The 63,191-nt window shown below is 50.8% G+C and overlaps 2 protein-coding genes across 2 annotated transcripts; one reads left to right on the plus strand and one right to left on the minus strand.

The window, feature by feature from the left end:
- Positions 1–5,196: 5,196 nt before the first annotated feature.
- ACOT11 (acyl-CoA thioesterase 11) lies at positions 5,197–46,509 on the plus strand (the record flags this gene model as incomplete). The annotated part of the gene is made up of 16 exons (XM_084242624.1): positions 5,197–5,235; positions 26,138–26,348; positions 27,289–27,358; positions 32,120–32,180; positions 33,136–33,234; positions 33,715–33,850; positions 35,887–36,043; positions 37,184–37,303; positions 38,549–38,693; positions 40,014–40,069; positions 41,215–41,281; positions 41,637–41,720; positions 42,821–42,954; positions 44,885–45,016; positions 45,614–45,740; positions 46,354–46,509. The coding sequence occupies exons 1-16, from the start codon at positions 5,203–5,205 to the stop codon at positions 46,507–46,509; spliced, it is 1,788 nt and encodes a 595-aa protein (XP_084098750.1). The 5' UTR covers positions 5,197–5,202.
- A 146-nt stretch (positions 46,510–46,655) lies between these two features.
- On the minus strand, positions 46,656–57,332 carry FAM151A (family with sequence similarity 151 member A; the record flags this gene model as incomplete). The annotated part of the gene is made up of 7 exons (XM_084242764.1): positions 46,656–47,329; positions 47,784–47,927; positions 48,687–48,826; positions 49,362–49,580; positions 50,926–51,085; positions 52,181–52,333; positions 57,224–57,332. 7 exons carry the CDS (start codon positions 57,330–57,332, stop codon positions 46,656–46,658), a joined length of 1,599 nt encoding a protein of 532 aa, XP_084098890.1.
- Positions 57,333–63,191: the final 5,859 nt, after the last annotated feature.

Below are 63,191 nucleotides of genomic sequence, written 5' to 3' on the forward strand. Positions count from 1 at the left end.
CGCTCCTCCATCCTGGTCACACTGTCTTTGCTCTCCTGGACTGCTTAACTTGTTTCTCATTGCTCTTGTCCCTGGATCCCCCTCCACAGAGAGCTGTGGTTCTGAAGGGGGGCAGGCCTTGAAGTCACTGGAGGTCACCTGCACTTCCTCTCTTGCTAGTATCAGTACCCTCTCCTTTGTTCCTCCCTCCTCTCCACTTCCCCACTTCTCCCGCAACTTCCTTTGTTCTGTCAGGCCTTGCCCAAAGTACCCCAGAAGCAACTAAGAGTTTTTAACTTAGAGGAAGGATGAAAACATTCTTGCATTCATTTGTTAATTTGACCATTCATTTACATGTGTATTTACTTTTATTCACTCCTTCACACATTCCCTTGTTCTATTGAATTCAATTATTCATTCATTCTCTGAATTTTTTTTTTGCATCTACTATGCTCAAGACCTTATTTTTTTTAAAGATTTATTTATTTATGCATACAAGAGCAGGGGTACAGGCCAGAGGTGTGGGGTGTGAGTGGATTCACCAGAGACAATGGGGAACAGAACAGGCAGATTGACCAAAATGCACTGCTGAGGGGAGCAGCCGGCAAGTCAGACGTCTACTGCGCCATGTGGGTTGCTCCCTGGCCAACTGGGGATCAAACTCGCTGCAGAGACTGCAAACGGCTTCATAGGTTGTATCTTAACCCCTTGAGCCACCAGGGAGGCCCTGTTCAAGACCTTATTAAGCATTTGATGGGAGGTAAGCATAGAGACAGAAAGCCTATCGCTAGTTGCCGGGGTTTAAGGAAGGGGAAAGTGGGGAACAAAAATGTAATGGGACATTTTGAAGTGAGGCAAAAAAACAAAAAAGCATCTCTAATGAATTAATACCATCCCTGTTGCTAGTATAAGGCCAAGAAGGAAAAATAGCATAAATTAGCCCAATTTTAGAGAAAAATCAGTGTGAGAAGGAGAGGACAATAAAGTGCATGGGAAGTAGGGGTACAGAGAAGGAGAATATACTTCCCATTTAGGAAGAGCCTGGAAGACTTCCTGGAGGTGGTGCCCTTGAACTTAGCTTTGATTGGGGACAGGGTTTGGATGCAGTTATAAAGGCCATTAGGGAGAGGGAATAGCAGGAACAGGAAACCCCATGTATGTGAGGGAATAATGGGAAGCTCTGGTCATGGCTTGAGAGGATTAGAAGAAATAAGTCTGGACCTAGAGGCCAGGGCTGGGCAGAGGACAGAATATGTGCTCTCATATTTCTGGAAGTAATCACAGGCCAGGGAAGCAGCCTTGTTCTGGGAGACAGAGAGCCATGGTTTTGGGGTGATAGCAAGGCCATTCTGTTTATTTGAGTTCTTAAATTATTAAATCTTACATGGACTAGAGCTCTTCAATCTTGGAGGTATGTTAGAGGAGGCTGGGGCAGTAGATGTATTATGGAGCATATGCAAAGATTCAGCTAAGACAGTGCTGAAAGTAGAAGCTGGAGTGGGGGATATCAGAGGTCCTCTTGCTCCCAGAAAGTCTGTGGCCCAATATGGGAAAGCTAGAAGGCCCAGCAGAAGGAATTCTGAGCTTGATTATTTATTCACTCATTCATTCCTCCATTTACCTCTATGCCCATCCATTACTTCATTCGTTCCTTGATCTGGACAGCCCCTGTGCTGAGGACTTAGATGTTTCAGATGAGCTCCTGTTGGTGAGAACCCCAGTCTGATGGGGGACACAGACCCATGCCTGGCTGACACAATGTTGCTGTGGAATATGAATGGGGTTATTTCATTGTGATTTGTCACTGAGTGGGGAGGTAGAGCTGGGACATGGACCCGAAGAACTAATACAAACATTTGTCCTCCGGCCAAGAAGACCCTATCAGTGGCTCCAGATGAAGGATGCAATGTGAGAAAAGTAATATTTTCTCCCCAAAGCGTTTTAGGTTCACGGGGCTTAAGAAGAGGCCTTTCTTGAGACACAGGGCTCCCCAGAGGCCCAGGACTGAGGCACTTTTGGAAGGAGGGCACTGCAAGCTCATACCACACCAGAAATGAACCTACTGGATTTGGGAACCTCTGGAGAATTCCTTATAGCATAAGTAGGCAGTGTAGATGGGGGTCTGGACTTAGATCAGGGTTCAAATCCTAGTGCTAACTCTTATCAGCTCTGTGACTTTGGACATATGACTCTACCTTTGCTTTCACCTCTCTAGAACAATAATCATAGTATCTTCTTCTTTGGGTGAGGCCAGAAGGTGCATCATGGCAGAACATGGAGTGCAGGCACAGTGCTGGGCGTGTGAGAAGGCTATAATGACAATGACAGTGATGATGATGATGATGATAGTGATTTACTGCCTAGTGCTGCTTTTCAAATCTCTGAGCCTCCTTCCCCAGCTGGGAAATGGCAGGGCTGACTGAGCTCACTGGCTCTCAATGTGTGGTCCTGGACCAGCTGCACCAGTATCACTGGGGTCTTGTTAGAAATTCAAACTCTTGCGCTCCACTGCAGCTCTACTGCGATGGGACCCAGCCAGCTGTATTTTAACAAGCCCTCAATGATACTGATGCAGGCTGAATCTGAGAACTGTGGACTTAGCTGCTACATAGGAGCTCTTCTCCATCAACCTTTGCAGGTGCCTCTAGGGCCTTGGTTCTGGGGCCAGTGAGGAGGGGTCACCAAGATGAGTAAGATGTGGTCTCAGCCCTCAGGAGGCTCCCAGGTGAGGTGGAAAGGGAAGACAGACATCCATGGAAATATTCAGTGGACTCAGAGCTGAAGAGCTGACGCAAGAGTCAGTACTGTGGTAAGCGGAGAAGTCTTAGTTGTAGAGGAGGGAAGAGTTCTCTGTGGCCTGAAGGGGCCTCTGTAGCAAGATCTGACCCCCCACTGCTTGTTCCTAAAAGTGCTATTTATTCAGCCCCACTGGAAGTCCTCTCATAGGTCTAAGGGGAGCCTCTCTTTAGCAATGAGTTGTGGGTGGGGCCCTGGATTTGAGGTCAGAGACTTCCTGACTGTGACTTTGGGTGGCTCAGGTTTCAGCCTGGGCCTCAGTGTATTCGTCTGTAACATGGGGGTCTGCTCTGTGTCCCGTGAGCCTAAGACATTACAGACCTCTGGAGAGAGGGTGGGGTTGGGGACCTTCTTTTATTTGCTTAGTGAGGAATTGTCCTGGCTGCCTGTCTGTCACGTTATCTTGGGGATCTAGTGAGATAAGCTGTGCCCTCTCTGGACTGGTTTCCTTAGCAGTCTAGGAAGGTCTCTTGTTCACCTCACATATCTTTGGTCATGTCCAACATGTTCTTCATTCTCAGAAACTCCTTGACGTGTAAACCCTGTTTCCTGGCATTTGGGCATTCGAAGTCTTCCCCATCAGGTTCCCAACTTTTTCCTACAAGGTGAGGCTCCTTAGAGCCTCATGTATTTTTTTTCTGTTCCTGTTAGACCTTCCACCTTACCCTTCTTCTTAGCTTATCCACACCTATTCAGTCTCCAGCCAGTTCTAGTACCACCTCTTCCAAGAAGCCTCCTGATTGCTCCAACCTTCAGTTCTATCTTGAATCATCTTTCTAATTGTAAGGTGTGACCTTAATTTCTCATTTGTAGATAGTGAATTACTGACAGACTAAACTTTTTGGTGGACTAGACTGAACCATGAGAGTAGTAGAGATTGGAGTCCTTGACAACTAGAGCAGAAAGGTCCAGAATGAGGAGGGAATTTGCCCAAACAAAGTCACACAGAACATTAGTGAAAGAGGCTCTCCCATAATACAGGGCCTCAGGTTAAGGGGGAGATAGTATTAAATATGAATGAACTAGGATCAGTGAGGGCCAGAGCAAGGGACAGAGACCTCAGAATCAGGCTGACCTCTGTTCCAGCACCATGGTGCCACTGAGGGACCTGCTGGTGGGGCTGGGATATGGGCCAGCGGGAGGCCTGGCACACAGTAGATGCTCAGTTATTGTGAGGTTCTCATTATTACTCTAACCCCCTCGCCCATTTCTGCCCCCCCTTTCCCTGTATAACCACCATGTACTTTTTTTTTTTTTAAAGATTTATTTATTTATTTATACAAGCACTCGGTACAGTCAGAAACGTGGGAGGGTGAGAGAATTCACCAGAGCCAGAGTGGGGAGCAGAACAGGCAGACTAATGAAACACACTGCTGAGGGCAGCAGCAGGTGCGGCAGGAGAGGTCTTTGCGCCATGTGGGACCCTTGCCCGGCAGCCGGGGATCGAACCAGTGCTGCAGAGGCTGCGGGCAGCTTCGCAACCCAGCACTCAACCGCTGCGCCACCGGGGAGGCCCCATCATGTGCTTCTTTTTATTGTTCTGTCATGTAAAGTTTAGCATGCGTGTCCAGGCCTCTCCTTCAGTGTCTTGCAGAAGTGAGAGGAAGAAGGGAAATCCCGGCGGTCTCTCAGTCAGTGGTGACCACAGTGGGGCTGGATCGGTGCCTGGAGGACTGAACTCTGTGGCGCCAATGGGGTGGGATTTGGCAGGTGCCACTTATAAGTCATGCCGCCTATTTTAAGGAGGTGAGGAGGTGTGCCCTGTCCCTGGCCAGCAGCTGCTGGATGCCAACAGCCAGGAGTGGTGGGACAAGCGGACAGCACCCCCAAGGGTGAAGAGTCCTAGCAGGTGGTCTGTCATCTCTCTGGGAGGCTGCTGGCAGCTCTCTGGCCTCCTGCCACCTTCTGGCCTGACCTCTTGTGGATGAATGGAAACCTGGTTCCCACTTTTTTCAGTCTGACTGATTAGGGTGGGAGAACTGGGGACTCCCCAGTTGGTATGGGCCCCCCTAGAGCCAAGAGACTTGTGGCAAGCTAGCCAGTGGCCAGAAATTGGGGTAGCTAAGTTTGGCTGTGGCTGGAGGCAAAGTGAGTGCCTGGCAAGGTGCCCAGTGGTCGGGCACAGGGCCCCTTGCTGTGGCTGTGGTCCAGCTGGCAGCCTCTCTCTTTCTTCTTCATTGGGCAGGCACAAGAGCCTTCTGGGTGGGGAGGGGGGGTCCAAGAGAAGGGGGGCAGAGGGCAGTCTGAGGAGAGGTCAGGACAAGGTGATAACAGCTAGGCTCAGGAGGGGCGGGAGCTCAGAAGGAGGAGGAGCAGGAGGAGAGACCAGTCGGCTTCATTTGGAGCCAGAGTCTGGCCGTTGCTCAGGTGACCCGTCTCTGGAGGCTGCTGCCATCCGTGCAACCCAGCTACCCGGTGTCGGCTGCAATGATCCAGAATGTCGGAAATCAGCTTCGAAGGGTATGGAGGGTGGGTGGGGGAGGAGGGTGATTGGAGACAAAAGGGAGGGGACTAGAGGCTGGGGATCCTAAAAGAGGACGGAAGTTTCCATTTAAAGTCAGAAGTTCTGCATTTTCTCTCTCATTTTCCATGGACCATTTTCTCGATGTCTTTGGAAGAAGAAATTGCAGAACTCCTGAGCTGGTTTATTATAAACAACAATCCCCTAACAAGCCCCAGGGGCAGTTAGTTAGCTCCCTCGAGGGCTGGCCATGTTGAGTGGAATCTTCAGCAAGTTCTTTTCGTCTGGAATTCTACACCGGGGGTGTGTGTTTCTCCCCTTGGAGTTCTGAGCATGTTTCTGCTGGACGCCTGAGCTCCGTGGCTTTGTTGTTTAACGTCAGAGTTCAAGGCTCGAAGGCCATGGAGCTGCTGCAAGTTCCAGGGCTAGGGGTGTGTGTGTGTGAGTGAGGGCGTGGACAGGATGAAGCTAGGGGCGCTTGTGGGATCCTCTTGGGAAAACAAGTGCAGGACCATGTGAGGGCTGTTGAAAAATGTCCTGCAGGGTGACTTTGCAGAGAACGCCTCCCTGGAGCCTCAGAACAGGGACTTTGGAGTTGAGATTAAATGCTAGGCATGAGACAGACCCAGGTGCTTAGCAGTGCCTGGCGGGGGCCTTTGATCTGGTGAAAAGAGAAGGGTTCAGGATAGATGCGGAGAGGCTGTACTGGGTATACAGAAGGTTTGGGGGAGGAGCTTTTTTTTTTAAGATTTATTTTATTTATTTATGCATATAAGACCTGGGGTGCAGGCCAGAGGTGCAGGGGAGGGGGAAGTGAGAGGATTCACCAGAGACACAGGGGGGAGCAGAACAGACATACTGACTGAAATACATCACTGAGGGGAACAGTGGGCGAGATAGGAGAGGTCTGTGTTCCATGTGGGTCAGCTCCCTGGCAGGCCGGGGGATCGAACTGGTGCTGTAATAACTGGCTGTACCTTGATAGTGCTGTGTCTTTAACCCCTGCGCCACCAGGGAGGCCAGGAGGAACGTTTTTAAAAGGGGCAGGGACAAATAAAGAAATCTCTTGTTTAACCCTCCCTGGGTTTATACTGCCACCCAGCCCAGACCTCAGTACCCTCCTCTGCCCAATGCACAGTCTCCTCTCATATCTACCCCTGCCGGTCACCCTCCGTTAGAGTGCTTCTAGATGCTGCTGTTCAGATGCTGCTGTAGTCCAGCACTCACATTCCTTATTTGATACTATGGGATCTTGGTAACCTGGCCCCTGTGCACCTCTCTCTCCTCATTCCACCTTCCTGCCCCTGTGCAGTTTAGTATGCAGGCATATTGAACTACTGGCCTCAGTTCCCACCTTGGTTCTGTTCTCCATGCTCTTGTACATACTGTACTTTTGGCTAGAGTGTCCTCCAGCCTTCCCCTGCCTCCTGCAAACACATCTCCCTGGAAAATTCTGAGCCCCCAGATCTCAGGTCAGATGCTGCCTCCTCTAGAAAGACTTCCCAGATTTCTCTCAGCACAGTGAGCCCCTTCTCACCCCAGATTATTGGTGGACTTGCATGTCCATTTCTCCCACCAGCCAGTGAGTTGCAGGAGGCTGCTCTTGGTGCACAGGGCTGAGCCTGGCTCAGGCCCCAGGAAATGCCTAATGAATGACTGGGCACAGGCAACTTCCCAGGGAGGCCAAGGATCTGAGCAGCAGGGTCTTTTACTCCTGTCCCCTGAGAGCAGGCAGAGAGCTTTCTGTTCCTAACCTTGTGCCCTGTCATCTTTTACCCTTCATATCTTTTTTCCTATGAATCTTCATCAGCAGTTGGAGAAAAGGCAGCAGGAAAGGGACATAGCATTAGCACTTTTTTTTTTTTTTAAGATTTATTTATTTATTTATTTATTTATTTACACAAGCACTGGGTACAGTCAGAAGCACAGGAGGGTGAGAGAATTCACCAGAACCAGAGCGGGGAACAGAACAGGCAGACCGATGAAGAAATACATTGCTGAGGGGAGCAGTGGGCACGGCAGGAGAGGTCTGTCGCGCTGTGTGGGACCCTCACTGGCAGCCAGGGATCGAACCGGCACTACAGAGGCTGTGGGCACCTTCGCAGCCCAGCACTCAACCACTGTGCCACCAGGGAAGCCCAGCATTAGCACCTTTTTACTGAGATAACAGCAGTAACAAATCCTTGAACAGCAAGTCCTCAAATAACATTCTTTTGTTTAAAATTCTTATTCCAGAATTGCTTTCATATTTGTTGTTTTGCTTAAAGTCACAGTTTCCAAGAAACTATTGGCAGCGTGAAGAGAGGACTTAGCGTATAGCGATGACTGTCCTGGGCACCATAGCAAACTCTTTGCCTATATGACCTCATTTAGTTCTCTGTGAAGCAGGCACATTTATCATATCAGTGAGGAAACTGAGGCTCAGAGAGATTGAAGACTTGCCTAGGGTCGCACTGGAATGCAGTGACAGAGCTGGGATTTGAACTTGTGCAATCTGGCCCCTGTCTTTGAACTCTTAAAGAACCTGAGGCTTAATAAGAACCCCAGAGTGGGATTCCTGCCACATACCCTCACTCCTAGCCCGGGTGGCATTCTGTTTCCCCACGCTTTAGGAGTGGAGGTGGCTGTGGGGGCCCCTGGGTGACAGAGTAGACCTGGGTGACAGCTAGGCAATGTGCCAGCTAGGACATGGGTGACCGAGGTGACCACATGCCGGCTAGAACATTCTGACCTTGATCGCCTCCGTTGGACCATCGCCCGTTTGGCAGATCTTGGGCTCCCCTTATTTTTGAATCCCCCCCCCTTATTTTTGAATTCCCTTAGTTTCTCGGAAATACTGGAGGGCTTGTGCCTGTTTTCTGGGTTGTTGGCAGAGCTGTTTTTAATGAAAAGCAAGGAAACCAAAACCCTATCAAACTCTCTTCACTGGATACATACAAAGCAGATTAAGCTGGGATGCGAAGGGGCTCTCATGTAACCCCCGTTCATGGTGTTTAGGGAACCCTGTCAGTATCCTGTGGCACTGCTGACAGTGTTTTGGAGTCAGATGTTCTGGCTCTTACCCTCCGCTGGGTACCCAGCAAGCACTTGGCACGTGTGGGTGACTGAACGAATGAGTGAGGTGATGAGGGTGATGAGTTGGCTGCCAAGCTGGCGGGCGGCAGTGAAGTGCTGAGTACGTGCCTGGCGCTGCTGAAAGGTCTCCCTGTCCTGTCTCAGTCTTGCCTTTCTCAGTAGAGACCTTTCTCCTTCCCCATTCGAAATAATCAGTCTGTGCTGGGCACTGAGTCCCACACTCCTGGCCTGTGAGGGGAGGCGGGGGTGGGGGAGGGAGGTTGTTGCTGGCACCCTCTGGGAGGCTGTGCAACGCCTGGTTTTAGTCTCACCCAGGTCAACTCCCAGGAACATTTTTTGCTGTGAAAATGGTGATAGGGCTGTTAGTCCAGTTTCCCTGAGAAGCCCTGTGCCCAGGTATTGCTCCTGATAGTGTGTGAAAAGATCAGAAAAACTGCAACATCTGTGCACGTCTGCGTGTTGTTGGCTTACTGTGACGTGTACACTGTAGGAGCCCAGGCTGTTGCTGGGGGAGACACAGTGGAAAGGTAGTCAAATAAATAAATACCCAGTGAAAATCTGTGCTAAGTGCTGTGAATAGTAGTAATAATACAGAGTTGAATGCCACATAATCGGTACCTATGTGCTGAACATGCATTAATGCATTTATTCCTTGCAGCTACTCTGTGAAGTAGATCGTGTTATGGTGCCCAGGTTAAAGATGAAATGGAGACAGAGAGGTTAAGTAACTTGCCCAAGGTCACACAGCGATTAAGTGGCACTAAGGTTTAACTCTGCTGGAGAACAGAGAACTGTGAGAGAATAATAAGAGACTCAGGTCAGCGGAGAGCTCCTAGGAGATGAGCACGGAACAGAGGCCTGGCGGCTGAGAAGTATTCAGTCATGGGAAGAGCATTCCAGGCAGAGGGAACAGCATTCATCTGTAGGCTCCAGGCTAGGGGGAGCTTGGTGCCTCTGAGCTGCTGATTGGAGGTGGCAAGGACGGCTTGGAGCAGAGTGAATCAGAGCACAACAGCTGAAGGGGCTGAGATAAGCTTGAGGGGTACTGTAGGCCAGGTGGCTGGGCCCTGTAGGCAGGATTTAGGGTTCAGAGCACTGTGGGTTGTATTGTCTTGCCCACCAGACTGTGTGATCTTTGGAGACTTTCTGCTCCCCAGACTTGGTGTTAAGATATGCAGTCCACACACACTGAGCTTAGTCACTGGGAAACACATCATCATGGTTCCTCTCTTTGAAATGGCCAGTACCAAGAAGATCCCCGCTGCCTTCCCATCCACCTCGGCCACTCACCGTAGGGAGGTGGGTGATAGGGTCAACTCCCCAGTACATATAAGGCATGGAAAAGTGGATTAGTGTGCCTGGGCTTCTGCGGCTGGAGAGAGACCTGGAACCCTTACTTGCTAGGCTGGGACCCTATTCCAGCCCCATCTTGGCTGCCCAGAAAGTGACCTCACTGTCACATTCAGACCCCAGCCTTCTCTGCTGCTTGTGTGCGCTGATGAGCTGATCCAGGCTGCCTGCCTTCCTCACACCTTGCATATGCCAGGGGCTAGGGGAGATGGCACTATAGTCTGCACCAGGCAGGGCCATGCTGGCATCCCTGCCACTTCTGGATGACTGCTCACCCACTCTGTCCAACGCGGGTGCGAGTCCAGAGGCCCACCTTACAGCCACTAACTCTATTCCTGGAGGCCTCAGTTTCCTCACTTATGAACCAGGTCTGTTTCTGTGGATCTTGCTAGATTATTGGCAGATGAAAGAGTGGAGGAATATAGAACTGGGACATGGAAAATATTGGTTCTTTCCTTTTCCTCTCATCCAGACTTCAGTTCCCTCAGTGGGTCAGTGACATTTAATTGGATGAGATGGTCACAGTTACCTTTTTGTTGACTACCTACTAAGTGTCAGGCATACTTAAAGTTCCCAACAGTTCTGCAAGGTGCCATTGCTCAATGCCTCTGGCATTGAGCCATTGGGAGCTAGTTAGAGAATTCAAAGTCTTGTGAGCCTCCAAGTCACCGTCTTCAGGAGCTCTGGTGCAGGGGCTCTTCTTATCCAGGGGCAACCTGCTGAGTGGAGGCAGTGACACTTCTGCTTTCTGCTTTTGTCCTGTGGCTCCAGGGACAGATGGTGCTGCTGCTGGGTCCTCCTCCGGCACCCTGGGCACAGGCCTGTGTGTCCCTGCCATTTCCCAGGAGCAGCCTCCTTGCGGGGAGGAGGTGGCATCAGGGCAGTGAGAGAAAGGACTAGAGTCTGGTGCTTTGGGAACACAGGGAGACTCAGGCTGGACCTGTCTTCAGGTGCCCTGAGACTGATGGGGAGACGGTGCGCAGTACAGGTCCATGATTACAGTGCAGGGTGGCCTGAGACAGAGAAAACCCGGGGGTGGCCCCTCACAACCTAGGGGGCTGGCTGGTCTCCCTAGAGGTGATGGGCTAGCTGGGCCTTGAAAGCTCTCCCAGGTAGGGAACATGGTCCAGGCAGAGGCACCTATGGGACTAGTGAGAGAACTTGGTAGTGACCTTTTGGGGCCCCACTGTCCATGTAATATGTATTTCCTGCTTGGAGATTTTTCAGTAGTAATAATTGGCCCTCGGCAAATTGGGCATTTCTTTCTTTTTCTTTCTTCTTTTTTTTTTTTTTTTAAGATTTATTTATTTATTTATACAAGCACTGTGTAAAGTCAGAAGCCCGGGAGGATGAGAGAATTCACCAGAGCCAGAGGAGAGCAGAGGAGGCAGATTGACGAAATACACTGCTGAGGGGAGCAGCAGGCAATACACTGCTGAGGGGAGCAGCAGGCGGCAGGAAAGGTCTGCGCACCATGTGGGACCCTCGCCTGGTGGCCGGGGATTGAACCAGCGCTGCAGAGGCTGCGGGCAGCTTCGCAACCCAGCGCTCAACCGCTGCGCCACCGGGGAGGCCCTGGGCATTTCTTAATATCAGTAGGTGTTAAGTGTCAGATATTTTTTGGAGAGGAAGTCTAACGAATTGAAGGGGCTTTGGAAGTGGGAAAAGCAAGATCCCAGCCCCACCATTCATGGCCAGAGTACCTTAGGGGTTCTTACTGGTAGTCGGGGGTCTCAGTTCTGTTTTTATTTTAATTAAGGTGACATTAGGATACTCCCTCCCCGCCATCAGGAGACACCATCATAGTGCACCCAGCATCGAATCACCCCACAGTCCCCCTCCATAGACCACCTGCTGCCTTCCCTCTTTGTTCTTACCCTCCCTCACCCCTGCTATCAGCTCTGTTTTGCGTGCAAGAAGGATAATTTTATTTCCGAGGGTCTTGGTGCTGGTTAAATGATATTATGGCTATAAAGCCTCTATTTTAAGGTAGATAGAGACCTGGAACATAATAGCTGCTCAAAAATTATGAGGGAGTTGAGGGGAGAAGGGAGATGCTTGCCAGAGGGCACAAACCTCTTGTGTAAGGTGACTGGGTTCTGGAGACCTAAAGTACAGCATTGTGACTGTAGTTAATAATAATTAATTGCATTCTTGATATTTGCTAAGAATGTAGTTCTCAAGGGTTGTCACCCTTACCCCCCAAAGAGGGTAATTGGGAGGTGATGGATATGTTAATTCGCTTAATTGTGGTGATCATTTCACAATATGTATGTAGATCAAAAGCATTACCTTATATATACAATTTTTATTTGTCAATTATATTGCAGAAAACTGGAAATAATTAGAGTGAGGCAAAGAGAGGGCAGGGAGACCAGGACCTGGCTTGTCCTCAGAGAGCTCCTTGTCTCCTGGTGTGTGCACCCACTGCATAGCCTCAGGGTTCTAGAACACTGTCTACCTCCTCTGGTTGTTCAGAAGCCTCATGAGTCAGCTGGCTGGCTGGCAGCACCCCTGCTGTGGCCTCCAGGGGACCCTGGACCCTCCCACTCCTTGCTTTGTCCTATTTTAACCTCTAGAACAGGCTTTGATCCTCCTTGAGGGTGTGGTCCTGCTTCTAGGCCTGAGAACTGGTCAGAGGTTGGAAAGAGGAGTGGCCCTTAGGCCTTCAGAGTAGCCTTGGGTTTACAGCTCCAGTCTGCAGCTCCTCGGCCCTGCCAGGTGGGTCTCAATTTCCTTTGGATCTCTTAAGGTCTCCTGTTCCTCTGTGGGGATGCTGCCTCTGTGAGCAGAGGCAGGACAGATGGGAGGTCTGAGGTCAGAAGACTCCCACTGTCTCCCTGCTAGTGACTACCCCTTTCTCAGCCTGTTTCTTTATCCGTAACAGGGAGGTGGAGGTAATCATGGTCTCTTGTGTTTGAGACTACTTTGTGCCAAGCAGGTTAGTGCCATGCTGACACAGAGATGAGGCTTACGAGGTAATGTGGGCTGCCTATATGGTTTAAGAGCAGCGGGGAATGTGGGGAAAGGTGGACGGCAGAGAAGGAGCCCAAAAATTCAACGACTTGAGGACAAGGGAAGGGGTCCTCCCTGGAAGAGAGCAGGGAGGAGCAGGCATAGCTTTGTTTCCCAGTACCCCTTTTTCTCCTGCCAGGACCTCCTGGGACTCTCTGAGTTTACCTGACCATCACCCACCCTTGCTTTTGAAGATTAAAATAGAATTTCTAGGCAGCAAAGCCAGAAAAGGTGTGCCTCACTGTGCAAACTAGTTCTCAGCTGGGCAAACAGGAGGCTGGGAGGGACTTCTGAGACTGGCAGGCCCTTTGGACAAGCTGCAGTGGGGTGATAATGGTGGTTGGAGTGTTGAGAGCCCCACAGTCCAGGTGGGGTGGATTGGCCAGAGCCCCCTCGGCCCCCTCCAGCTCTTTCTCCATATCTTTTTTTTTTTAAATTTCTTTTTTTTAAAAATTTATTTATACAAGCACTGGGTATAGTCAGAAGCGTGGGAGGGTGAGAGGATTCGCCAGAGCCAGAGTGGGGAACAGAGCAGGCAGACTGACGAAGTACACTGCTGAGGAGAGCAGCAGGCGGCAGGAGAGGTCTGCACGCCATGTGGGACCCTCGCCTGGGGGCTGAGGATCGAACAGGTGCTGCAGAGGCTGTGGGCAGCTTCACAACCCAGCACTCAACCGCTGCACCACCGGGAAGGCCCTCTTTCTCCATTTCTTCTGGAAGGCTGAGAGCCATGTGGAGCCATGGAGGGGCTCCAAAGTGCTAGGCCCTGTCTCAGAAGTACCCCCAGATTGGGTGATCTGCTCTCCCTCCAGGGCTGGTGACCCCCTGCAGCACCCCGGTGGGGCTTTGAGGTGGAAGGACCCAAGTCCACTCTCTCCTCTGACTTTTATTGACCAAGAGAGTACTTGGGGGATCTTTCCATGTCCCCTGAGTTTCCTTTTCCTCAACCTTAAAATGAGGATTCCTGCTTGGAGTTGGAGTTGAGAATTAAAGGACTCCCTGGGTGGGAAATGTCCTCCTACCTTGCCCAGGGTCCCTACTCAGGCTCCTTAACAGGCCCCTTCTTCCTGCCTAACCCTTAAATAGCTCTGTCTCCTTGGATGGTAGTTACTATGGCTTTATGACAAACTATCCCAAACTTAATGGCCTAAAACAAGAACTGTTTTATTATATTTTGAGATTTTGTGGGTCAGGAATTCAGTCAGGGCCCGGCTGGATGATGGTTCTACTCTCTGTGGCCCTGATGGAGGTTGCTTCATGGCATTCAGCTGCCAGATGGGCTAAACCTGGGGTATTCGAGGTGACCTCACTGGAATGCTAGCACGGTTGGGGGTTGGGCTTGCCTGGAACTGTCATCCCAGGCACCCACATGGGGCCTTTTCTGTATGATGGTAGTCTAGTGTCCCAACTGGCAACTGGCTCCACCAGAGCAAGAGGTCCCAGAGGCCTGGGTAGAAGTTGCCAGGCTTCTCAGAAGTCACTAGTTGAAATGTCACTTAGGGTGACTGGATTCAAGGGGAAGGGATTAGACTTGACCTTGTCAGAAGGAGGAGGAGCAAAGAGTTGGCAGCCATGTTTGACCTACGTCAAGGCTACAGAGTCCCATGGACCTTAAATGCCCACAAGCTCTTGTGAGCAAGAGGTGCAACCTCTTCTCCAGGGAGCTACAAACTTGAACATTCAAACACCTCCTTGACATCTCTTTAAACGTTTAATGGGATCTCAAAAATTCTTGATTTTACCTGCTGCTTATTTCTTCCGTAGTGTCCCCCAATTCAGGGAGCAATACCACCATCCACCAGCCATTACACCATCCACCAGCCATTACACAGGGAGCTGTCACTGTTGAACTTGTGAACAGATGAAATCATGATGCCATTTTTGCGTGAACCACCACTGAGCAGAGCTACCCCAGCATGCATCTAACTGCAAGCAAAGTGACAGTAACAGGAAAACTTAAATGTAGGCTGATACCATGAATCTTGTTTCTTTCCATCTACTTGGTTTTATGTTTATATGTTACCACCTTTCTGGCGACCACCTATGACCAGGTGTGTCTGCATTCAAGCCATGTGATCAAATGTGAACAGAGCAGACAAATGTGGGGTTCCGCTGGCAACATCCCAGGTTCAATTTAGCAGTGTAGGTTCTGGCTATATGCAAACATAAAATAGGCCTATCCCTGCCCCAGGGGTCTCTTCCCACATGAGAGGACAAGGCACTGAACTGTCCAGTGAATGAAGCTGGTTTTTAGTGATCTCTGCCTTCAGTTCCAAGAAGCCCTTTCCTCTGCGAGGGGTTTTGACCTTTTAGGGTCCCAGCAGTTGTCAAGTCTGGTTAGACTGTGTGTGGACATCTGTGGGAGGCCTGTGTGGGCTGCCTCAGGCTCTACTCTGTTCACTGCCTTGATTTGTGGCTGAAATGAAGCTCTAGGAGTAGACAGACTGCACGTTCAACGGGCAGTGCCAGGAGGGAAATGGAATGTGATTGTCACAAAAAGGGTTTGGAATGCATGTCTGCTACCCACCTCAGCCGAGAACTTCCTGGCAGCTCTCCTGTCCCCCTGGAGGTGGGTCCTCATCTTTGAGCTTGGCATGGGCTCTTTGAAGGCCACCTGGCCAGTAGTGCAGGTGTCTGCAGCCCCCAGGGACCTGTGTGACCCTTCCTGGCAAGGATGATGCCATGTGTCATTTACAATGCCCCCACTTTTTAACAGTCAAGACCTAAGACTTTCTAAGCACTTGCGTGTATGATCTCCTTGAATCCTCTTAATGACATTACTATTCCATTTTATAAATGTGGAATAAGTGAATGGCTTAAGGTTGTCCTTAAGGTTGTCCAGGGACACAGAGGTGGATTCCAACACAAACTCTATCCTTCTTTCTCTCTTGCCAGCCTCTGGGCTTTCCGGTTTTATTCCTTCTCTCTCTCTGCTCTACTCACCGATGGAGATGTGGAATAAATTATTATCAGGGAAAGTTTCCCAAACATCTTATGTATGGAAAAGTATACAGATTCTTCTGAGACAGTATAGGGCATATAGGGGTGATAAGACCATCTTGCAGCCAGAGAGCTGAGGCCCAGGGAAGCCCTGGAGTTGTGCTAAGTGCCCGGTAAAGAATTGTGGGAGTGTCCGCTTAGCTCAGCCTCCTCCGCCAGAGACCAGGCCAGGTCTGCTTCTGAGACCTGGCAACTCTGGGCCTTGTGAGGAGTCCCTGAATGTGCCCCCTTGCCATTCCTCCTTCTGAGGTCTGCTTCACTGCTCCTTAGTTTAAGGGAACGTGTTCGTGGATAACGTCACTGCTGTTCTCACCACTCTGCTCTGCTTGGGAATGGTTTCTTGAACACTTTGGGAAAAGGTCCGTGTGTTATGTGTGGCGAAGCTGGGTGAGGTGGGAATGAGGAGCCAGAGCAGGGCAGAGCTGGGTGGGCAGGGCCACTGGAGACTGGCTGGGACCTTGGGAGGGCGTGGGGATGAGACCTGGGAGGTGCTGCCTGAGGGTTGGAGGTGAAGGGGCCCCACTGCTGGGGAGTCTGGACACTGCTGCTCAGTAGGAGGGGCCTGCAGGGACTGGAGAAGCAGTTGGGGCCTCCAAGGGGCCTCCAAGGGGCCACCAGGCTGCCAGCTTCCTGGGTCAGGAAGTCCCAGCTGCAGCCAGAATCCCGCAGGGCTGAGAGCAGCTCACGCCTGAGGAATGTGTGCAGCAGGGAGGCTGGAAGGGGGGCCCTTTCCTGCCCCTCCTTATTTCTCTCTCTGCAGAGAGTGTGTATGTGTTTCTCTTCCCTTCTACTTGTTCTGCTCCCTCCCAGTTTCTATTCTTTGACCGCATGGTTTTTCTATTCTCTCTTGCCCTCTCTTCGCTCCTTCTTCCTCCCTCTCTGCAAGCTCTCTCCCTTCTTCTCCCTCTTCCCTCTTCTCATTCTCACCCCCTCTTCCCCTTGCCCTCCTGGAGGGGGATGCATAATGACTCTAGCTGGTGTGCCCAGCTCCCAGGTAAATGGAATTGTTTGTGGGATGGCATGCCCATCACCTGGCCACCTGTTGCCATGGTGATCCAGAGGCAGTATCAGGCTGCTCTGGGCTGTCTGGCAGGGAGGCCATGAGGGCTGTGGTGTGGAGAGGGTCTGGGCCTGTTCTTCAATCTCTGAAGTGTCCACCCGCTGCCAGGGGCTCCAGCATGGAGGTGTTGCCTGTGAATGTGGGTTCCAGGCTGGGTGCTTTCAGAGAGGCTCCCCTGGGGGGCTGCTTGGTGGGGGGCACTCACAATTGGGATCAGACTTCCCATGTTCAGATCCCCTTGCCTCTTTCTGGGGTCTGCTGGAGGTAGGGAGTGGGAGGTGGCAAACAGCCCCAGGAGGAAGCCACAGGGAGGCAGCTGTCATTGGCACTGGGGGAGGGGGCGGGTGAAAGGACTCTGACAGACCTGCTCCTTGGTGGAAGGGTTTACTGCAGGAGGGAGTGGCCCCTGAGTCTGGGATTGAGCAAACTCTTGTCCCTTGTCGGGCAGTTACCGGAAGGGTATATGTGGAAGCTGAGATTCCTGCACCTGAGAGGGCCCATCTAGTTACTATGAGGCTCCCTCCCGCTCCTGAGGGATTACAGTGTCCGACGTCCAGCTCACAGAGAGCTTGCAGTTCCCTCCCTGGTGGCGACCACCTCGCCCCCTCACAGGCTGGGCCTTGACCCTGACTGTGCTGGGGGAGGTCCTAGGACCACAGTGGTGGAGCAGTCAGGCCCTAAAGAGGAGCCGGAAGACGAGGAGGGAAGAACCCCTGCAGCCCTTTCCTCTTCCCCTCCTTTGTGGCTCAGGACAGCTCTGCCAAGTACAATTCTCATTTCACATAGGACTAAACTGGCCTGTGGGGGGCGCCCAGTTGCTGAACCAGGAATCACTGGGTGGAGAGAGGGAAGCAGGTTGGCCCAGACCCCTGCACGTCTGCTTGTTGCCTGGGATTCACAGGCCGCCTCCCTGATTGTAGAACCTGTTCTCCTGCACTGCCTCTCTTGGCTACATTGCTGTTTCTCCAAAGTGAGAAAAGAGGCTGCGGGTGTCCATGGTGGTTTAGGGCAGACAAGTCCCCGTGTAGTCCAAGACCCCATTCTCTCCAGCCTCCTTGAAACAATGCTCTCTCCTGTTTGCACAGCACTTCACAGCTAGCTGCTAGCCAGCGCTTTTAGTCTTGGGGTCTCCTTTCATCCTCACCCTACTCTTGGATGGAGATAGGTGGGAGGTATTTGTCTCAACTTCTTTTTTTTAAAGATTTATTTATTTTTATACAAGAATTGGGGTACAGGCCAGAGATCCCGGGGGTGAGAGGATTCACCAGAGACAGAGCGGGGAACAGAACAGGCAGACTGACTGAAGTACACTGCTGAAGGGAGTAGTGGGTGAGGCAGGAGAGGTCTGTCCCACCATGTGGGTTTCTCCCTGGCCAGCTGGGAATCAAACTTGTGCTGCAGTGGCTGCGGATTGCTTCATAGGTTGAGTCTTAATCCTTGCGCCACCAGGGAGGCCCTGTCTCAACTTCTTAATAACTTATCCAAGGTCTGCTTGTCTCTAGGTCCTTTCGCATAAGACCTTGAAGAGTTCAGGTTCTGTGCCTCAGTTTCCCCCTCCATACAAGCAGGCAGTTGTAATCAGTCTTTAAAGTCCTTCCCAACTCTCAAGGTGGAGGAAAACAGGTTGAGGCAGGCTGCCTGAGATTAAGTCCTGACTTCAGCGTTCAGTGCTAGGGCACCTGTGGACTTCCTTGGGCTTGGTGCTCTGTGTCTCTCGCTGATGATGACACCTCAGCTATGTGTCAGATGACTTAGGAATGGGAAATTGTTCAGGAAATGCCCTCCCCAGCTCCTCTGGTCCCTGGTGGGCTCCTCCATGGGGCCTGTGGTGTTCTCAGCCTAACTGGCTGAGGGTAGTGTTAGATTCCAGACAAGGCCATTTTTGCCCTTGGGGGTGTAACAAGGGGGGTGATGTTCAGGGTCTTGGTTCTAGAATGGGGTGAGCATGGACCCTCTAGTGGTGAGCCTGAACTGACCGCATGGCCAACATTCTCCCTGCCTGCATGGGATGAATTTGTGGGGATCAGGGACACTGAGCAAAGTCATTCATGTGGTCCACAGGCCAGGCTCTGGCTGGGCCCCTAGGACACTGGGAGCAGACCGAGGGCTCCTGCCTGGCGGATCTTCTGGCCTGGTGCCAATCAGAGATACCCACAATTGATTGAATGCTGTCCCGAAGGAGAGTACTGGAGAGGTGAAGTACACTGTGCTGGGAGCATGAGCATGGGGACGAGATCATGGGGCTGAAGGGTGAGGGACATTGCAGAGGTGAAGGAGAGAGGGAAAAGTGTCCAGGCAGAGGGGATGCTTGGACAAAGGCCAGTGGTGAGAGGTGGTCTGATGAGTACAAAGAAAGTCTGTGTGACTGGGGGCAGGTGACTGGGGATAGGTAGACTTGAAGAATGTCAGGGACACCTCGTTAAGGAGTTCTTCCCACAAACCAAACCCTTTCTTGGATGGAAAGAAAAACTAGATAGTCTTTAGACGGTCTTGGAGACCATCTAGTTAAGCGGCCCCGTTGGACAGATGATGACACAGGGGCCCAGGAAGCTAATAATAAAATCTGGCACCTTTTCCACATGCCAGGTACCATGTTAACTACCCTATTTCCTACATCTTTTTAAATGTTGTTGGCATTTTACATTCAATTTGACTTATTTTAAACGACTAGACGTACCTGATGTTCGTCTAAAATGGCATCTCTAGAGTTAAAAAAATAATTTATGAAGGCGAAATTCACACGACATAAAATGAACCGTTCTGGAGGGGACAGTTCAATGCCTGCGGCACATTCACTGTGGTGTGCAGCCACCGCCGGTCTCCTTCCAAATTGGTCCCATCACTGCAAAGTAAACTCCTTACCTGCTAAACAGTTTCCCCATTCCACCTTCGCCCAGCGCCTCGCGACCACCACTCTGCTTTCTGTCTCTGTGGATCATTTCTGTGTTCTGGCCATTTATATAAATGGAACCATGCAATATGTGATCTTTTGTGTCTGGCTTTGTTCACTTAGCTCAGTGTTTCTGGGGCTCACCCATGTTGTAGGACATGCCTATGCTGCGTTCCTTTTTATGTCTGAATATTCCATTATACGCATAGACTATGATCTGTTGATGGACATGTGGGGCGCTTCCACCTTTTGCTGTAGTGCACAGTGCTGCTGGGAACATGGGTGGATTAGCGCTTTTTGGGTCCTTTTCATTCTTTTCTATATACCTAGGAATGGAACAGCTGGGTCACATTTTATTTCTATACTCAACTTTTGGAGCTCCTGTTTTCCACAGTCGCTCAGGGAGGGATTTTGCATTCTCACTACTAGTGCACAAGGATTCTCTTTTCTCCTCATCCTCTCCAACATTTATTTTTCGTAGTTTTGGTTATAGTTACCCTCGCGGGTTTGCTGTCTTTTATAATCCTCATTATAACCCCATTTGACAGACAAGGAAATTGAGGCATAAGGAGGTAAAATTAACTTGTGCACAGTCTCCGGGGGATGATGAGCTGATAAAAGTTCATTTATGGTCAACTTTACAGGAAGGCACTGGACTGAAATGAAGTTGTGCTTAAGAAGGCGAGATGGAGCTGGGTGGAGGAAGGCTTGCTTTAGCTCAGCTTCCATTGTGTCCCTTACCTTGCCTCTCTCTTCCTCATCACATTTGGGGCTTGGGGCAGCATTAGAAGTTTGGAGGCCTGCTGTACCCCTCTGTCTACAAAGGGTTGGCCGTTAGAAGGGGAAGCCTCCTGCCTGATCAACCTGCCTCAGGCCTGTGGGTTCTAGGTAGAAACTCAGGACCCTGGTCTCTGTTTTCTCGTCTTGGTCACCAACTTACTGTGGCTTGACTAGGTTGCTTCTCTCTAAGTCTCAGATGACAAGAATTTCTTTCATCTTCCTTGTCCCTGAGGCTTAGGGGAGTGCATTAGAGAAGTAAATGGTCAGTGGGTCTGGGGTGGACTTAAACTTTATCACTTGCTAACTGCTCAAAAGCAATGTAACCACTATCAGCTCTGGTTCGCTCCTTAGTAAAGTGGGTAGAATAATTATGCCTTTTAGGGTAGATATAAAATTGCTGAGATAAAAACCTGTGAAATCCCCTAACTTAGAACTTGATACATAGTAGATGTTCAATAAATCTTAGCCAGATAAATGGCATACAGGAGTTGTTTAATTAAAAAATTGACTTAATGGGCCTCCCCGGTGGCGCAGCGGTTGAGCGCTGGGTTGCGAAGCTGCCTGCGGCCTCTGCGGCGCCGGTTCGATCCCCGGCTGCTCCCCGGCCACCGGAGGAGGATCCCACATGGTGCGCAGACCTCTCCTGCCACCCGCTGCTCCCCTCAGCAGTGTACTTCAGTCCCTCTGCCTGCTCTGCTCCCCACTCTGGCTCTGGTGAATTCTCTCACCCTCCCGCGCTTCTGACTGTACCCAGCGCATGTATAAACAAAACAAACAAACAAATATAATAAATAAATAAAAACATGCCTCTATAAAAAAAAAAAAAGTTTAAAAAAAAAAATTGACTTAATTCTCTATCTTTCCCACCCCACAATCTTGAAAGAGGCTAATGCCAACATATCCTATAGCTGAAATAAGGGTGTTTGTATAGAGAAACTGGGACATTAGTTATATTCTAGAATGAAGACATGATCTGATGTTTATCTGGAACAGCCCACCCGTGTCCTCCCAGCACTCTGGCTGGCTTTATGGACCAGGGCTCCCTCTTTGTACCTAATTGTTTAGTATCACTGCTACCCTTTTTTGCCTTACCTGCTGGGAATCTCAAGGCCAAATACAATTCTCTATAGCAGCCTCTGTGCAACTGCATTCTGAACACACACACCCTCCTCCTCCTTTGTTCCTTAGTTCTGTTTGCCTTTCAGTGCTGGCGTGCGTGCAATGTGTACGTGTCCTGTGCTCATGTACAGGCTGCCTTAGAGCCTTTTTTGGGAAGAAGGCAGGAGCAGGCCTGCAGGAGAGTTGAGGCTGTTGACAAATCCTCCTGCTTTGCTGGTGCAGAGCATGCCAGGAGGCCACCCTGGTCTCGGAGGGACTGGAGCCCCCCTTGTAAGGACCGGGTCTCCGGTTAGGCAGTTCCCTCATACTGCTCAGTGGACCTGGCTCAAACAACCAGGCCTTTCACAGGGCTTGGTATACAGTTCCACAGTAGGACAAGGGCTACTTCTCCCTGCCTCCTGGGGCCTACTTTTCAGTTCTGCCCCCGTCAGGGGAGGCATGGGCTTCGTGCCACAGACCTGCCCTGTGCCAGGCCCAAATCTGCCCATATCCTATGGAAATGCCTGTCTGCTGGAGGAGGTGGCTGTGAAAACAGTGATGTTGCAGCTTGGTCAGTGCTGTGGTGGAGACTGGCGAGGCTTCAGGGGCCTGGGAGGCCCTAACTTTCCCTGGGGAAGAGGTGGGGTGAGGGACTAGAGAGGGAGGAGGAGGATTTACCTAGCAGATAGGGCCAATAAAGCTTTCATAGGCAGAAGTGGCCCCCACGTGGTGGAGGGATAGAGCTGGGTGAGCCTGGTGCTCTGAGGAGCTGCCTGTGCTCTGGAGCTGGGAGAGCAGCTGCACGAAGCAGAGTGGGGCCTTGATTCTGTGGGCAGTGGGGAGTTGTCGAGGCATCTTGAGGAAGGAAGTGCCTGGTCAGTCTTGCCCTCCAGGCATGGTCCTAGGTGACAGAATGAAGTCCTGTGTGGGAAGAGTTAAGAGCACTGGACCTGGTCCTTCTGCAAGGCAGGACACAGAAAATTGTGGGTGTCAGGTTGGTGCATTTGCTTTCTGGAAAGGTCCCTCTGGTGTTGGAAGGAGAGGGAGAGACTGGAGGCCTATGGACAGACTGTGGAAAAAATCCAGGGAGCGAGCAGGATGGGCACTTGAGTGTACAGGGGCAGTGGGGTAGATTGAGAGGAGGCTGCACCAACGGTACCTGGCTATGTGGAGGCAGAGGAAATCCAGGTTAAGTCTGTTAATGTGGCTTGTGCAAATTGCCTAGATGGAGCCCTGGCTCAGGAGGGCTCATCCTGGCCCCCTAGCTGTGTGACCCTGAACCAGCCTTCCCTTCTGTGTGCCTCATTCTCCCCAGTTGTGAAGGGATTAGGTGAAGTGGCCTCTCCTGCTCTGGACCAGGAGGTTTGTGACATGGGCCTGGCCCAGAAGGTGGGACACAGAGCCCACAGTATAACCAGCTGAGTCCTAGTCTGGGATTATCAAATCTGGCCAGGTCAGCTGTGGCCAGGGGCCAGTATCTGGCATGGCTGCCATCTGAAAGGGCATGTCTCTGACCCTCAGATGCCCTCTCTCCTTCATAGTTGGCCCTGCCCTCCCTGTCAGCTGTCTTGGCTCAGTCTGCCTGGCCAGCCCAGGCTGTGACTTTGCCAGGATTTCTGCTCCCACCCCTGACTGGCTCTGGGAGGAGTGGCCTGCCTCTAAGGCCCCATTGGCCAAGCTCTGCCTGGGCCATTCACGCCCCTGCCTCCCCTGATGGCTGCCCGCCCACCTTGGGACTAGGAGGAGGCCTGGCCCTGCCTGCCCCGATGGGGACAGACTGCCTTAGAGCTGAGAAAGGAGTTGGAATCTGAGAGGCTGTTCCCTCTGCTTGTGCTCCAGCCCAGGGGCTCTCTGTACTCCTCTCTTTGAGTGGATTTGGGGGGATAACCAGAGTGGGGCTTGTCCTTCAGCTTGCCTGGAGCAGGGAGTGGGAACTCAGCTGCTCTGAGGAATTCAGTAGTTCCTGTTTGATAGGACAGCAGGGCTCCTAAACTTCCTTTACTGGAAATCTCAGCTGGGCATGCCAGAGCTCTGTAGCACACTTAGACCCCAGAATTCTGGAATCAGAGCTGGGGGTATTTGGGGACTGGCAATCTCCTGTTCCCCACCCACCTGGTGAGTGACAGATGAAGCTCAAAAGGAGAGAAACTTACTCAGGATCAGAGTACCTAAGGGACACAGCTAGGATTTAGACTTGTATCTATCTTGGGTCACCCTTCCACAAACAATTGATGAGGTCCTACTATGTGCTGGACCCTTCTAAGCATGAGCATGAGAGTAGGATCTTCTCAAAGGACAGAGGAGAATGAATGAATGAACAAACAAACAAGGCAAAGTTCCTGCCTCCTGGCATTTAGAGTCTAATGGAAATAGGAAATTGGAGGCTGGTGGGAGTGGGAACTGATCAGGTGAAAGGCAGAGAGAGGCCTGGAACACGGGTATCCTGACTGCTGGTCCAGGGCTTTTCCCTCATCTGTAAAATGGAGTCCACAGGCCTACCCTATGCTGTCCTTCTGAGGCTCCAGCTAGGTGGTAGCTGTGATAGCAGCGTATGAGCTGTGTGTGTGCCCAGAACTGCCCAGATATCCCATAGGGTCTGCTTCCTTTCTCTGCCTGCTTACCTTCTACATCTTGCCTCCATTTCCCTGGCTTTCTCCAGGGTCTTTCTGGAACATTCTGCTCAAAACCCCTGGCTGTGGGAGGGGTTTAAGAAGAGTGTAGGTGAATAGAGTCTGCCTGCCTCCTCCCACATCCATGAGGCCCCCAGTGCACACCAGGCCGGAAATGCCTTGGCAGTGGTTACCATGGTGACGAGTTCTGCTGCTTGGACCTCCACAGCCTGTGAGCTGTCTGTAAGAGCCTGCAAGCTTGGCAGCCTGGCATCCTGCAGGCTCCCACCCAGCCTGTGAGCACCTGGGGCGGCTGCCCTCCTCTCTTCTCAGTACCTAGCACTGAGTACCCAGGGGCTCTCAGAAATGAGCTACTTCTTTGGGAACCCCCAAACTGTTTTGGGTCAGACAGCCTGGTTCAAGTCCTAGTTGTACTACTTAGGGGCCAATGACCTTGAACAAGTCACCTTGATGTGTTTTGAACTTATTGAATTAGCTATAGGAACTTCACAGGAAGAACAGGAGTCCTCTCTGCCCCCATCCTGCAACTGTAACAGGGTCAGCCTCTGGTCCCAGCTCTTCGCTGCTGAATCCAGGCCCAGCACCCTGGACTCATCATTTCAGTCCCAGGAGGCCCTGCAAGCTGTGTCCTGAGGTCAGAGCTTAGACTCCAAGCAACCAGACCTCTGGCATCACAACTGGGCATTGCCACTTATTTCGGCCTCAATTTGCTCATTTATAAAATGAGGAGAGCAATGTACCTGTCTCAGAGATTTGTTGTGCAGATAAAATTGAATTAGTACATACTGAATGCTCAGGAAAGTATTCGATACCTTTTTTAAAAAAAGATTTATTTATGCGTACAAGAACCGGGGTCTAAGCCAGAGGTGCGGGGGGAGGGTAAGAGGATTCATCAGAGAGAGTGGGGAGCAGAACAGGCAGATTGACTGAAATACACTGCTGAGGGGAGCAGCGGGCGAGGCAGGAGAGGTCTGCTGTACCATGTGGGCTGCTTCCTGGCTGGCTGGGGATCCAACTGGTGCTGCAGTGGCTGCCTATAGCTTGATAGCACTGTCTTTAACCCCTGTGCCACCAGGGAAGCTCTGAGGATTCAATACTTAATAAATGCTATGTAAACGTCGGATAGCCCTGATGATGTTATCACCAGCAGAGTGGGCACTGACTGTGGGAACTGGAGCCCACATACCTCCTCTTCCTGTGGCTTTCCTCACACTTACAAATGTGCCCAGCTCTCCTTCACAGACTGGTTAGGAAGAGCAGGCCAGAGAGACCTGATGGCAACTTGGCTTCCCTTCTCCCCCATCCCTTTAATACCAGGGACTGCCAGGCGTTTCCCCCCACCTTTTCTCCCTGGGAATTGAGACAAGTTGGGCCCTGGATGACAACACCACTTATAATTCGTGACTTTGAAGATTTTCTCACTGCCAACTGCTGTCCTGGATTACAAAGCTGGCCTGTGACTGCCCCGAGCCTCCCAGACAGCAGAGCCTGGTGCTAAAGACAGGGAGCACCCAGTGGGGGAGTCCTTCTGACGTCCTTAGAACGAAGGAGCCCCAGGAGGGAACCCTTTGGGGCTGAAATAACTGCTTCTTGAAACACTTGACTAGAAACATATTCCTAGGCTTGTTGGCTGGTGGGCTTCCCTGCTCACAGGGGAATCTTTCAAGAATGAGGGTAAAGCTGTAAAAAGCTGGCCCACGAGCTGAAGTGAGGAGGACTGAATTCTCTGTTCAATTCCTCTCTCCCCTTCCCACCCCTCAGGTTCAAGGTTGTATTAACATGATGTTGTTGGCTAAAAGGAAACTGAGCATAAATGATATCCAGAGAATCCTCTGGGGTCTGAGACTCTGGCGGGAGGACAATGGTCACTCTTGGGGTTGGGTTCTGGTAGGAGGAGGCCCCGGTATGCTCGCACCTCTCCTTCTGACCCTTCGTTCTCAGGGTCCGGCAGACCCGGGAGGCCCTGCTGTGAGCTGACCTCTCTGTCCCTCCCTGTGTGCCAGGGCTTGGCCTCTGTGTTCTCGAGTCGCACCTCCCGGAAGTCAGCCTCACGTGCAGAGGACAAGGACGGCATCATGGCAGACGGTGAGGACTATAGAAACCCCACAGAGGTGCAGATGAGCCAGCTGGTGCTGCCCTGCCACACCAACCAGCGTGACGAACTGAGCATCGGGCAGTTACTCAAGTGGATCGACACCACGGCCTGCCTGTCTGGTGAGACTGCACTGCCCAGCTGTCCCCTCCCCACCACATACCCAAAGAAGAGGTCTCAGTTTCCAGAGAGGGTCACTGTCCCCCTGAGTGCCTTGTTCTGCGTCTTGCCTTTGCTCTTGCTGGTCCACCTGCCTGAAATACCCGCCCCAATTTCTCATTGCTCAGCTTGGGCCCATCTGTTCAACCCTAAAACCCCTTATTTCTGAGCATTGGTCCCATGCCCTCAGGGCTGTGCTCCAGGACCACACAGCCTTATAAGTGGCTGTTCTCAGAGTGACTTAGGAGCACTATGGGCAGAGACCATGCTCTCTGCCTTGCCCAGTTCCTGGCATTGAGTAGAGTGGAGTTCAGTGGAATTGAACTTATTTCAGTGCTTTTGAGGAACAAGTCATCCCCAACCCAGGGGGAGCTTGAAGTCTGAGGTGTGTGTGTATATTGGTGCCAACAAGCGGCGTAGCTGCCCCATGGGGCTGTTCGATGGAATGGGAAAGAGAAGTGGTAGCAAGACTTTGGGTGAACAGGTTAGAGGTCCTGACCCAGCCCTAGGGATAGAGAAGGGTTTCCAGAGGGTAAGAATGACTCAGGCAGGAAAATGGCTGGGAAGTAGAATAGCATAGAGTGGTCATTCATTCATTCCACAGCTACTTACTGAGCCTCTGCAGTGTGCCAGGCACTGTTCCAGGATGGGGCACAGCAGTGAACAAAGCAGGCAAGATCCTTGCCCTCCAATAGCTTAGAGCAGAGCAGAAGGGAGAGATGCCAGCCAGATAGATCAAAGCAGGTCAGGGTATGGTACTATGTAAAACTACTATTTAAAAGAAAAGTAAAGAGTGTGGGGTTGCAGGCGAGGAGGCCTGGCCTTAACTGAGTGGTCTGCTGTTTGATCAGAGGCCTGAGTGACAAGGGAGTGTGCTAACGCATGACTTTCTTCTGATGCCAGCCGAGAGGCACGCTGGCTGCCCCTGCGTCACAGCCTCCATGGACGACATCTATTTTGAGCACACCATCAGGTAAGTGGCCACTCCCGCTTCTTGGTTCCTCTGTTCTCCTCACCATGAACCCAGGTCTCCCCTCCTTGTCAGCCTGTGTGCTGCCTGGAACCTGATAGTGTGACCAAGGGCCTTTGCAAATCCAGTGGGGGAGCTTCAGGGAGCAGTAACCTGACTGACTGCAGGGCCTCTGGGGACAGCATTGGGTTAGGAGCTGGCCTGCTGCTGAGTGCTATGGGGTGGGTTCCCTTGGCCTGGGTGGGGCTAAGGAAGTTGCTTCAGGCTTGGAATTGGGCATTGTTGAGACAACTTCAAGTGCTGTGTGACTTTGGGGAAGTCCATCTCTTTCTCTGGGCCTCAGTTTTCTTATCTGCAAAATGGAAGGATTAGACTTAAGCAGTGGATGTCTTTTGAGCTTGCACATTCTGTATGGATCATGGTCACTCTACTGTAGGGAGGCTCCAGGCAAGGTGTCCTGGCTCAGTCTGAATTGGAAGATGACCATTCAACTTCTGTTCACATGGCTTCTGTCACATAGCTCACATATGCTCACTACTCTTTGTTTTGTTTTAAAATGTCTGTATTTGTTAGAAAGCTCTTCATTGCACTATGCTAAGCTTTGCTTCTATTCTGCTGGGACTCAAGAAGAACTTTGAGTCTCTGGTGCAGGACAGGCTGCAGGGGCTGCATTCAGTGCTTTGGCCTGAGGTCTGCCTCTGAACTCTCCCTCAGCGTCTAGCCCATCGGGGCTTACTTAGAACTTCGTGTGCGCCCAGTGTGTGATAGTTAAGGAAAAAGTTTGTCCGGTCCCTGCATTCTTTCATTCAGTCTTTCATTACTGCTTGCACCTTTTCTGGACCAGGGCCCCTGCTGGGCTTAAGTCCCTGAAGCATAGTCCCCACACCTGGCAACTCCCAGTCTGCTGGGAGGCAGCTATAGAAGCAAATTTCTTTTCAAAAGGTAAGTTCTGGGTCTCCCTGGTGGTGCAGGGGGTTGGGGTGCAACCTATGAGGCTGTCCACAGCCACTGCAGCATGAGTTCAATCCCTGGCCGGGTGGGAAGCAGCCCACATGGCGCAGCAGATCTCTCCTGACTCGCCCACTGCTCCCCTCAGCAGTGTACTTCAGTCGATCTGCCTGTTCTGCTCCCCACTCTGTCTCTGGTAGACCCTCTCACCCCCCACACCTCTGACCTGTGCCCCAGTTCTTGTATGCATAAATAAATAAATCTGGAAAAAAAACAGGTAAGTTCTGTGCTAGTAATGAGCTCTGACATGTAGGTGCTTCATCATGCTTTTTCTAATTGCCTTTTATTTTAGAATAGTTTTTGATTTACCAAAAAAAATTTGTATCTTTGACTATAGTACAGAGAATTTCCATGTACCCACACCCAGTTCCCCTATTATTAACATCTCACATTAGTATGGTAGCTTTGTCAATGCTTTTTAAATACATTAATGAATTCTATCCTTGGAACAACATTGTGTGAACCTCGTTATTAGTATCCTCACTTTAAAGATGAAGGAAATTGAGGCACAGAAAAATAAAATAACTTGCTTTAGGTCATACAGCTAGTGGAGGACACAGGACATCCTACCAGGCTTGGAATCTGCCCCAGAGCCTTTGCTTTTAACCATTAAGTTATATTTCTATGTGTCTGGGGCATAGAACATAACCAAGGGAGACTTCCTGGAAAAGGTGTTTGAATTGGTCCTACACAGTCTGCATTGTATGTAGTGACACTTTGAAGGCTGGGGGAGCTGTGTCTGGACCAGCTCTGCCAACACAGCATCTGGCACTCTCATGAGGCAGGGATAGAAAAAACCAGAAAGGATCCTGGGAAGGAGAGCAAGTTGGGGAGGGCCTAGAGCATGACTGGTGACTTGGAAAGGCCTGGCGGGCACCTGGGAAAGGCTAGGGAAAGGTTTTGTTTTTGCTTTTGTCATTTAAAAAATTTCAAATGTAGCTCTCTAAAACGTAAGAATTCTTTAAACATAACCTTACTACCATCAGCACATCTAAAACAAAAGATAATAATTTCTCGCTAACATCAAATAGCCAGTCAGAATTCACTTGCCCACAAGTCTTGTGACTTTGTTTTGCTTTCCAGTTATTTTTATAGTTCAAGTCAGGATGCAAACACAGCCCTACTTAGCTGCTGTGTCTCTTCGGTCTTTTTTATTATTTTTTTTTTAATTTTTTAAAATTTAATTTTATTTTTTTAATTTAATTTAATTTAATTTTTTTGTAGTTCAATGGTGTAGAAAATGCCATTTATTAAATTTATTGAAGTCGTATCAAGTTGAATCAAGTTGTTCAAGCATGAGCTGATGCATTGTATGGGGGTGGGGTGAGAGGATTCACTGTGTTTGTCTGTTATCTTTGGTTGTAAATGTTAAACTCCCTGTGAGATCCCTTACTCCCATGTCTCTCTTTCTTTTGCTGTCTTTCTGTCTCTGTCTTTCTGTCTCTCCTTTTACTTGAAATTTCTTTGTTGAGGAAAGCCAGTCATTTGCCCCCTAGAGTTTTCTATCCTCTGGGTTTGCTGTTGGCATCATTGTGGTGTCATTGGCCATGTCCTTGGTCCCCTGAGTCTGCTGGTCCCGGGGAGGGGCTTGCATGAGCTGGCTGTTGTTTGTGGGAGCTGCCTCTGCTATGTGAGGAACACCTGCAGGGGAGAGGGGCAGCTGAGGAGGCCGGGCAATGCCCTGGGAGGGACCCAGTTTGGTCTGTGGGATGGAAGGGAGTCAGGAAGGCAGAGAAGTTCTGAAGTCTAATGAGTGTCTTCTTGGCTTGTGGGGAAGCTAAGAATAAGAGGAGGAGGAAGAGGAGAAGAGTAAGAAGAGGAGGAGGAGGAGAGTCACAAATTTCTTTTTCTATTTTAGCACCACAGAAAATAGATTTTTATTTTAGGGATCATGGAAGTTTTTTCCCTAATTTTTTACCATGAAAACTTAGAAAATGAGAGAAAAGTTGAATAGTGTAATGATCACCACTGAGATTCAATAATTAACATTTTGCTAAATGTGCTTTATCTATATGTGGATAAATAAATATATATACTTATTCCCTCCCTCCCTCTCTTTGAAACTGAACCACTTACAAGTAAATGGCAGGATCATACTCTCTGTTCCTCCACATGTCAGTGTGTAGCTCTTCTTCAAAATAACGGTCCCTTACGTGATTATTAGTATGGCTAAAAAAATGACCAGGGAGGCAGCACTCTGTCTGCCCACCTGTGACTATGCAGCTGCTTCCTTTCACCAACTTTCTCCCTCTGCAGGGCAGCAGCTTGACTTTTCTTCCTCCGCCCTCAGTGGAGGCAGCTCTCCTCAAGGGCGCCTGCCTGCAACCATGCAGGCCTCTCTTAGGAAACCTGTCCCTTCGTGGTCAGCTCTTCCTGCCCACTTGTGTCTACTATGCAAGTGTCTTTTACTATCCTGTCCCTTTTCTAATAAATCTGCTCTTTAAATATTAAAAAAAAAAAAATGACCAGGGGTGGACAAGTCGCTGGCAAACGTGAGCCAGGCCTGGGCTAGGCTCCGGCTGCTTACTCTCCCTTAACCCTCAGTATCATGGCTTTTTTACTTTACAGACCAGGAAATAGGCTCAAAGAGGTGAAGTGACTCATCCAAGGTCACACAGCTTGTAGCATGATAGTGAAGGTAGAGGTTAATTAGAACCCAGGCCTCTGTGGTCCTTGCCACTATGTCCACTGCTGCCCCTTGACCAGGCTGCCCCTTGGAAGGGGCCCTTCCTAGTCCTGGGGAGGAGGCTATGTCATTGCAGAAAGAAATAAGCTCTGTGCTCTGCTTGTTCATTAGCCACTGTGCAGAAAGGGGAAAGGACATGCTCAAGGTTACTCGGTGACTCGATGAGGCCAGAACCCAATCTCCTGCTGCCTCCTCCCACACTCCAGCAGCTGGTCATCCCCTGCTGCCTCCAGTTAGGCAACTCCCCCAGTCCATCTGACTTTTCATCCAGACCTGAGGATCATTCCAGAGGGGTAAGCTGCAGCTAGAGAGTGGAGCTAGTGCAGTCAATAAAATCAGTCTAGAATCCTGACTGTCACTCTTAGCTGGGTGACCTTGAGCAAATGGCTTACCCCCTCTGATGCTCCATCCCTCCTCAAGCCTCTCTGCCAACCTTGTTTTGAGAATCAGTGAGGTAGTGCACAGTGCCTGGCAAGTAGTAGGCATTTTAAAAATGTTTCCTTTCTCTTCCCACCCTCTGTTTTTAGCCCTTTGCATTTATTAGACATTTAATATGTGTGGACTACATTAATTCAATAGGCCACTGTTTATGGAGGGCTTGCTCTGTGCTGTGTGCTAGGCCTTGGAGAGCCAATGATGAGCAAAACAGACGTGATCTTTGCCCCAGTGAAATTTAGGGCAGTGGAGAAGACAGAGGTCAACCCTCAGGAAGAATTATAAGAGGGTGAAACTTACAGGACCTCAGTCGGGCAGGGAGGGCTTTCCTGAGCAGGGGCCATTGAGCAGAGAGCAAATGGAAACTCGGGCATTAATTGGACAAAGGGACACAAAAGAAAGTGAGGGCAGGGGAAGGTGAATGGAATGATGCAATTATCTCAACCTCAGCTTCCCCACCTGTAAAATGGGTTTACACCATTGCTGCCTTACTTGGAGAACTTGGTGATATTGCAGATATGAATGTGCTCTGTGAGCCATGACAGGGTTCTGCCACTTCCCCTCAGCAGGCCCTAGGCTTCTGTTCCCTCCCCTGTCCCCTCTGGAAGGGTCACCTCCTGTTTCTCTCTCCCCAGTGTCGGACAAGTGGTGAACATCAAGGCCAAGGTGAACCGGGCCTTCAACTCCAGTATGGAGGTGTGTGGGGTGGGCTCTGCCTGGAGGTGGGCGGGTAGGTCTTCTCCTTCTTTCCATTCTTAGCCCCCATCCTAGCACACTCACATTCAGAGTCCTGGTTGAGGCAGCGGGATTTTGAAATAGCTGGCAGGGCTGGGAGTATCTTGAAGATCTTCTTGTCCAAAGCCCTGCATCTGAGGGAGTTCAGGGAAGGGAAGGGACTTGGCCCAGGGCCATAAACCACATAGATTCCAACCTGGGACATGACATCCAGTATCTTGGCCTTTGAGCCTCAGAGCCTCTCCTGGCAGCCAGGTGGTCATAGAAGTGGGAGAAAATAGTTGCTGTCACTGAGCCTGGGGACAACTAGACTGGAGCAGGGAGAGTATTCGGCCCACTAGTTTAGCTCCCATAGCCTCTGTCTCCCCCTCTGTAAAATGGGGACATGACTCCTGTGCTGCAGGGCTCTGTGAGCTCTGGCAGGGACTCTTTCCTACCTATGGAGGTCAGGTCCAGGCAACTTCACCCACCTGGGCCAGGGGTTACTGAGGGACCACAGAGGCAGGGATAGCAGAGTCCTGACTGTGTCTCTGGCACCCCACAAATACTTAGGCACCCCCAGCCATCCTCAGGTGTCTGTTCTTTGAATTTGGCCACTCTCAGTTTTATCTGCCTTAAGCCCTTTTGTAGATCAGTCTCATTTTTATCCTTTTAATAACCCTGGGAGCGTAGGTAGGATCACTCCCATTTTATAGGAAACTGAGGTCCAGAGAAGGGAAGTGACTCACTCAAGGTTTCCCAGGGAACAAGGAGTAGAATCAGAATCGACCCTTGTTCAGAATCAGAATCGGTCCTCTAGACCCAGTAGGTGATACAGAAATACCAGTGGCCAGACTTGGGGTGGACTTCCTGTCTCGAGCTGTGGTGCATTGTGATAGTGAGCTCTGGCTCTTACCTCCACCTTACTGTCCTCCAGGTGGGCATCCAGGTTACCTCTGAGGACATGTGCTCTGAGAAGAAATGGGTCGTGTGCAAGGCCTTGGCCACCTTTGTGGCCCAGAGGGAGTTCACCAAGGTAAGTGGCTACACCTGGCCACTCTGTGCTGCTGGGACATTTGGGACCTGTCAAGGCAGGACTGGACCAGGTGATGAGGCTGGGGCTGGTGGATGGTAAGGTGGGAACTTAGCAGGGAATCCACAGCCCCCAAAGGAAGCCCCACCCCCACTTCAATCCAACCCTAGGGGTCTTCCCTCTCTCCTATGCCCACTTCCTCCTGTGCCTCTCACTTGAGGATTCTTCAGGTCTTACTGTTCCCTTGCAAACCCTGCGGTGACATACGCCTTCCTCTGTGCCTTTGCCTAATAAGGGGGCGAGGGATACTTGGAGGATGAATATGATGCATGTGTCGTCACAGAGACAGGAAGACGGGGATCAAGGAGGCGTGAAGACCTGTAATGATCTGCCAACCCCAGGAGTAAGATGGTGACCAAAGGGCAAGCCCTTGTGCTATTTCAGGGACTTGTTCTGAGCACCCCTCTGCCCCTCTGCCCGCAGGTGAAGCTGAAACAGATCACGCCGAGGACGGAAGAGGAGAAGACTGAGCACAGCGTGGCAGCTGAGCGCCGGCGCATGCGACTCTTCTACGCTGACACCATCGAGGACCTCCTGGCCAACTGTGTCATTCAGGATGGTGAGTGGCTGTGGGGGCAGTGGGCCACTGGCCTCCTGCATGCCTCCTACCCTGCGTCCCCACTGCGCAGAGGGAGGAGTGGTGTCTTCTCAGGATGTCCACCTACTGGTGGCCTCAGGCCTGGCTGACCCTCCAGCCTCCAGGTCTCCTTCAGGCAAAGGGGAGTGCTGGCCTCTTGTCCAGGTCCCAGCACTGTGAAGATGGAGTTAGATGTACATCAAGTGCTCTGTGCCTCTAGGATTCAAGGCATTCAGGAGGGTAGTATTGAGCTTGACCTTGACAACTATAGGGTTTTTTAAAACACACGTGGATGGAGGGGTGGATGGATGGATGAGCTTAGATATAAAGACTAGAAGTAGAAATAATATATAGATGTAGCTATAGAATAAAAAGCAAGACTATCTCCTACCCCAGTATTCAGGCCCCTTCAGAGTCAACACTCTAAGTTACTTATTTGGGGGCATCTTTCCCAAAGTGTTCCCTGTGTATTTAAGCATAGTACATATTACCTGACTCCTTTTTACCCCAAAGGGAAAGCACAGTACATACTGCTTGTATGTTGAGATGGCTTTTTTCCCCTTTAAAATGTATCTTAGAGATTGTTCTATACCCAGGCCTCCCTGATGGTGCAGGGGTTAAAGTCTCTGCCTATCAAACTATTGGTAGCCACCATGGCATGAGTTCAATCCCTGGCCAGGGAGCTACCCACATGGCACAGCAGACCTCTCCTGTCACACTGCTCCCCTTAGCAGTGTATTTCAGTAGATCCACCTTCCCTGCTCCCCACTCTGGCCTACACCCCGGTTCTTGTATGCATAAATAAAAATAAATCTTTAAAAAAAAAGAGAGATTGATCTATACCAGCTCACCAAAGTTTACTTTGAGCTGGTAGGATTTTGACACAGGGCACAGCCTGGACAAAGGTCCAAGGGGTTTGTTCACCAGTCTCCAGAATGATATCATGCAGAGTCTTCCTTGAGCCTAAAAGATGCAATTTTAGGACAAAACAGATGGGGTGCAGCTCCCAGGGTGGGGAGAGAGCACACAGCAGTGGCTAGCCCCAGTGAAAGCAGAGAGGTGTACTGTGAATTCCAAGTACCCTCTCTATACTGAGCCTAGGGGCCGTGGCTGGGCAGACCCAGCCCTTCCTCCCATCACTGAGGTCCCCTAAGCCATCATCCCTTCTGAATCCGTCCTGCTCTGACAGCATCCTAGCCAAGGACCCATCCAAGTGCCTTTGCCTGGCCTCCCAGCCCAGCAGACACTCAGCTTCATCTAGTGCTGTCGCTCTGCCTGCCCTCAGCTCCAGCTAAGACAGCGGCTCCATTGTGCCTGTGACTGTCCTGCCGGACTGTCTTTGGACCTTGGCTAGGCTGTTGCCAACCTCTCTTCTCCCCTTCTATGACATCTCCAAGCAGCCTGCAAGACCAGAAAAATGTCTTCTCCTTGATGTGTCCTCCTGGTGAGGTCTCTCCCTGGGAAAGGAAGAGGAATGAGTTAGGTTAGGTGGGGCATGGGTTAGGTGGGGCATGTCACCCTGACCCCAAGGCCCTACCTATACTCTCGCCTCTTTTACTGAGGACATCCTAATGCCATTGTCCCCCAGGGATGGAGTGTGTCAGGTCAGAGAGAGGGGAGAGCTCTCCTTTGTGGTACGGTGTGGTGTGTGTACGAGGCTGGTGCTCAGTGCTTTGTGACCGCGATCACATTTCATCTTCACAGTATGTCAGGTGGAGTCTCATTTCTGCCCTCTGCAGATGAAGGAGTTGAGGTTCGGAGAGGTTACTTGATTTTCTGGAGGTCACACAGCCCTCATGGGGTGGGGCTGAGGCAGATTCGGTATGTCCTGTCTCTAAGCTGGTGTTCTGTCCAGTGCCTCATCGTTATTTCCTGCCATGCCTCATCCAGGTTCAGCACACTTTGTGTAGAGGAAGAATCTGGTTCGGTGATGGGGGTTCCAGGCTACCAGTGGGGACAGCCTGCCCTTGGGAACCATCTCACCTCCTGCCTCCCTCCCTCAGCCCCCTCCTGCGCAGATCTGGACAGCAGAGACTGTAGCCACGTGGTGCCCGCTGAGAGCACCCGTGTGGAGAGTGTGGAGCTGGTCCTGCCCCCCCATGCCAATCACCAGGGCAATGCCTTTGGGGGCCAGATCATGGCCTGGATGGAGAACGTGGCCACCATTGCAGCCAGGTAAGGGGAGAGAGTCCGCCTCTACACCCCCTTCCTGCTCCTTCTTCCTTTGGCCTGCTCCCCAGCTTGGTGTTAGCATCAAGGTGTAAGAGCTTGGCTATGCTTTTAGGGTAAGTGGGGCTTTCAGACCCAGAGAACCAGAGAGGAATGCTTTTCTGTGAGCTCATCAGTCCTTTCTCGATGGTTTCCATCCCCTGTTTGAAAAACACCATGCTCCTTGACCTGGCTCTGGGCCTCTCCTTGACTCCCTGCATACTCTTTCCCTTGTATCTTATGCTCCCTTCAAATCAAGCCATTTACCTCCCCAAGTCTCACCCTCTGCATTCCCAGCGGTGGCCCTGCCTCCTGGTCTTACTTCCTGCCATGGCACCCCTACTATTCTAGGTCAGGTAAAATCCTGCCCACCTCCTCCGCGAAGCCTCTGTGACTGTTCCCTGCTCCACAAGGGGAAATAATTTCTTTCTTCTCTTACAGCCTCTACACCTGTCTGGGGTTTGTTCTCTAAATGTCAGGGTATTTTTTATAGTTTTGGTAACTGACATTCACTCACGGACACTGTCATAGCGCTGTGAATTTGTACTTGGTATGCCCTCTGCCAGTTTTGCCTGCACCAGCATACAGCCACTTCATCCAGGTGCATGCTCCTCACCCTTTAGAGGCTTGCTCAAGTCGCTCTCCTCTGTGTTAACCTTTTGGATACAGGCTATGAGTGTGATGAGCTCAGAGGAGAATCAGAATTGGGATAGTCAGGGAAGTCTCCCTGAAGGAGGAGCACTTGCTTGGGAAGTAGTTTTGGGTAAAGGGAGGGCTTCTAGGAGTAGGAACAGCAGGTGCTAAGGTGTGAAGATGGAAAGGAAAATGGGAAAGGAATTTTTCTAAGCCCTGCCCTAGGTTTTCTTCTGTCACCTCAATACTCAGCCATGCACCTAGACCTCAGTATTCTCAGCTGTGAAATGGGACTTCAGTTCTATTTCCTTGGGTGGTTCTGTGCTGTTCACTGGTTTGGGTGGCAGGCCAGAGGGCAGAGCCTATGGTTCTGCACTGGGTCTGGGTGATGGAGTATGGGAGGTTATTTGCCCAAGACTGTGGTTGAAATACTGGGGCATTTCTTCTGTTCTCCCAAACCCTGGCCCCCTGCAGTCGACTGTGCCGCGCTCTCCCTACACTGAAGGCCATTGAGATGTTCCACTTCCGGGGCCCATCCCAGGTTGGGGACCGCCTGGTATTCAAGGCCATTGTGAATAATGCCTTCAAAAACAGGTGAGGGGCTGGGATGGGCGGGATGGGCCCTGGGGCTGAGGGCTCCTCTGACCCCAGAGGGACCCTGCTGGCAGAGCTACCAGGAACCCTTTGTCCTGCACATGAGCTCTCAGCCCTGCCTGGCTGCTGGCTCCCTTCACCATCGCCCAGATGCAGCTCTGAGGTCCCTCTCTCTGGGCTCCCTCAGGCACACCACGTGCTCTATGTGTCTGCCTCCAGCTCCAGCCTCCAGGCCTGGCATGCTGTGGGTGCTGAGATCGCAGACCACCTCTTAATCCCACCCATTTCTGAAAACAATTAGTCCCCAAAGCACTTACCTGATGCTCCCACGAAAACTTACTTTAAATTTGTATCTTTTTGGTGATTTCAGAGATTATAGTGTAGTGGTTAAAAGTGAGGGATCTGGAACCAGGCCACCTGGGATCCTGTTTGGCTCCACCCCTTATTGTCTGTGTGACTTTGGGCAAGTTACTTAACCCCTCTGAGTCTCAGTCCTTTCACTGTGATAAGATGCTCACCATAAGTATCTCATAGTTGTGAGGATGCAATGAAGTGTTACTAGCAGAAAGCCAGAAAAACACGTGGTGATGGCCAACCTTTGCTGCCGCTTGCGTTAGTATTCATGTTCACAGTCTACTCAGCACATATTCTGCTGCTATGCAGGGAAAAAGCCCTGAACGAGAAGCCCTAGTTCCTGCTTCCTGTTCTCTTCCTAACTGTCGTGTGACTCAGGCATGATGGTCCTGACCTAGATCTTGGTTTCCTGTGTTCTGGGCTCTTAGCCTTCCAAATTGAGAGGGAAGGGTGGTGACTGCTACTTTTTAATTAATAAAGACAGAAAGATGTACAGCGACATCAGCCACCAAGCTGTCGGGGCACAGCTGTTAAGCGCTGGGAATGTGTGCATGATGAGCGTGTTTTCTAACTAGCTCTATGTTCTACCTCTTCATTTGGGTCCTGTCATAATTCTTTGCAGTGTACCATGATATATTTTATATCTATGTTGTTGCCCCCCTCCCCCAGCTGGTAGCTCATGAGTGCACGGAATAGGCAGTCTTGCTCATTTGTGTCCCCAGTGATTGGGCAGGCCGGGCAGGCTGTCTGCGCTCTGCCAGCGCTCATGAGGGGAACTGTTCTGGTTCCCTGCGGGTCTGATCTGACCGCTGAAAGAACGGTAAGAGTGTGCATGAGGGAGTGCTGCGGGGAAGGGCTGTCCAGCGTGGACATGTCCCTCCCTGCCCTCAGCATGGAGGTGGGCGTGTGCGTGGAGGCCTACCGCCAAGAAGCCGAGGCCCACCGGCGGCACATCAACAGCGCCTTCATGACCTTTGTGGTCCTGGATGCGGATAACCAGCCTCGGATGCTGCCCTGGATTCGGCCCCAGCCTGGGGTGAGTAGGGGCAGTGCTACCCTGGAGTGGTGGGACCTGCAAGTCCCTGTGAGGCCTGGGGAGCACCGGGATCAGCCCTGCACCTCTGTGGGGGGACACAGCCAGTTTTGAGCGCCCAGTGTGACTCCTGGAAATGCCCCTGTGCAAGGTGGGGCCCTTGTTCTATCTGAAAGACCACGTGGGTGAGCCTGGCTCGTACTTGGGTGTTGCTAGGCCTTCACAAGCCTGTAGAGTTGGAAGAGCACTGACTTAGGAGTCAGATTGGGTTGGTACCCTGCCTTCGCCATGGTTTGGTGGTGCCCTCTGCAAGCTTCCAGTTCCCATCTGTAAAGTGGGTGTATTTGCAATCCCAGCCTCACAAGGCTATGGAGTGAGTTGTCTTTGGAGGTACTGACGCTGTGTCTGGCTGAACCCTGTGGGCATCAGTACGTGGTGACTGCTATGATAATGGTGATAGGGCAGAGATGAAAGCCAGGGGCTGGGTTCAAAGACTGTAAAAAAAAAAGTGCTCCCTTATGCCTCCTGTGGGCCATGCCCTGGCTCACTTACAGGAAGTGACTTTCGAGAAGTTGTTCCCTCTCTCTGGGAAGGCTCACCACTCTGTCTGCCCACCTCACAGGGCCAAGCATGGGCTGTGAAAACCCCTGCTCCATAGGTGGACTTTGGGCAGTAGAGTAGGTGGTAGGTGGGGGTTCAGGAAACCGGTGGGTGGGCCAGGTGGTATACAGTCCACAGGGTGCCTTTCGGACCTTCGCCATTTAATGCTCATGAGTGGGGAGGCTTTAGAAGTAGTGATTATTAGGGTGAACTCCAGGCCATTAGGGTTTTGCTCCTGGTTCTACTGCTTACTCCTGTGACCTTGGGCAAGACACTAAACTGGTCTGTGCCTCAGTTTCCTCCCCTGTGCAATGGGTATAGTACTAACAGCAGAGGATTGTTGCAAAGCTTAGATGGGATTTTGCACAGAAAGGACTGTAAGAGTGTCCCGTACATAGCGAGTGTGCAGTGCATGTGCTACTTATTAACTAACAGATACCCATTAGGAATCTCCACTTACCCAGGAGCAATCTGAGTTGCAGGAGGGCAGGTGCTGTTGCCCAAGTCACGTAAGTCTGAGGGAAGCTGGGGCTGGAGCTCAGTCCCCAACATTTGCCCATGCAGGTTGCTTTGACTGTGGCTGCTTCAGTGAGACCTGAACTCCACTTTAGGGCTGCAGGGATTCCTTGGGCCCTTGGGGGGCAGAGAGCAGTGGTGTTGGGGTGGGGAGAGCAAGCTAAGCATCCCACCCACACCACAGTCTGTCCCTGCTTCCCTCCCCAGGATGGTGAGCGGCGGTACCGGGAGGCCAGTGCCAGGAGGAAGATCCGCTTGGACAGGCAAGTGGGGCTGGGTGGGGACACAGGGTTCAGGGCCTCTGCCTGGCCCCTGCGACTTTCATTTCTCCAGAGCTGCCGCCATGCTGGCTCTGGGCTGGGCCCTTCATATCCATGCAGCCTCTTATGTTCACTTTATTGTGCAGTGGCTTTGCGGACCCATGGTACAGGACAGGACACTGAGAACAGGGGTGTTTGGTGGCAACAGACATACAGACAGGAATGATTGGCAGAGTGAGATTTGAATCTGGCTGGGTCTGCCAATTTTCACGTGTTCCTTCATGGACTCTGTTGGCTGCTTGGCAGATGAAGTAAGAAAAGCTCAGGGAGATGCATTTGCTCAAGGTGCGAACCCAGGTGTGAAACACTCAAAGCACTTTACACACTTGAAAGTTCAGTGCTCACACCGGGCTTCTCAGACCACTGTTAATAAGAAAGGTGCGTGGATGGAGAATCTGCCAACCCCATGTGCCTCTCTTGTGATGACACCATCAGGCAGTTGTGACCCCGATCCCATTCTGCATGAGGATACTGAGGCATGAGTGTGACATCACTTGGCTGGAGTGGACTACTCAACAAAGGTGTGGGGTCTGAGCCTACTTCCCCCAGGACCCCGGCTCCCCATCTACTGTTGCCTCTGAGACTATGTTCTCAGCTTCTGTTTTCTGTGTGACCATCCAGTCTCCATGGCCACCTCACAGGCATCTCTCCCACTGCATTAGGCACACAGGACCCGGCACACAGTAGGTCTACGGTGAAGCCTATCGAAAAAAATGGGCTGCCAGGGCCTCCCCGGTGGCGCAGCGGTTGAGCGCTGGGTTGCAAAGCTGCCTGGGCCTCTGCAGCGCCGGTTCGATCCCCGACTGCTCCTCGGCCACCAGAGGAGGGTCCCACATGGCGCAGAGACCTCTCCTGCCACCCGCTGCTCCCCTCAGCAGTGTACTTCGGTCCTTCTGCCTGCTCTGCTCCCCGCTCTGGCTCTGGTGAATTCTCTCACCCTCCCGTGCTTCTGGCTGTACCCAGTGCTTGCATAAATAAATAAATAAATAAATAAATAAAACAAAATCTTAAAAAAAAAAAAAAAGAAAAGAAAAAAGAAAAAAATGGGCTGCCAAAAGACCAAGGTTGCCATCTTCCTTCTCTCCCAGGAGGTACATTGTGTCCTGTAAGCAGACGGAGATGCCCCTGTCAGTCCCCTGGGACCCTAGCAACCAGGTAAGACCCTCTGCTCCAAGAGAACAGTCTTCAGGCCCTCTGGGGGCTCCCCTCTCCCCAAACCAAAGTGGGTTTGGAGGCGGGCCTGAAGAGGGCTGGACACTAATGCCATGCCCCAAGATAGGTACAGTCAGCAAAGGGTTTTCCTATACCCCACGTCTCCCTCCCATTTTGGCAGGAAGCCCTGAGACGGGTGACTTGTCCAGAGTCACGCAGAGAATGACCAAGCCTGGCCTCCTTCCCAAAGCCCAGGGCTCTCCCCAGTGCCACCTCCCCCATGGCCCAAGTTCCTCGGCCTCAGCACCAAGCCCTGAGGAAGCAGAGAAAGTGAAGCTCCTCTGTGTGCTCTATCCAGGTGTACCTGAGCTACAACAACGTCTCTTCCCTGAAGATGCTGGTGGCCAAGGACAACTGGGTGCTGTCCTCAGAGATCAACCAGGTAGTTCACCCCACCCACCCCACTTTCCTTTCTCCTCTAAGCAACCAGAGGGGACTGATGGCAAACAATAGAAACTCCAACCGCTCAGGACAAAAGGGGATTTCTTGAAAGAAAGTGGAAGAGACCATGAAACCCACCCAGTTACATACCTGCCCCATAGTGCCTGGCACAGAGAACCTCACATCCTTCTCTTCTACCTTCACATCTGGCCCCCCATCTCTCATTTCTGCTACTCTTTACTCAGATGCCCCCTTTGTTCTCTGCTCCTTCTATAGTGAGTCCCTGCAGGGATGGAGGCGGGTGGGAACAAGCAGGGGCTGAGGGAAGACTAGACCTCAGCCACTCTTGCCCTTGGACAGGCTACTGGGCACCAGGCTCTGAGGACCCATTTCATTACTGCCTTACACACCACTTGTTAAGATACTTTCTAGATACCTTAAGATGGTATCCACTTGTGTTGAATCCCCTCGATAGCCCATTTTCATGGGGATATAAATGAGGCTCAGAGAGGTTGAGTTGTTTGTTTGCTATCACACAGCAGGTCAGTGGCAGCTCTGAACTTCCAGTCCCAGCCTCCAGCAGTGAAACACCCAAAGTCACCCATCCCCTGGTGGGTAAATGCCCAGCCAGGCAGGGTTGGCCCAAAGTGGGGACACTGAAACCCAAAAGTTTGCCACAAGTCTAAGGCACCATCTGACAGGGAACCACAGGAAAAGGGGCAAAAAGGGCCAGGCAAGTCTTGGAAAAAAGGAGGAAAATTAAAGCACAAGATAAAGGCCGCCATTGTCATCCTCTCCATGTGTCTCTAAGCCATGACTTTCTCTCTTGACTCCACGTGTCTCTTCCATGCCCCCCAAGTCCCTGGTAAGTCCAAAGCAAAGAAGCAAGTGCGCCCTCCTTCGCAGGTCTCTGCTCCACATGTCCAGTCCTGTGTCCCCTCTAAGTCTCCTGTAACTTCATCTGGCTGCTCAGCTCCCCCCCTCATTAGGTGGGACAGGGAACCTGGAACCTCCCCTTTTTATGGAGATTCCTCCCTTCAGACACCACCCAGCATAGTCTGGGGAGGGGCCCAGGAATGAGGCAACTTCTGTTCCTTGCAGGTCCGCCTTTATACTCTAGAAGATGACAAATTCCTCTCCTTCCACATGGAGATGTTGGTGCAGGTGGACGCAGCCCAGGCCTTCCTGCTGCTCTCGGACCTGCTACGGAGGCCAGAGTGGGACAAGCACTACTGGTTAGAGCCGGGGCTCCAGTGAAAAGGGGCCCTTCTCAGGCCTGGTGGGAGGGCGGGTGCTTGGGTGTCTCCGCCTGGAGCTCTCTTCCATTATGTTTGGCTGCCCCCCAAGACCTTTAGCCAGAAGGGGGAACTGTAGTGATGTGTTAGGTGCTAGGTAAGGTCCTGGTAATTCTGAACCCACAGGGAAGGGACTGAACCTGGAACTGGAGGCCTGGGAGTAAGTTGTTTCTGGTTGTTAGCTGTGTGAGCTTGGACAGATCACTTTCTTTCTGAGTCTCAGTCTCCCTCCTCTTAAAATGGTTATTTGAGGGGTGGGTCATGGATTTACACTCAGGGATAGATCAATGACTTTTCAACTTGTTTTGGGTGATCCTAACGGGAGCTCAAGGACTGCTTGGGGCTGCAGGGAGGGGGAGTTAGAAGCTGAAGGGTGGGCAGGACACCCTCCCAGGTTTAGAACACTAGTAGAATAGACAGTCTGGAAAATATACCAAGTTTGCCAGTTCTTCTTATGGATATGCACGTGAATATATTATTTTTGAATGTAGCAAAAGGCTGAATATAAATGTTATTCCTATGAATACATTTGTTCCCCAAATTTACTGATTCTTCCTTTGAAAATCTTTTTGAATTTAGCCAAGGAAGATAAATATATTCTTGGGAAAATAGCCAGAATTTCACTGCTGAATATGGGAATGTTAAAAAAAAAAAAAACTGGTATTTTTCAAATCTCTTTAAAGTAAAGGTTTTTTGATCATTTCTCCAGAGGCTTATTATGAGGTACCTGTATTCTTGGGTATACCATAAGGAGGATCTTGCATTTTGGAAATTCTGTGAGCAGGTTGTTTGGCAAGTTGATTCTTTACAAATCGGCCATCCTCTTCCTCTCCATCTAACTTCATCAGAGAGATCCCCTAGTAGCTATTGATTCTCATACTTTCTGCTTAATATTTCTGCAAATTGGACTTTAAAAATCCTTAATCTAGGTGACCGAAACCCACTGGCAAGGCCTGAAGAAGTCATTCAGTGGTGGATGTTGGGGTGGGGATTAGCATATGGTAGGAAGGCTTCTTGGAGGAGGTGTCTGGTGTGGGCCTTGAATGCTGGATCACATCTTGATACTTGATGGGGCATTGGGGAAGCCCCTTGCTGCTTCCCCCAGCTCTGCCTACAGCTCCTCTTTTCCTGCCCTTCAAGGTAGGGAGGGATTCCTGGGGAAAAGTTGGCAGGTCAAAACATGGTCATGTTCCTCTGTGTAGATGTCCTTGTGTGTTGGTGTAAACCTAGTGCTCATACCTGAGCATGTATGTGTGCTATGCCCAGGCCTAAGGGCACAGCTCTCCTCACCAACAGCCTGAGTGCATCCCAACCCTGCTTCCTTATTAGCACCGTGGCTCATGGGTGGATTTTCCCTGGATCTCAACCCCCTTATCTATAAAATGGGGACACTAAGAGTCCCTACCACATAGGCCGTTTGTGGGGTTAAATGATAGTCCATGAGGAACATTTGGAACAGCAGCTGGCACAGAGTGGCAATCAGTATTAAGATCCACTGCAAAGCCATCACACACCAGCCCAGGGTGCCAGGTACAGATGTGTACAGACGCTCATGGCTCTGTGTGTGTGTGTAGGTGAGTGTCTTTCCATGCGTCTGTGCACATGTGTATGCCTGGGTATGCATGTATCTGTGCATGTCTTTGTACCCATGCCTGCATGTGTGTGCACATTTGCTTCTGTTAGTATGTGTCCATCTTGCCCGGGAACCCCTGCTCTCCCATGGTACCTGTCTGAGTGGCGGGGGTGGGGAGCAAAATGTCCCCCAAGCACCTGCTCAGGGAGGCTGAAGCATAGAGGGCTGGGGCCAGACATCTCTGGCACAAGGAGTGGGGGTGGCTCCCTGGGCCCTGAGCTCCAGCCTTCCCTGCAGGAGAGTGGAGCTGGTGCAGCAGGTGGATGAGGACGATGCCATCTACCACGTCATCAGCCCTGCTCTCAGCGCTGACCCCAAGCCCCAGGACTTTGTCATCCTTGCATCTCGCCGGAAGCCTTGTGACAACGGGTGGGTGTCTGCCCACTGGGGTGGGAGGCGGGCAGGGCTCATCTCCCCCCAGTGTGGGGGGTGTCAGTCAAGAGTTGCAGCCCTGCTTCCTACTGCAGAGGGGCCCAGGCACCACTGGCTTTTCTAGCCCACCATGGTCTTACTGTGGGTACGATGGGCACACTTGTGCTCTGAAGCAGGGTGGGAGACACCTGAGGCTGCCTTGTCCCAGGCCATGGGCAAGTCCCCTCCTTGGCCTCCATCCTCTGAAAGCCCCACATTGTCTGAAGGTACCAGGGCCCATGGCGTCCCTTTTGCAAGACAGGTGTAGAAAGAGGAAGCATGACAGTCCCAAAGTACCCATACCTCCCCTGAGTGCAGTGGAGGGGCTTTTCTGGAAAATCCAGGGAGATCACAGAGCTCCTGGGGATTTCAGTGCTAACCCCCCAAGAGGGACCCCCCTCTTTGGCCTGGCCCAGAGCCAGGATTCCAGCCTTTAAGAGTTTATGTGCCTTAGACTCGTGAGGGCGTCAGGGCCTAGAGGGGCTCCAGAGCCTGGGCTGCCAGAACAGGCCCTCACCTTCCCCTGTGCCCCTCCCCACTCCCCCTCGGCTTCAGGGACCCCTATGTCATCGCACTGAGATCAGTCACGCTGCCTACACACCAAGAGACGAAGGACTACAGGCGCGGGGAGACCCTTTGCTCTGGCTTCTGCATCTGGCGTGAGGGCGACCAGCTGACCAAGGTGAGGCCCGGTGGCCCCTTTGCCCCCTCCCACCTGAATCCATCCCATCTCCTTCGTCACTCATGTTCCCCTTCTCCTCCCGGAAGGCTTTATGTGGCTCTCAGGGCCTCAGCAGGGCAGTCAGTGTTCACTGAAAATGTCGGGGAGGAGGCTGAGCCAGTGGGTGGGGTACCGCAGATCTCCCCCACAGCTGCTGTTAGGGACTCGAGACTCGCCCAGGCGGGGAGTCTGCCAGTGTTGACTAACTTAATACTTAAAATACAGCTTAAACTGATGATCTTCTTAGAACAACCCCTGGGCTTATTTATAAATTGTCTCTATGGCCGAAGCACATCTTTGAAGTGGGATTCTCTGCTGGACATTGGAGACCTGTCCTTGTCCTCCTGGGCCTCAGCTGTCAGGGGCGATACACAATGACTATATGCAGTCTGTGGTGACAGAGGAAGCCCGGGTTGTCGTACTAGAAGGAGGGGTCAGGGCACAGCAGCTGGAGGTCTCAAAATCATCTAAGGCCCCAGAGGCAGAGAGCAAGGCTGACTCCCTGGCCTGCCTCTCACCCCTTGGCTCATACCCGCCCCTGGCCCAGCCTCCTGAGTGACTTCCTGTCCTGCAGGTGTCCTACTACAACCAGGCCACCCCAGGCCTTCTCAACTACGTGACCACCAACGTTGCTGGCCTCTCCTCTGAGTTCCTCACCACCTTCAAGGCTTGCGAGCAGTTCCTCTTGGACAACCGGAACGATCTGGCCCCCAGCCTCCAGACTCTCTAGCATCCTCAGTGGCTACCTCATGCCCACTCCATCCTGCCCCCAAGGACAAACATGCAGTGTGTAGATTCAGGCAGGAGTTTATTCCTCCCTGCCTCCCCCGTGGGGACCCGTGACCCAAGATCCACTGACCCAGAGCCACCCGGCTGTTAGTTTCTGTTGGGATCTGCCAGCAAGTCCGCACGGAACCTCTGGGGCAGCCTATAGTAGACTCGGGTCTTGTCCTCAGCTCTAGCTGCCAGCAGTGCTGCCTGCACAGATCCATAGTTGCCCTTTGCAAGGCTGTGCTCCACTGTGACAGTGGCCCGGGGGGAGGCTGCCAGCAGCCTGGCAATGGCTCCAGCCTTGCTCTGGCCCAGTGGCCCAGCCTGCAGCTGGAAGGACACAGGCTGCCAGAGGCCCCGGCACAGCTCCAGCATGTCTGTGAGCAGCTGTTCACTGTAGCCGCTGCCCAGCACCTCCTCTGGCCAGCTTGGTGCCAGTGTCACATGGGGGAAAACCTCAGTCACAGCTGTAAGCAGCTCCCTGCCTTCCACATGGCCAGAGACCACAAAACTCCCATGGGAGATTGTGGCCCCGACCCACACAGGCCGAGACAGGCGGCCGAGGGTGGAGAGGCGATTCAGCACGGCCAGGGATGGCCGGAGCGCGGTGGGCTCTGCTATGTGCAAATGCACACCCCAGCGGCCAGGGTTAGCGTCGAGCTGCAGCAGGCATGACTCCAGCGTCAGGGCAGGGCCACCCGGGGCATAGATGATGGGCACAGGCTCCCCAGCTGCAGACTCCTGGAGGCCAACGTTCAGCAGGATCATGCCTTCTCTGCCTGGAAGCAGCAAAGCGGCAACTGTGTCTGGGGGTCAGGTTATCATGGCGGTGTCAGAAGCTCTTGTTAAAGGGACAGCAAGGTGGTAATGGGGGCTGCAAAGGAGAAGCTGGTGCTTGTTCTGTCTGGGAGCTGTCAATGCATGTCTGGGCTCCAGGTGGAAAAGCTGCTTTATAAATGTGCTTGGGGCTCATCAGAATGAGGCGATAAGCTGCTAGAGTTCAGCTTGTGGCTCTTGACTGTGGCAACCTAGTGCTTACCTCTTCTGTAGTGCCTTGTGGATGACTGTTCCAGGGCACTGGTCAGAAGAGCCCTATGCTCTTGATGCCACTGTATACTGTCCCCCTCAACCAGCAGCCTGCATGTTGCCATGGTAACAAAGACTGGAGCTACCTACCCCAAAAGAAATCCCTGCACTTAAGCTAGGAGCACAGGGGCCACAGACAGAACTTACCTGGGAGTTGAACTTTTGCTGTTTTCCCACTGCCTTGGATGTCTGGAGCCAGCCATTCCACATTCAGACCGTCACCCCTGTGGGGCTGGAGAAGGGGGATCAGGCTGCCCCCCGTGTAGTAGATTTGCTTCCGTGTGGTATTCACTGTAGAATTCAAATTGTGAAGATGAAGTGGCCACCATTTACAGAGCATCTTCATGTGCTGCAGCCCTACATACACTCTAAACCGCAGAACAGCCTGCCCCGGAGCTGTAGCCATAAATCCCATTTTGTAGATGATGGGAAGTCACTTGCACAAGGTCCTACTGCCAGTAGGCAGAGTGGCTGGGATTGAAACTGGATGGAGCCAGTCCAGGTGGCACCCAAGCTGCTGTTCCACCCCCCCTCACATAGGTGGCTGCCATGGCAGGAATGTGTGTCTCATGGGGCCCCTTTGAGATGACTTAATTGCTGGCTCTCCTGGGTAAGCAGTCAAGGGAATGAGGGGTTGGACAAGGAAACAGGCAGCATCTGGATCACTGATTAGTGGGTTCAGGGGAGGGGCTGCTCTCTGAAATGGTAGAGAAACCCATAGGAACTGTGCTGCTAGAAGTATACAGGGATGGAGTCTGCTGGGTCCCAATCTGATCTGTGCCACCAACACAACGGAAGGACTTTGTATAAAATAATGAACTGTTCAGAACCTGTTTCCTATAAAAACAATTCCTTGATCTTGGATCTATGAAGCTTAGCATATCATACCAGGGTCTGACATACAGTAGGTACATAAAAAGATTGCTTTCCCCTTATTCCACCCAGAATTTCCCCCTCCCTCCCTGCCACCTCTGCTTCAGTGACCACTAAGTGCTGCCCTGTGCAGAACCCAGCCCCCCACCCCCACCATCCCCCCAGACCACTCCCTACTGGCTAGCTTCTTGAACTGTGATAGGATAGGCTCAAAGAGGTCATAGTAGACTTGATGGGTGGCACAGTTGTCCCGGATGTAGAGGAGATCGTCCACTCTCATGGGGTCCTTGGAGCCCTGCCACAGCGTCAGGCTGTACCTGGGGTACAGAGGACAGACTCAGCTCTTTCCAGGACCCAGCAGGGCTCTCGGCCCCTCAGTGCTCAGAACTGGACCTGCCTTGGGCAGGGGTGGAATGTCCAGTCTCCAACTTCCCACCAGTCCCTTCTCTCTGAGCACTACTCCCTCCCCTGGGGGGCAGAAGAAGCCTGGAGGCTTCAAGGAACAATGACTGAAAGCAGATCCAGGAGGAAGGGGTGACCTGCCTCAGTACTTGGAGTGTCTATTTCTGGGTCCTGTCTTAGGAAAGGACAGAGGGGATGAGCACAAGAGGATAGGGGAGAGGTGAGCTGTGAAAAGGGTAGGGGCAGCCTTAGCACTCCCATGCCTCCGGTGGTACACCCTTCCCAGAGTTATGTGAAGGGGGACTTAATGGGGGATGGGCACTGTGAGTCAGAGGGCGAGGGGCCAGATGATCTTTAAGATCCTTCCAACCAAGAGCATCTGGGATCTTTCCTGGGGGTATTAGGGTCTGGAGGTGGGTTTGCAGGGAGTAGAGGCCTGGGAGTTTTTACCTCTCAGACTGACCCAGCAGCCAGCTGAAGTGGGGCCAGGCCATCCGCACCATGGCAGCCCGCACAGGGAAGGTGACCCTCTGTGGCAGCGGTCCCACCAGCTCCTGCATCTTCTTCACCATGGCTTGGGTATATGTTCTGTTCCGAGACACATACAGGGTGGTCCAGCCTGGAGACAGGGTGACCTCAGGATACTTCTCCTGGACTAGGGCCAGGAACCTGCAGAGATGAGAGATGTCCATCTTTAGAACCTCGCTGGCCTCTTCCTCATCTCCTAGTTCCTATCACAATGCTAGGAAGTGACAGGACGGCTATGATAAATGTATGGACAGAAGCAAGCCTTAGAAACTGCTTGTTCCAGCTCCCACAAAGAGGACATGAACTTTGCAGTTGAGTTGTGAGGGTTCAGATCTTGACTGTGACCTTGGGCTCCTTAAACCCCTGATTCTCAAAACAACACCCCTTCAGTCAGGGCAGGGCCGCTTAAGCATCCCATGTGGACCAAGGACATGCAACCCTGAGCTCTGGGCATGGGCATCTGGGCTTTGCCAACTGTGAGAGTCTGAGGTTTTAGTTTTATTTTTAAATTTCAAATTGCCTTGATGCACTTTTTAATCGGCAAATGTTATCCCTTCCTCCCCAAACTATTGAGTAAAACCAATACTCCAAAAGACAAACTATTTTTCAAACTGCTGCTTTCTAAATGCACCTAACTTAGAGAATCACAGTAAATACTGGTTGGCTGGTTGGATGAGAGGATGGATGGGTGGAGAAATAGATGGTAAAGAATGGTACTTAGAATCAGTAAGACCTGGCTTTGAATCTTTGCTCTGCTGGTACTAGACTTAGGCAGGCCATTTGATGTTGATGACTTAGCTCCTGTATTAATAAAATGAAAATAATACCTACCTCATTATCATTGTATGAGTTGAGTAGTGTTCCACAAGTACTTAACAGTGCCTGAGGCATGTAATAAATATTCAATAAATTTTAGATGACAATTATTGTCAGCTTTCTTATCTGCAAAATGGGGTAAATGCTCCTAACCTGGCATTGCTACATAAAGATCAACTCAGGTATTTCCTCTTTTATGTGGTCCTATGAGGACTGTTAGTACTGGGATTGCAGGGGACTGAAAAAGGAATCGGCACTTTAGACTTTTTTTGTAGGCCATCTTGCCCTGATCACTGGGGATAGAGAGGACTGGACTCCACCTGCCTTCCAGAATCCATTTTAGAAGGGTGACAAACCTGCAAACCAGTAGTGAAAGCCCAATGAAATCACTATTCTGTTAGAGGAAGTGTGGGGGTAGAGGACCTGAGGGGAAATCCCTTGGCAGTCTGGGATGCCAGGGACGTTTTCAGAAGTGGTAATGATTGAACACAAGTTCATCAGGAAAGGGGTGGAAGGCATTCAGGGCAGAGGGAACAGCATGTGCAAAGGCTCAGAGATAAGTCTACAGCTCATGTGTTTAGAGGCAAACTCAGCCAAGATCCCCCGAGCATTTCCTGTGCCTGTGTTGAAAGGAGGCTGGCACAGCTGGAGTAGAGAGACAGACACTCACTGTTTGGCATCAACGTGGACTGAGATGGGTACATTGGGGCCCTTCAGGATGTCGGCATTGATCCACACAGGCCTCCGGACTTTCCCATCTTTTGTCAGCTGCTGCAGGAGGTCCAAGGAGGGGCCCACGGCCTTGAGGCTCTTGAAGTCCAGCTTGATGCCTGTAGGGAGGGGTCTGGGAACTTGAGGAGCTGGCTCCTTGTGCTCAGGAAGAAGGAACCCAAAGACATGGCTTCCTGGGGCAGAGGGCCAGTGTGGTATGCATGTGGGAGGCAGGAAAACATGAACCAGGTTCTGGCTGGGTGTGAAGGGCTTTCTAGCAGTCAGAGCTACCCAGAAGAAGGACCGGCTTCTGCTGAGGTAAGCGCCTGTCCCCCAAGGGAGGAAGCAGAGACTAAAGCTTTGGGACCTGGGGTCTGGGCAGGGGTTGTCAAGCATCTGATGCCAGTTCAAGACTGTAATTCCTGAACAGGGAAGACTCAGAGGGTCCTAAGCTACTAGAGCCTGTAGGGAGGTCATTTGGCCTCCAGGAAGGTGTTTGAGAAAAGCAGGACAATTTAGGAAGTGTGAACAAAGAGCCATGCTACGCAGGGTGGCAAGGGGGTGGGGATGAGGGCATGGCAGATGAGGCTGGGAAATTAGAGAGGCATGTGGAAACCCAGGCCAAGGTCAGACTTCATCCTGAGGACAATGGACAACCAAGGCTGTTAAGGCAGGGGAGTAACATGACAAAATTGGCATTTTGGAAAGCTCCCTGAAGTGTGTGTGGTGGTGGTGGTAATGGAAGGAAGACCAGAAGGGCTGAGTTTGGAAGCAGGAAGTCGGAGGTGCAGGAGAGAGATGTGGCTGGGACTGGATTGGGAGGGAGTATATGGTTAGGGGTAAGAATTGACAGATGCAGCCACGGAGTGGATGTGAGGGATGAGGTGGATATTAGGGTGATGCCTGGATCCTGATTGTAACTGGCAAAGGGACATGGGAGGGCAAGGGTGAGGTTGACTTTGAACTTGTATCTAGTTTCTAGGGTTCAGTATGGAATACCTTGAGAGTGTTTGGCACTTTGCATCTTATCCTGCATTTACCCACTCCCCATCTCACCTAGTCTTCCCTGAACCTGAGTCCCTGGAATGTTGGACTGGAAAACCAATCAGTCTTGAAGGTGGGGACTGGATGTGCCCATGGTGTGGGGATTTCTCACTCACGGCCAAAGAACCTGAGGACTAGGGTGCTGCAAGGGGGCCGACAGGAGTCCTTACCTTTCTGGGAAGAAGAGAGCACAGCCTCCAGCCACTGCTGCAGGGTGTTATCACTGTAGATGGCTGGGGGGTGCGCCATGATGGGGGTCTCTGTCTCGTTGACTGTGTTGAACCCTTCTACAGTGACATCCGCCTCCAGGACCATGGTGTCGCCTGTACAAGGAGCAAAATTTCATCAGTTTCTTTTTTAACAAACATTTTGTATCATCTCCAAAATATTACGTTATAGAACATTTTCGATTTACATTTTCTAAAAACAAAAAGAGGGAACTATTCACCCACATTCCATCATAGTTCACGTTTTGATGTATTTTCTTCCATACTATGTATAGTTTTCACACAGCTGAGAACACACTGCATTTGTAATTTTTAATCCTTTTCTTGCACCATTATGACATGTTTTCATAATCTTGTGTACATCTCAGAATAAAAAAGCCCTGGTTAAGGGTGATCACCACCATTTAGTTAAACCTCCCTTATTCCTAAGTCTTTTCAGTAGTTTCTATTTTTTTGCAACTAACATTTAATAATGCACATTTTATCCTGGTCTTCTATTTACTTCTTTTTGATCCTTACTTGTGGAATTTGAGTCAGAGTAATGCAGAGTCATTTTCAAAACCCCATGCTATGCTATGGGATTACTGTCTGGTAAAGTTGTTCTGATTCATGTTTGCTCCTGAAGTGCATATAGCTTGTCCCTCTCCCAGGCCGTCACCAGCACTGAGTATTGGTATTTTTATCTTTTAATTCCCAGTTACTATCAGGTAGATGTCATCTGACTCCTCCCTTCCTGGTTTGCACTCTAAACAGTCCCTGGCTGTTTTCGCTTCTAACCCTGCTGCCTCCGGGTCCATTTTCCATACCACCCTGCAGCCAGTGTTCTAACTTGTACTGGTCATGCCACTTCCTGTTAAAAACAGCAGCCCCCATCCCTCATTGCCCCCCATGGTCCTGATCATCAAATCCAAATTCCTGACCTTACTTACTCTTTGTAGTCCCACATAATCAGGCCCTGGTAAACTTTCCCATCTCATCTTCAGTCCCTCATTCTCAAGGTTCTAGCCCTTTTAACTTCTGTGTTAATGTGTCCAGCAATCACCTAAGAACTGTTAAAATGCAAGTTGTGATCAGGTGTGGGCGGGGCCTGAGACTCTGGTCTCTGGCCAGCTCTCTGATGATGGCTGTGCTGCTGGTCCACACTTGGAACAGCAAGTCTGGAATTTGTCTTGTCCTCCCATCTCTGGCCTCTTGTGCATGTGGCTGTTGCCCTGGCAACAGTCTTCCCGTTACAGCTTTACTAGACCACCTCCTGCGCATCTGTTAGTGTTGGCTTAAAATATCATTTCCTCATGGCCATCCCTAAGCTGCGACCCACTCTGCATTAGCTTCCCTGCTTCTGCTTTGAATGCTCAGCCCCCAGCTTTCCCTGAGGATGAGCCCCAGGTCTCAACTGACCACTACTTGAGCATCTGATATCTAGATGGTGCCAAGCCTAAAAGAGGCACTTCAAAAATGGTGAACAATTGAATGAATGATAGACAGCCAGGATCAGCCAGCTCGGAAAGGTGAAAGAAAGAACTTGCCTCAAGCTGCAGAGAATTTTTGCAGATTTCTCTAAAATCTAAGTGTCTGGATTTCCAGGAGGGAAAGGAAGCTGGTGCCAGACTGTCCCTGGCACTGAGTCAGGCTCTTCACATGGACCCTTTCCATCTTCTTGTCATGCATCCTGCTCAGAGCTTGATGGTGAGGAGCCTCCTGGCCATAAACGGGGACCATCGCCAGAAAAGCTTATTGTTACCATGAAGGATGTTATGAAGGTGGCCTTTATTTTTATGACTTGAACACAATGTGCTTTCTGCTCCTCACTCTGTCTTTGGTGAATCCTCTCACCCCTGCACCTCTAGCCTACACCCCAGTTCTTGTATGCATAAACAAATCTTTAAAAATAAAGAGAGAATGGAGTATAGAAATGTGTGTAGGGATGTAATGTACAGCTCAGTGACTGTAGCTAATAATGGGTAGCATATTTGAGAGGTGCTAAGAGAAGATTTTAAAAGTTCTCATCACAAGAAAAAAGTTATAACTGTTTGGCGATGGATATTAAGATTTATTATGGTCATCATTTCACAATATATACATATTGTATTATAACATGATATACATAATGGTAATGATTTGCTTCTTGTATAGATTGTGAAATGATCACCACACTGAGTCTAGTTAACATCCATCCAACTATATATAATTACAAAATTTTATATATATATAAACTAATGTTGCATAACAATTATAATGAAATCTAAAAAATGGCACAGCACCTTAAGGAAAAACTGAATGGATGTTGAGGGGTCTTCTTTCCCACCTAATGAAGGACAATTCCAATCTGGGGGAAATGGGGAGCCAGAGCTGGAAGCCAGGTTTCTGAATCCTGGTCCCTCTCTGACTCTGCTGCCTCTCTTGACCTGTACTTGCTGACCCCTTGAAGACACTGAGTCCCTTGAATACAATTTTATGCCCTGCTCACTTCCAAAAGCAAGCACCTGTGAATTGTACTACAGACTGACGGAAAGTGCATCCTGGACCCAACCTGCCTCTTTGTGACTGCACCTGGGCCCAGCTCTTCCTGGAAAGTCTTCTCCCTTTTCTTTGAAAGTCACTACTTGCTTTCCAGATACTGAATCTGGGCGCCAATGTACTTAAGTATGAGGAAGTAACAAGAGATGAAGTATCAGTTTCCTGTGACCACAGTAGAATCCCTGGTCCTGGGGCATTCAGGAGGGAGTGCTGAGAGGGAACAGACCAGAAGTGACCAATCCCCGCCCCCTTTCCTTGCCAGGAGCTCCAAAGTCACATCCAGGCAGGTAGAGTAAGCCTGCTGAGTGCAGACCCTGAATCCAGCCTGCTAGCTTCCAGGCTGAGCTGTGTGCAAGCTGTGTGCAACTTACTTGACCTCTCTGTGCTTTCTTTTGCTGATTTACAGGAACTAAATAAAATATTCCTAGTTAGGCATTCACTAAGTGTTTACTGTTTACATGGAGTAGCTCAATAGGGTGGCCATAAGTCCCCACTTCTCTGGGATAGTGAGGTATATTTTCTGTTGTCCCTGCATAATTATTGACCTCTTTCACTATCAAAAGTTTGCTGCTCTAGGTGATTAATTATATGGTCACTCCACTAGCCCACATTTTGCAGAGGGAAATTTTGAGCTACAGACAGGTAGTCACTTGGTCCAAATCAGCTTAACCTACCACCAGCTTCCCCCCAGGATCCCCACCTCAGTTGTGGTGCCAACCTCCTCCCAGAGGCCTACTCTGGGTACCTGGCTGGACTCACAGGGAGAAAACTAGCCTGGGGTCCTTTCTTAAGACTCCTGAAGCTGTGCTAAGGGGTGGCTCACTGCTGCCCCCTATTGATCCCTTTTGGTCAAGATCCCCTCTAGTTGGGGCTGGATTAATGTCTGTTGCCCTAGGGCTTACCTGGGATAAGTCTGGGAATGGGCCTCTGCCTTCCCACAGGCCTTGTCCCAGATAAGAGTCCTTCTTTTCTGACTGGTTCACTCAACAGGGGGAGGGATCTTGACCTCCTCATCACCAAGCTTTGAAATAGGAGAGATTCCTCAAAGCAGCCACAAACTGGCTCCTCTCAGCCTGTGATGGCCTCTATTTTGCTGACCATTAAGCTTTTCTCCTTCCTAGAAGTAGTCCCTAAGCTTCATTCATTCATTCATTCATTCATTCATTTATTCAGCAAACCTTTCCCAGGTACTTATTCCCAGACCTTCTAGCATCGTGATCATATAGTTAAAAAGCCAGAGACCTGGTGTCTATGTCTGACTATTAGACCTACTCTGTGGCCTTGGACAAAAAACGTCTCCCATTCTGGACCCAGTTTCCTCATCTGAAACGGGGGGATTTTGGTTGAGCAGTGGTTCTCAAAGAGTGGTCCTGAGTCAGGGGCCTCCCCTGGTGGCGCAGTGGTTGAGCACTGGGCTGCGAAGCTGCTCACAGCCTCTGCAGCGCCGGTTCAATCCCTGGCTGCTGGATGAGGGTCCCACATGGCTCACAGACCTCTCCTGCCATGCCCAAGGCTCCCCTCAGCGGTGTTCTTTGGTCCTTCTGCCTGTTCTGCTCCCCGCTCTGGCTCTGGTGAATTCTCTCCCCCTCCCGCGCTTCTGACTGTACCCAGTGCTTATATATATATATATATATATATATATATATATATATATATATATATATATAAATATATTAAAAAATCTAGAAAAAAAGAGTGGTCCTGAGTCAGCAGCATCAGTGTCACATGGGAACTTATCAGGAATGCCAATCCTCAGGCCTCACACAGAACCACAGAATAATCTGTCTTCTGAAGCATGCTCAAATTGGAGGGCCATTCCTTTTGCCTTATATAGTTACTGCTTTAGTTTCCAAGTCCATTCATGAAAATTATTAGAGGCATGCAGGAGAGGCGGCTTCCTATAGACCTAGGGTGGGCATAACACAGAGGTTTGCAGCATGGAGCCCCCTGGGGTTCCTGTGCAGACTTAGCCATTTTCAAACAGTGTGACTTTGAGTCTGTCATCTAATTTTCCTGAGCTTGTTTTTCTTCTGTCCAAATGTATCCATGAAGCTGTTACAGGGCAACCCCCTAACAAAGCCATGACTGACTGGTTGCCACAATTTGGAGTTGGAGTCAGAGGTGCTGTACAACTAGCTTGGGGTTTAAAGCTTTTTTTCAGTAACACTAGGCCTCAAACTCACATCTGATTTCCTTAGGCATTAAGGACAAAGGGCTCTTACAGCTACAGCAGGTTGATGGGAGTGGCTGTGAGGGAGGGCAGAACATGACTTGGAATCAGACATCTGCTGCACCACAGCAGTTCTGAGCCCCCTTCCTGGTGAGGTGACAGGAACACACCATCCTGGCTATCACAGTGCCACCTCATTATAGGTACTCGCTTACCCCTTTGTTGTCTTTGCCTCAGCTCTGCTCTCCTTCATCTCCCCCAACACCTTGGTCTATCCCAATCTCAGCTTCTGGACTTACCACTCAGGGCATTCTCCATTTCCTTTTTGCTGTTGGCAGCGTGGTACCAGGTGACCTGCAGGCCATCCCGCTGGCTGATCTGGCCCTGGCTCAGCAGGTAGTCCAGCATGTCGGTGTCTGGGCGGGCGGTGTTACTGTCCTCAGAGCCTCGAGGGAATGCTAAGGGGATGTTGGCATCAGTTATCACCCCATCCTTAGGTTTCCTGTCTGTTCAAACACCCTCTCCCCAACCCTTGGGCTCCCAGGGTGTGTTCAGCACATTATAGTGGAGAGATCTTGGGACCCCAGAGCCACTGTGCTACCAGAGAGGGCAAAACAGGGGACAGAACCAGCCCAGGGCAGTCAGTAAACTCCCAGAGGAGGAAAGTCTTGGTGGGGACCTTTAAGGATGAGTATAAATTAGACAGAAAAGGTAGACTAGGCTGTTCTAGGCAGAGCCAACAATTTAAGCAAAGACTTGGCCCTAGGAAAGAGTGTGGATGCCAGAGGAATGCCCACTGGCCTGGTATAGATGGAATGTAGAGAAATGGATCAGGGCAAGATTGGAAATGAGTTTTGTGATCAGGTTGCAGGAACTTGATGCCAGCAAGTGTTGGGCTGGTGCTGAAGGCAGTGGGTAAGGTTTGTGTTTAGAAAGTTCTCACTGGCTGCACAGTGAATGCCAGCTAGGTGAACAGGCTGGTGACAGAGGGACGTGTGGGAAGGGGGTGGCCACTTCAGGGGTCCAGGAGACCTAAGGCCTGAGAGGCCAAGGCAGGGGGATGGAGGTAGCAGGTGGGGAGGCAGAAACTTAAAGGTTCATGACTAAGGAGCACAGGTAAGAGGCAGAAGGTGGGGTAGAGACTGGGCCTATGTCCCCAAGTGGATGGACAGCACAGGGCAGGGCAGGGGAAGGATGCATTTAGCTCAATGTGCTGAGTTGGAAATCTCCACTTGACCCCCAAGAAGGAATATCCACACGGGACACAGGAGGGAGGTCTGGGCTTAATGGGACCTTCTGCTGGTGGTAAAGTCTTGGTAGGGTTGGAGAGGGGAGAGGCAGATAGAGCTGAGAATGGAAAGAGTCATGGGAAAGCAAAGTGGCAGAGAGGGCCATCAGGGCTATTGATGGGGAGAGAGCCTGGATGGGGACAGCAGTAAGAAAGGGGGAAAGCCAAACAGATGGCATGACAAGGAGGACCTACCTGGGTTCTCCGAGCTCAGCGACATCCCAGCGCTCAGCAGTATCCCAGTGGCGATTGTCAGAGCCACAACAATGACACCGACAATAGAGATAAACAAGATTTTGTAGTTCCAGAACCACTTCTTGCAGGCCATGATGATGCTCTTGGGGATTGCCTACCAACTTCCCAAAGCCCAGAGTCTCCAGAGGCTCTCTGTAGCTGGGATCTGGTGGAAGGCAGTGCTTTTATACACACCCAATCTCCCCCAGGGCAACCCAGCTCATCCAGTCCCTGAGGGTCCAAATGTGCAGTTAACTCCCGAGCTGCTCCTCTCTACTCTGCCCTCCTCCTCCTCCTCCCTCACCCTCCAGTTGACCTTTGAGCACACTGAGAGGCAGCAGAGGATTTTGGACTAAGCTCTTAACCCCTTTCTGTCTGCTTGTGATGGGAATTAGAACAGGGATCTACACCACCTTGGCCTTGCTATTCTGGACACCTGGGGCCTGGTTCTCCAGTGTAAAAGGAGGCAGCTGAATTGTCCTTTCATCCTTCTGTCCTGCCCTCAGGGAGTCAGGAAGGCCAGGCAAGGGTTGGTGATAAGCACAGACTAGCTCTGCCTGACTGGTAGGAATTTTCACTCCATCCCAGATTATGGTCAATAGATTATTTATTTGACTTTTTTTTTATTTGCCTACTTGATTTTGAAATTGATAGGTCAGTCCAGCTTGTTCACCTGGGTCACTGCAGGCCACTCCTGGGCAGCAAGTCCACAGAGAAGAGGCTGAGTCACTTTGAGCAGAGGGTGTCCCAGGAACCCTGAGTGAGTTGTGGGGGTTGTAGGTCATCCCTGAGGATCTGCCCAAGAGGAAAGGGTTTTAGGTGGATAAGGAGATCTGGGAATCTGAAGCAAAGACTAGGGTGAGTGTAGCATTTCCTACCTAAGCCAAAGGAGCGGAGGCAGAACTCTGGGGACCATGGCATTAGGGATGGTGGAGGAAAAGCAATTAGTCAAGGAGAGTGGGACAGCAGGAAAGAGGTGTGGGGGGTGGGTGGGGGGGAGGTCCTTGTAGCCTATGGAAGAGTTGCTTCCAGAAGAAAGGCATGGTCAGCTGTGATTGGAATTGGAGTCCCATAAGGACAACAAGGTGTCCCAGATTTGACAATAGGAAGTGTGACAGTGCTGTTGGCCAGGACAGTGTCCATAGACTCCATTTATGATGGGATGGCTACTTTTTCGGGGTTAGGATTTTAACATGGATGCTAGACAAATCTCTTTTTGAGAGAAAATTCCAGATCTTACAATAAGTCTTATAGGTGACAAGGTCTGTCCATGTACAAACAGCCCTCATTGAGAATGGGTTCTTTTAGTTCGGGACACTTACACAAATGAGGGAGGCATCACCCCCCTCCCTTCCTACAGATAAAGGACCTGAAGTCATCAGCAGCTGCAGAGCTGGGGAGTGAGGGGTGGGCAGGCTGTGTCCCCTGGGAAGGACTCAGGCATGCTCTGGAGCACTGTGTTCTGAGGGCTCTGCTGGCTGAATCTGAGGAAGAGGAGTTACAGAGTGTAATCTCCACAATAAGGGAGGTTCCATGTTTCCAGCCCCAACCTAATGAAGGATGGAGCTGAGCTGGGCAGAGAAGCTAAAGAAGTCTCCCGGAGGAGACTGGAGGAGGCATGTAGAACAGGAGGCATGTGAAGTCCCAATTGCTTCTCAGCTTTCAACTTGTACCAGGGACTTGGGAGACATGGAAGGAGACATATGGAGGCCAGACTTGGAAAAGACATGGGTGAGAGGCGTGAGGGGAGGCTGACAATGGCAGTTTGTAACTAGATTTGTACTTTGATTTTCTCTTTTTGTCTCAGACTGGCCTGGCCCCTTCTGCCCCTTTCCTATGGCTCCCCACTGGAAGGTGCCTTCGACTTGTGGCAAGCTTTTGGGTCTCAGAGGCCTAGCCTTGGGCCAGTCCTGTTTGCCTGAGCATTTATCCATGTGGGGATGGGAAACTTCGGATGTTTTATTGGAAACGATTATCCTTTCTTCTCTTTCTATGCACACGATTCTATTAAAGTTCTTTCACACTAAGAGGATGCTTTGCCTTTATGTGGTAGATGGCAGAATCTACTGAGGGGTCCTGGGGTACCCCTCAGTTCTGCCCACTAACAGAGGTTTTATTCAGCTCTGGCAGGAGGAGCAGCTCTGGCAGGAGGAGCAGCTCTGGCAGGAGGAGCAGCTCTGCAATGGACCTCTCCACACTGCGGCACTTTTCATGAGACAAGAGCCTGGTGATGGAGGAAAGGATAGGAAACCCAAAGGATGCAACAAGAGACTAGAACCTAACTCACACAAGGAGTAGAGGTCGAGGGGATTAGCATGAGCCATTAACCCAGTTACAGAAACCAAGATCCTGGGGTGTCAATGCCCAGATCAGGAGGCGCAACACTCAGACAGGTATCCTACTGCTATAGGGAGTGTCAGGAACACAAACCATCCACCCACAAAGATGAGCCCCTCCCTACTGAAAGAAGATGATAAAGCCTAATGCTGCCCCTTTGGGCAGCAGTCTTTCTGCCCACCTGTGACTCTGTAGGTGCTTTCTTTCATCAACTCTCTCCCTCTGCAGGGCAGCAGCTTCCTGCCTGACCATGACCTGTACCTGCTGGGGCTTCTCTTCACTGACCTCCCTCAGCGGAGGCCGCTCTCCTCAAGGCCACCCGCCTGCAACCATGCAGGCCTCTCTCAGCAAACCTGTCCCTTTAGGGCAGCTCTTCCAGCCCGCTTGCGTCTATGCAAGTGTACTTTACTCTTCTGTCCCTTTCTCTAATAAACCTGCTCTTTCAAATATAACTAACCTCTGTCTCGTGGAGAAACTCGCCTGGGGAACTCTCCATGTGCTGCTGAAACGGGAGCTCTGGTGAAACCTTCCCCAGAGTGAATCCAAGGACCCCACACTCCAAACTCACAGACTCCAAAAATGACATCACCTGGCACTGTGCTAGGCTCTGGGGCCCACCTGCTCCCCATGACATACTGTGGGAGACAAGAAACTGGGGGCTTGCTGGAGACTCCACCATTTCAGAGGTGGAGAGTTATCCCACATGACATGGCAGGAGAGGGGCTCAGAGGCTATAAGGATGTGCTGAGAGGGCATGCTGGATTGAGGGGAGCAGGAGCACAGAGGAGGAACCCCAACCTTCTGGGCAAGGCAGGTAACTTGCAGGAGAAGCGTGGTCTCTACCGACATGAAGAGCCATGAGGGATGAATGGGGTTATAGGAGAAACAAAGGGTCCAGTGTCTGAGAGTGAGCAGGGGCGTGTGGGGCAGGCCTTACTGGGACATGAGCCACACAGAGGGAAACAGGAGGGCTCTGGAGATGAGGGTGTGGAGGCAAGGGCTGGGACACCCTGATAGGAAGCTTGGGTGTTCCTAGGCCTATGGCCTATGTTCCTAGGCCATATTCCTGATTATGTTCCTAGGCCATATCCTCAGAAATGGAATTACTGGGTCAAAGAACAACTTGGAGGGGTTGAGGAGACTTCGCACATGGGATAGGCAGGAGAGAAAAACAACTTTGCATTTGGGAAGGTGATTCTGAAAGCTGGTGTTGAGGAATGACTAGAGAAGGTCTGTCCATAGCACCCAGTTTTAGCATTACCCTTCCTCTCCCCTCACTATCTCCCATGGAATTTTGTGACTTCCCATACCATGCCACTCAGAACCACCACAGGCTCAATGAAAGGTTATTAAGAAGCACCAATATTTGGGGTGTATAGAGTTGATGCTTGCCCTGAGAGGTCCCCTCAGCTTTCTGAGGTTGAGTCCTCCCTTGTCCCCTCTCTCTCCCCCTCCCTTTCCCAGCCTGTGTGGAAATGCAGACTTGTAACTTCAATTAGACAAAAGAGCTTATTGTTCCTAAATGCAGCTCGTGGACCCCGCTCTTGTGGCAATTGGAATTCAGGTACAGTGTTAAGGCTGCAGGAACAGAGAGGAGGCCCCTAGCTAAGGCAAAGATCTGGGAGGCTTCCTGAGGAGTGTTTTATTTTGAAGAACAGGTAGAATCTCTTGGAGGGAAAATAAAAAAGCTTATTTTTCCTATTATAAAAAATGGTGCAAAAAGATATTGAAAAATTCAGAAATATGGAAAAAAGAAGTTTTCATTATTTAAAAATAAAAAATCCCATCAGCCAGTTATAGTTATAATTTGTGTTCATTTTATTGAAGAGAATTCCAATCTTTTTCAATGCACTTTTATTATTGGTAATTTTGCTTTGTTCTGCCTTTTTTTTTGTGGGTATATTTATTTTCTATTGCTGCTGTAACAAATTACCACAAGCTTAGTGGCTTACATACCACATTATCTTGCAGTTCTGGAGGCCAGATCTGAAGAAGATTCACTGGGCTAAAATCAGATGTTGGCAAGCTGAGTTCCTTCTGGAGACTCTAAGGGAGAATCCATTTCCTGGCCTCCTTCAGCTTCTAGAATCTGCCCACATTCCTCGGCTCTTGGCCTCATTCCTACATCTTCAAAGCCAACAAGGTTGGGCCAAAGCCTTTTCATATTGTCATCTCTCTGGCTTACTCTCTTCTGCCTCCCTCTCTACTTATACAGACCTTGTGTGATTACATTGGGCTCACCCAGATATTCCAGGAGAATTTCCCCTCTTTAAAGTAATTAGCAACCTTAATTCCATTTCATTCTTAATTTCCTTTGCCTATAAAGTGACACATTCAAGGTTCTGAAGCTTGGGATTTAGACATCTTTGGGGGACCACTATTCTGTCTACAACTTGCAGTGGCTTTTG

The sequence above is a fragment of the Talpa europaea genome (assembly GCF_964194135.1).
Source record: "Talpa europaea genome assembly, chromosome: 9".
Lineage (NCBI taxonomy): Eukaryota > Metazoa > Chordata > Mammalia > Eulipotyphla > Talpidae > Talpa > Talpa europaea.